Source organism: Fringilla coelebs, assembly GCF_963513975.1.
Source record: "Fringilla coelebs genome assembly, chromosome: 1".
Classification (NCBI taxonomy): domain Eukaryota; kingdom Metazoa; phylum Chordata; class Aves; order Passeriformes; family Fringillidae; genus Fringilla; species Fringilla coelebs.
In genome coordinates, this window is record NC_140028.1 from 105,415,109 (window position 1) to 105,487,197 (window position 72,089).

A 72,089-nucleotide genomic window follows, 5' to 3' on the forward strand; every position below is an offset into this window, starting at 1 on the left:
TGACACCCTGTTGGTCAGGGTGCTGGTAGCAGTCCCATTGGAATTGTGGCTGCAGTCCTCCTGGAGTGTCAGGTGTGGTTCTGTTGGAGCAGGGATCCTGTAGAAAGGGTGTAGTTTTCCTCTGAAGATCCAGTGGAAGAGGCAGCTGTTCCTCTGGGAAATCCAGTAGAGAAGCTGTGCTGGTGTTCCAGAATCTCCAGATTATATCCAGGTAGGAATGCTTGGCTCCTCCCTCTGGGCAGAGCATCTCACAATGGGACGCTGTAGTTCTTATCAGCCATGCAGTGACATTCAATAGCCTGTTATCAGCAGATGTCTCCCTGGAGGGAGGAGTGGGTGTAGAAGAGATAAGGAAAACTGCCCACTTAACAGAAGTCAACTGCCATACAGATGGCAAATAGAATACAATTTGCTTGGCAATGCAGGACAACTGGTCACGCTCCAACCATGAGTCCCAGGACAATGCATGAGGTTGTACAGAATCACAGAATCATTCAGGGCTGAAAAGACCTTAGAGATCATCTAGTACAACCTTTGACTGATCACCACCTTGTCAACTAGACCATGGCACCAAGTGCCACAACCAGTAGTTTCTTGATTACCACCAGGAATGTTGGCTCCACCACCTCCCTGGGCAGTCCATTCCAATACTTAATCACCCCTTCTATTTGCACTGGCAGAGAAAACAAGAGCTCTGCTCCACAAATTTCTCCAAGCCTCAAGAGACCCCAAAGCTTGGAAGTTGCTGCCAAGTTTTAGCTGTTGCACAAGTAAGGATCTGCTTTATATTTCTGAGTAATTACTGAGTAACAATGTGTACTGCGATGGCAGAGACATATATCACAATGGATACAGGGACACCCTGGAAAGCATCCTGTGATCACAGACATGTAGTGGGAGTCACACAGCCAGTGCAGTCCTGCTGTCATAGGCACAGAGCTCAGCCTTGATAGATGCCACAGTTTTCACAGCAGTTCACAGAATCACAGAGTAGTTTAGGTTGGAAGGGACCACACTGGGTCATCTGATCCAACCTCCCTGCTCAGGCATGGTCACCCTGGAACACATGGCACAGGACTGCATCCAGATGGTTCCTGAATATCTCCAGTGAGGGAGGCTTCCACAGCCTCTGTGGGCAATCTGTTCCAGCTTGGTCACCCACACAATAAAGAAGTTCTTCCGCACATTCAGGTGTGCATCCCTTCCTGTGCACCAGTTTCTGCCCACTGCCTTTCTCATCCGATTGCTTGGCTCCACCAAGAAGGACCTGGCTCCATCTCCTTGGCACCAATCCTTTGGTGCCAAGGAGAATGAGGTCCATCTGTCATTTCACCTCCACATGAATGAGGTCCAATCTGTCATTTCATCTCAAGGCTGAACAGGCTCAGCTTCTTCAGCCTGTCCTCCTAAGAAAGATGCTCCAGTTGCCCAGTCAACCTGGTTGCCATCTGCTGGACGTGCTGCAGGAGCTCCATGTGTCCCTTGTACCCAGGAGCCCAGAACTGGACACAGCACTCCCGATGTGGCCTCACCAGGGCTGAGCAGAGGGGCAAGGTCACACCTGCTGGCAATGTACCCCAGGATATCACTGGGTTTCTAGGCCGTAGGGGCCCTGCTGGCTCAGGCACAGCCTGCTGTGTCCCGGGACGCCCGGGTCGGACACACCCGGGGCCCCTTGCGGGCCGCGGCCTCGGCGGGTCCGGCCCGGCCCGGCCTCCCCTCAGCACCCCCGCGGCGCGGCCTCCCACCGCCAGGGGGCGCGCCCCTCCCGGCGGCGTGCGCGCGCCCCGCCCCCCGCGCCGCTTCCCGCGGGCCGAGCGCGGCTCCCCGCCCGGCGGCGCCCATGGCCGGCGTCATCCGGCGGCTGGATGAAGCCGTGGTGAACCGCATCGCCGCCGGCGAGGTCATCCAGAGGCCGGCCAACGCCATCAAGGAGATGATTGAGAACTGGTAACGCGAGGACAGCCCGTCCCGCAGCCCGGCCGCGCTGAGTGGGGCGGGGGGTTCTGCCGGGGCTGGCCCCGCGTCCCGGCCCCGGCGTGCGGCGAGGGCCGAGCGGGAGCCCGGGGCCGAGGAGGAGCGGTGCCTGCGTGTGCTCCTCCGGAGGGCGCCGTGGGCCGCGCCGCTTGGAAAGCCGCGTTTCTGTCGGCGTTTGCGTTCCGGCTTGTTTTGTTGTTGCGTGAGAAACTTATGAATTGTTTGCTTTCGGTGCCAGGTTAACAATTCATAGAATTATTTAGGTTGGAAAAGACCTCCAAGATCGTCAAGGCCAACCATTAAGCCATCACTCCAAATCTAGCGCTAAGCTATGTCCCTAAGCACCGCATCTTCAGGTATTTGAAATACCTCCAGGGTCAGCGACTGAAACGTTTCCTTGGGCAGACTTTTCTATGCTTGGCCACCCTTTCTGTGAAGATATGTATCCTAATATCCAAGCAGAACCTCTCCTGGCACAAGTCGAGGCCATTTCCTCTTTACCCATCACTTGTTCCTTGGGGGCAGAGGTCAATCCCCACCTTGGTACAACCTCCTGTCAGGGAGGTGAGAGCAATAAGGTCCCCCCTTATTAGCGTTCAGAAACACATCATCACGAGAGTGATTGTACGCAGGTGCTTTTATTGAAGAGCTCTGGGTGTCAGGGGTACAAACCCAAATCTGACATGGGTTCGGGATGAACATGTTTTTATATTCTGTTGTTATATAACTTTCATGTTAATTATTAAACTTATATTGTTCTATTGGATACATAGATTTCATTCAAGCATGGGCTCTTCGTGACCCCCCTCAAACTTCTAACATAGTTTCTCATGATTCTTCCTACGATTAAACAATAATTATATTTAGTTACTAAACAATCATCACATCTAACAATTATATCATTTATCATATACTGCTTACGCAGGTGCAATTTCACATGATCTGGCAAGTACAAAGCCTAACAGTTTCAGAGTCTATTTTTAACATTTTTCCAGGGCCCCACTCTCACCCTGAGCCTCCTTTTCTTCAGGCTAAACACCCCCAGCTCCCTCAGCTTCTCCTCCTCAGCCTTGTGCTCCAGACCCTTCCCCAGCTCCATTGTCCTTCTCTGGACATGCTCCAGCCCCTCAATGTCTCTTGTAGAGAGGGGCCCAAAACTGAGCACGGGATTCGAGGTGTGGCCTCACCAGTGCTGAGCACAGGTAGACGACCACTACCCTGGTCCACACTATTGCTGATCCAGGCCGGGATGCCATTGGCCTTTTTGGCCACCTGAGCACATATACAGACAGCTGTTAGAGCAGCACTCCCAGGTCCTTTTCTGCATGGCAGCTTTCCAGAGACTCTTCCCTCAGCCTGTAGCACTGCATGGGATTGTTGTCATCCAAGGGCAGGACCTGGCACTTCATCTTGTTGACCCTCATACCATTGGCCTCAGCCCATCAATCTGGCCTGTCCAGATCCTTCTGCAGAGCCTTCCTACCCTCCAGCAGATCAGTGCTTCTGCCCAGCTTGGTGTCATCCGCAAACTGAATAAGGCTGCACTCAATCACCTCATCCAGGCCATGGATAAAGATCTTAAATAGAACTCGGTGACTGAAATCGCTTTCTTGGTTTCTTGGTTTCTGCAGTTTGGATGCTAAATCTACAAGTATCCAGGTAGTGGTTAAAGAAGGTGGTCTGAAATTCATCCAAGTTCAAGATAACGGCTGTGGTATCAGAGTAAGTAAACAAAGTTGACAGATGTATGCTGCTGTTTGATACTACCTTTTAAAATTATAAGTGTTTCTGATCTTGAAAAAACTCACAAAGTGACTGTTGCTTGTGCCTTTCACATAGAAAGAAGATCTTGACATCGTATGTGAGAGATTTACTACAAGTAAACTGCAAAAATTTGAAGACTTGGCTAGTATTTCTACATATGGTTTTAGGGGTGAGGTAAGCTCTTCATCAAGGTGTTGAAACTGTTCATTGCTGTTATTCTGCTGTGGTGGGTTGTACATAGTATCACATTCCCAGTACACTTTACAGAGGCTTCTGTTTGCTGAGAGAGTCTGCTATGTGAATGTAGTTCAAAATACATTTCAGTGTCTTTCAAGATTAGGTGGATGCCTATAGGGAGGTATATATTCTTTTTGCTTTCTGGAATAAGATTTTTTTTTAAATTGAAACAAAGCCTGTCTTCTCAAATGATGGTTCATGAACCTACAGGTAAAAGACAGTGGAAGATTTGAGGGGGAGGTGAATCTTCAATGTCAGACATTTTTCTAAATAGCACATTTAAAACTAAATGTGCAAATGTACGGTGGTCTTCCTTTGTGTTTGCTGTTAGACAAGGTTGGTATCTCTGACCCCTCAGATATACTGGTTCTTTATACTGTCACAGACTGTATCTGAACTCTGGAAGAACTGTCAAGGATGAGTTTAGCTTTTCCCTCTGGATGAACAAGATATACGAGTGTCTGAGAGTAGACTGCTTGGGTCCTCTCCTCACACACTTTCAACATAATCATCTCCACATTGAGTTTTCCAGGAAAACCACCTAACATTGTAATATTTCTTAGAGTCAAGAGACTAACTTGGGCAGGGGTGAGAGAGTAGCAGCTAAAATCTTCCAGGTGCTGTCTAGTTAACATGAAAAAGAAAAAGGCACAACTGTAATAATTCTGCAAATTTGTTTTAATTATGCTACATGGTTAACCACTTGCATCATCAGAGATAACAAAATATTAGGGAAGAATCTCCTGGATAAAATGACTGGAAGTTTAGTATTATAGATACTAAAATTTATTTAAGCTTTACTGGCCTGCAATTTCCTTGTAAGGATTTTTATTTATTACTTGCTAGTGCTATATTGAAATTTAGTGATGGTGTTTAAAGTGTGGGCATGCCTCAGCATTGTCCAGAGCAAGGTTTACAAAGATGCTTTCTCTTTTCCTAGGCCTTGGCTAGCATCAGTCATGTTGCCCATGTTACAGTAACAACTAAAACAGCTGATGCAAAGTGTGCATTCAGGTATGCTGCCTATTACCCTGGTGACTTCTGCTGCATGCAATAACAAACAGATGTATCAATTTCAGATCTCCTGTTATGGAGGAGGGTATGGGAAGGGCAGGTATAAAAAAGGCTTGGAATGTGAGAATATGTATATTTTTCAAATTGTAAGCTTTAGCTTAATAACGTATTTTAAAATTGGTGGAGGTGGGGTGGGGAGGCAGATAATCGTGAAAGAACTTCTTTTTCAGTAGCTAATGTAGGTTCAACATATGTCTTTTTCTCCATTTCAGAATAAAAAGTTGCATGGATATTGCAGGCATCATGTCTAGCAAATTTCACAAGTCTCAGCACAGGAACTTACAGTTTAGTTTATTCTCATATCTTTATGATACTATAGGTGCTTTATCCTGTCCAAAAATAGTTTTGGATATTCTTTTGGAAACTTAATCTAAATTATAAGCTTTTAATTTCTTAACTACTTTTAAGAAAAGGGAGTGGAAAAACGAGATGTTCTGAATCTTGGTTTTTCAAAAGATTGTGTGACTATGGTCTTTGTTGCATTAAACGTACAGCGTGTGTTAGAGGGAAAGAAAAAGTCTATCCTTTGAATTTATGCATCTACTATAACTTTCTTAGCTGAAAGACCTACATAGGTCACAAATCTATTATGCTCAAAATCCTGTTGGTGTCAAAGGAAACAGATCTTAGACTAAAGTCAAAAATTTCTTGTTAGCATAATTGAAGTGTAAAGTCTAGTGGGAGAATTGTTATTAGGCCGTGTCTAGCTATTAAAGAAAGAAAAAAATGCAGTAATCCTTCCTTTAGAGGAAAAGTGTCAGTAATACAATTTCAAAATGCATATGCCATGATCTGCCTCCTTTCCTCTGCTATTATTCCCTTTCCCCCACTTCCCCTCTGGCTCTTACAATCAATGAAGACAGTCTTACTCTAGCAGAAAGGTGGAGGAAGCTAATTCTCAGTGTCCCAATTCTTTGCTGGGAGGAGTGTGACAGTGATAGGATTTCTTTTGTTTTCATCCTTTGTTTTCCTCTTTCCAGTCTGCCCTCCTGTAAATCTGTCTGACAACTTAATATTTTCTTCCTAGAGCTACTTACAGTGATGGAAAAATCAAAGCCCCTCCGAAGCCCTGTGCTGGAAACCAAGGAACTCAGATCACGGTAGGCTTTTCTGTCTGTTCTCTCTTGCTCCTTTTCTGTTCCCTTTGCACCAGTTACATTGTGAGTTACATAACAGTATCATCTCTGAAGTTACAGTTTGTTATGTGAACCTAGGGAGTTACAGAATAAACTGAGCGTTGATTTTTCATAAACCAAAGTTTTCTCAGAAAACTTATGTATAAAATAAAAATTAACAGGATGGATTCTGATTAATTCTTTAGTAAAAGAGAATTTTTAAAATTGTTTTTAATTGTGAACTTCTCTGTAGGTTGAAGATCTTTTTTACAATGTAAATACAAGGAGGAAGGCTTTAAAGAATCCAAATGAAGAATATGCAAAAATACTAGAAGTTGTTAGCAGGTAAACTAAAGTAGGAGTCTCCCAATTTTATATACTGCCATGGGGAGTACTGGGGTTCTTCAGAGGGACTGGCAACTGTGTGTTTGGTGTCATTTTGTTGTTGGTGGTGGTGATTTTGTTTGTTACGGTTTTTTTGAACTATTTGTTAGTGTGCAGTGTCAGATAACAGCCCATCCAATTTGATGTGAAAAATCCAGATAGGAAGTAGTGTATTCTGTCTATAGCCATTAATTATTTGTAAGAATTCCTGGAAAGAAGTGATGATGGACTTGAATGAGTCTTGATGATGGACTTGAATGAACTTTAAATGTACCTGGTCTGAATAGAATTCATGTAAAAGCTGCTCAGGAGCATTGAGATTTGGCTGAATACAGAAAAGCTGAATGGCAACTTCACATCCCCAAAAAGGAGTAATACAATATTAGCTATTGGATGTTCCCTTCCTGGTCCCCTTGGTTGCTCTTTTGCCACTGCTGTAGTCTTCCATAGTGTGCAGAGGTCTTGCAAGCAGGATCTGCACAATTTAAGCAAAATAACTGCTTTACATTTTCAGAAGACACAAAAGGTAGCAAAGAGAAGCAAGAATGTATACCGAGGTTTAGCCTATTCCCTAAATGAACTATTCAAGAGTCTTTACTGGCTCAGGCAGACTTCAGCCAGGAGGTGGAGGGTCAGATCCTGCTGCTCTGTCAAACAGGATGATATAAAGTCTTGCTGAGTTACAGCCCTCCAGCTCAGCAGTCTAATCTTTGTCTGCATTTTCACATTTCTCGTCTTGCAAGGTTCTATGGTGTCTTTTTTCTCACAGTGCAGTAATTTCCCTTGAATTTTGAGGCAAGATTACACAGCTGTAGTGTATCAGATCTCAGCTGTGGGATCACAGATAGCTGAACTGTCTGGGAAGGGGAAGTTAGAAAGTGGGCCAGCAATTATTCAGATGCTTTTCCATAGTAGTTGAGCCTTGATTCTGTTATACTAAGGTTGTTTTGATGGGTTTTTTACTTAAACCTGTACAGTGAAACTGAAAAAACAGGTCTGTAGAAGCTGATCCTTGAATTTCCTATGGTTACAGTTGAATTCTAATTGAGGTCTAAATAGGACACACCTTTTCTTTTTTTTTTTTTAAGCTGTTCAGAAGCTCAGCTTGGCTCAAATAAATTGCATTACTGTCTAACAGGAAGTGAAATTGCTTGCTCCCATTACTAGCCGCTTTTCACCAGTCAAGGGAAACAATTACTTTTTGTTCCACATACTGCAGACTTACATTTATCTGTTTTTCAGGTATGCCATCCATAACTCAGGCATCAGCTTTTCAGTTAAAAAGGTGTGTAGATAAAGTTTTTGTAACTTCAGTGTGTGTCTGTATGTGCCTGTGTATATCTGAAAATGCCAGAAAATTTGCACTGTGTCTTTTGCAACAGGATCAGCACAGAGAGCTTTCCCTTATACTGAAATGTTGAAGGGTATGTTGGTGCAGTTTGGATAGGAAGCACATCACTTAGAAGTAAACAAGACAAAATATATGTGTCAGGAGGATTCTGTGTGGTCAGTGGTGTATTTGGTTTAGCTTTATGTGTTGTTTCAGCTTCTCTGGAGAGCCTGGTTACCAAGTGCTGTGTGAAAGAGGCTGGGGTAGATTATCTTTGTTCTGTGCCCTTCTTGATAATTGTTTACTGAACTGAGTTCAGTAAATAAAGTGTTCCTCACTTTCCAGGGTGGAGTTACTAGCCTCACTAGGTCTGATGTGCTGTAGCTGATCTTGTAAACATGTGCCATTTACCATCCATTGCTTTTTTGAACATAAATTAGTAAACAATACAAGACGATATAATGATGTTATGTCGTTCTGTGTGGTTTTTTAGGAAATGTTATTGTTTAATTTAAAGTATTTCTAAAACTTCCTCCAGAAAGGTGAATTGATTGATACTCATTCCTGCTCTCTTTAGCAAGGTGACACCGTGTCAGATGTTAGAACCTTATCCAATGCCTCAACAGTGGACAACATCAGGGCCATCTTTGGAAATGCTGTTAGCAGGTACATTGATGTAGAGTTTCCTTTTGATATGAAGCTTTCCAGTGAATCACCCTCCCTTTTCTCTTTAAAGACCATGGGCTATGATAACTTTTTTTACTTCCTTCATGGTTAATTTCAGAGAAGAGGGAGTGCTGCAATTAGAGAGCTCTTCCTTCTTTTCAGAGTGTAACTTTTTTTTGTGTACCAAATGGAAGATTAAAGTTACAAAGTTTAATGCACTGGAAGGAAACCATCTGCTTGTAACTTTCCGTGTGCTCATGTAAAAACAGCAAGCTGAACCTGTGTTCTCTGTACGTTCCTGGCCTCTTTCTATACCATGAAAATCTTACCCTTTCTTATTGTCTGCTACCTGATAAATTTTGAAGCTACTCATATTGGTTTTTTCTGAAATATTATGGTTTCTTATTTTGATAAAAGCTACATTAGTTGAAGCTGTGTAAATCAGATAGAAAAATTAAAAAACTAAAAGATCTTTTGAAGATATATCTCCCATTTTAGGAAAAATTCTCTTCATGAGACTTTCAGCTGTGAAGAATCCATTGTATGTATTTGTCCCATGAATAACTGGGTGTCACTTTGATTCTGTTCTGTTACTGACTGAAGTCAAGCTTCACATTTAATGGATGCAACTTCTAATTCATGGAAAAACTTTAGGAAGCACAGCAAAATAGAGAGACTGTGAAGTAATGAGGTTTGTAGTGTTACATGTATTTCTTTGCTGTGCATTTGTTTATTTCTATTATGGATAGTAGCTCATTTGATAAGTTTGTCCTTTGTATGGTTCAGGATAAATTCTTGATTTTAAAGTAAATATTTGATAGTTTCTTTTCAAACAATAATTTACCCAGTTAAAGATGGTGTTAAAAACTGAATACAAATAAAAATGGCACTTGCTATATATATTGAGGTTGAACTGGAAATAAGTAGCCCTTAAGTCTGTTCTGTGTTAACTTTAGAAGTTGGCGTAATGCCTTCCTAGAGAGCTGTGCTCACAAAGTACTGAAGTGAATTTTCCTTGACTAATGAATTATGAAAATTATTAAAACTTATGAAAATAGTTAACATTAGGATCTATGTGCAAGACAGAAGTTCTTACATTTTAATGACTTCTTAACAGACCACCAAGACATATTAGACTGATAATAGTGGACAAAGTAGTCCAAAAAAAAAGTGTTCTTCCTTGGCTGCAGAAGGTTTTGAAGTGTTCCTGTCAATCACTGTCAATTACTTAAATAATGAAATGCATATTAGAATTATCAATAGATTATAATGCTGTGGATACTGTGATATGTTACAATATTAAAAAGATAATGGAGGTAATTTTACAGATTCCAACCACACAGCATTACCAGTGTACACTCAAGAAGAGGAAATGATGCAGTTTAGATTAAATAATTACTGTGTCCCAGCAATCCATGTTTGAGCTCTCAAATAATTGTAATGTTTTCATTAACTGTGATAGAAGATGTGTGAGTATAGGAAGTAGTGAGACTCGAGTAATAGGTCCTAAGCCAAAGTTGAACCTTTATATGAACCTTCCAACCATATGTTATATGATATTTGTATCTGCTCATTAGCAAAATACACATGATCATTAGCAAAATATGTAGTGTGATAAGAACATATTTATCTTTCCATATTTAGAGGATGGACAAGGCCATGAAATCAGACATCTGATCTTGCTTGGAGGTATATGGACAAAGCCAACTCCCTTAGTTCCTCCTTGAGCCCTGGCCAGGCTTTGGGTGGAACCCAAGAGGAGAATGAAACCAGATGTTTCTGCATTAGAATTATGCGAGCTTTTTTATTCAACAGTATAAAAGCTGGACCCTTTCAGGTTGAGTCTTCTTCACCTGTGTGTGGTGAAGACACCCTGTGAAGTCACACTGTGTAGGATTTCCCAGTTACCAGGAGTGGTTCTCCAGTCCTTTGCTGTGACCGGGGCTCTTCAGCTGATGTGTGTATCTGGATGATGGTCAAGTGTTAGGGTAACTGGTGATGTATCTTCTTAATCACTGTAGGCAATCTTCTGTAGTAATGATTAGGTGCATTACTAATATTATCCTTTCGTAATTCTTTGCTGTTTTGAACTGTAGTTAATTACACTTATCCTTTGAAGTTGGTGTCTGTGTCTTTTGTGCTGACCCTGCCAACTGGCAAAACAGAATATCAATGCTTGTGAGTACTGCTCAAAATTTACATCAACAGGAGAATTAATTTTTTGTTCGTGTTTCTGTCAAACTTAATAGGGAACTCATAGAAGTGGGCTGTGAAGATGCAAATCTGGCCTTTAAAATGAAAGGTTACATCACGAATGCAAACTACTCTGTGAAGAAATGCATATTTTTGCTCTTCATAAACCGTAAGTTTAAAAAGAAGGCAGCATTTTGTACAGTCATATGTTGCTTACATAATGAGAAGAACAAAACTTTCTGAAGACCTACAAAGTGCATAAGCATTCTTAAAAACATTTTAAAGAACAAATAATACAGTTAATTGTAAATCTTAAAGTGTTTTTCAATTTGTAATGTGCATCACACTTTGCGGTGTATTTAGTGGAAAACAGCTAAGGCTGGACCTGAAGAAACTTTGGTGTATCGAGGTTATGGCTGTGTGCTGTCAGCTTACACAGATTGATCTCTCTTCTGTAGCAACGCTGGCATGGGTTGACTGTATGAAATAATGAAAGGTAGCCTGGTTATTTCAGGATTCGTGGGAAAAAATACCTCTAAGTGTAAAACATGCTGAGAAAAATACTGTCTATTCCTGGCTTTATATGAAGAATAAATAGGCCCTGGGGGAAAACGGGTATAACAGATTCCCTTTGAAAGCACAAGGCATGAAGATGTTTGTCTGAAGGAGGAGCTGGGCACTGTGCAGTTGTTGTAGCTCTTTGGAAACAGGGCTGTGTTCTGTGTTTCAGATCGGTTGGTAGAGTCAGCCGCTATGCGCAAAGCCATAGAAACTGTGTACGCTGCTTATTTGCCAAAAAGCACGCACCCATTCCTATACTTAAGGTAAAGTAATAGGAAGAAGTAGCCTTTTAATACTGTCTTGTAGCATAGAACTATGGTGAGTAGGCTTAGAAGGACATTTCTGTTCCTCATGATAGTGGTAAGCATTGCACTGAGGTAATTAATTGCCAGGCAGGAGATAGTTAAATAACATTAGGAAATCTTAAGACAGACCTTATTTTTAGCAGTAGTGATGTAATTTCAGCTGAAGTCCTTTCCTATTAATTCATGAGACACTGCAAGTAAAAGGTATTTCTAAAAGTGGGTTTTTCTAAAAGTAGTTGTACAATGGAGAGGTTGATTTAAGCTTACCTATGTAAGCTCATTTTGGTGAGTGATTTTGGATTATGTTTTAATTATCTAAACAAGTCTGACTGTAATATAACTTCAGCAGGTTTCAGGATCATTTTGACTTCTTTGTATGGAATAACATCCCCAAGCCTGACAAATGTGAAACAATTTTTGATTTCTCTGCCATCCATGGGATATTTTAGATTAGCTTCTTTTAAAATATTTTCCAGCCTGGAAATAGCCCCCCAGAATGTAGATGTGAATGTGCATCCTACAAAACACGAGGTCCATTTTCTTCATGAAGACAGTATTCTGGAGCGTGTGCAACAACATGTAGAGAGCAAGTTGTTGGGCTCTAATTCCTCAAGGATGTACTTCACTCAGGTGAGAACATCTATGGAGTCATGGCAGTTCTGCAGTATTTTAATGATCAGGGATAATTTACTCAGTTCAATAGTAAAATCTTTGCAGATATGGCACTTATCAGTGTTGTACTGGTACCTTCAGATCTTTGCTCTGTTTCAAATTGCTTTAATATGCCAGTGTTAACATATGGCAAAAGAGAGAAAAAAAAGTATGAGAACATTTTAAGTACATTTCTGTCAAATACCTGATTAGTTGTCTTAATTTTATGTTAGCCTTCACATGTGGCAAATTGTTTTTTTATTCTGTCCTGGTTTATGTGAAGAAGATGTGATTGAGGAAACTATTCTGTGTATTTGATAACATTTTGGATTTAATCTTACCAGAAAAAAAAGTCAGGGAGATACTCTACTGTCTCTTTATATGAAGCATAGCATTAGAATTTTTATACAAACTAATTTCTTGTGATTTTTTTACCTTAAAGATTTTCAATTTTGAGACAAAGGAATGGTAACTGTTGATTTTAACTGCCAAGATGACGACATTCACTCCATGTGGATAGCAAGTGCAAAGTTGGTGGCCTTTGAAGCAATTGACACTGTGTTGCTGGGAGTTTCAAATTTGCCTCTGAGCAATAAGATACTGTGAGAAGCGTGACTGATCTTTCTAATTATTCTTTTCTTGTTGTTCAATCTCTTCTCTTTGCTTCCTCATGTCTGAATGAAGACATTGCTTCCAGGGGCTGACTGCTCTTCCAATGAGGTTGTAAAATCAGCAGCAAACTCTTCTGTGGTTACCAAGGGAAGCAGTGATAAAGTTTATGCTCATCAGATGGTCCGCACTGATTCCCGAGAGCAGAAATTGGATGCTTTTCTTCAGCCAGTGAACAACCCCCTGAGTGCAGGCAGCACTGAAGTGACAACAGAGGTTAATGCAGGGCCTCTAGAGGGTGCAGACAGGCCCCAGGATGCTGAAATGGAAGAAGTCAGTGACCTGGTTGAAATGGTTGATGTTCAGGAGGATACAGTGCAGCCTGGGGGGCCGAGTGAGAGTGGACACTTGTCTCCTGAGACTGTGCCTTCTCGGTAAGTCCCACCTTTCCTGAACTGAGGCAAGGCTACCTATTTATTTCATGGCAGAGCCCTGAAACTATGGATTTTTCTGATCTCTTTGGGCTTCTGCTTTTCCAGGAGGGAAAAATTATCAAGAATAACTTTTCATGACTTTTTATTGAGAAATCAAACCCAATCTGTGATCTGTAAATAACGTAAATTGTGATAAATGTTGTGACTGGAATAGTGTTTCTGTGCATTCTGAAAGGCAGGAAGCAGTGTAAATAATGACATTAGTTTAGGGAGATCATACCGGTCTGTCTCTTTCTGGGAGCCTTCCTTTTGTGAGGGATAGAAACTGTATCACTGAATTTGACAGGCATTTCCCTAGTAAAGGCTAAAGTGCTATAAATTTTTTATAGCTCCTGCAGAAGCTGTTACAAGAGGCCAATGTCTTCTGAGGGACTCTGATTCCCTCTCCCCAGTATTACAGAAAAATGGGTATGGAAAAGAAAATTGTTAGAAATAGTAACATTTTTGATATGTCCTTTAGAGCCAAATTTGCTTGGTGCTTAAGCAACAGCTGCCTAATGTAATTGGTATTAATGTCACGAATTCTCTTAAAATTCTAAATTACCCTTTCCTAACAAATTATTCCTCAGAAGCAAAATAAAACTGTCTTTCTGGGAAACTGTCTGCATTTCCTGTGTTAACATATAGCATGTGAGTTGAGCATCTCTCTGTTGCTGTGTTTGGCCTAAGTGATAGGAGAATTGAACATAATTCCTTTTGTTTTGGTATTTTAGGAAGAGACCACGGGAAGACATGGATGTGGAATTGGAGAAAGGTGACACCAGAAAGGACATGACTGCTGCCTGCACCCCTAGAAGAAGAATTATCAACTTGACCAGTGTGTTGACTCTCCAGGAGGAAATTAGTAACCAGGCACATGCAAGTAAGCGTGACTTGTTTCTCAAAATTACTGTTATTCCGCCACTCAATATGACTGTTTGAAGTGGGAAAAGGTATTTCAAAGGAGGCTCAGTGAGTTTACTGTGCTGCTGAGCAAGTTTTTAACAAAAGCTTTTGCTTTTTAATTTTATTTGTATCTGTCCCACTTATATGAAATGGTGAGACTTATGAAATTCTCTTTTTTGTTAAGAGTTGTTTTAGACAAAGGTAAAAGGTTTGTGAATCTTTCCAGGGTGTTTCTGTCCTAACACAGTTGCCTCTGAAGGCAGCTTACACTGACTCATACCCTTATTATTCATATGGCTGAATGCTAGGAATCTTACATTCCAGGGGTTTTGATGGATTTATTGTGATTTTTCTGGTTGTCAGAACTGGGGACGCTCCACACAGACATCTGTAAAAAGTAACTTTTCTATAAATTGATAAGAATCTTAAAGTTTAGAAAGCATGAACTTTTGCTTTACTTGTGCTTCAGTAAACATTTTGTCGAACACTGGTAATTCTGACCCAGTAATTCCATATCTGACTGTCACTGTTTAAATATTGAAATCAAAGAGTTGTCCCAGAACCTAAAAATACCCAAAAAATTCTCAAAATTCACGATAAAGCTGCCAGAGATCCTGTCTCATCTTCACATCTGTAAGAAGTACCTAAAAGAGACTTTGGAAAGAGAGAAATCTTATCTGTCTGTTACATTCCTTTAGAAAACATAGCAGTGGAATTAGTGAAATTAGCATAGTGCTTTGTACATGCTGTGACTGCAGTGCCAAACATCAGTGATAAAGTTTCTCCCAAGGATGGCAACTAGGGATTTTTTTTTTTGTGGAATGTCTAAAATGAACTCTTTTATGAAATCTGACTTATTATACCTTTCTCAGTCTTCTCACTCATACATATGCATACAGTTTAAAAAGTTCTTTTGTAAGAGAAATAAAAAGAAATTATGAAAAAAAATATTAGGGACCTGTTCTACCACACCTCTAGAATTTAGTTTGATAGTACCTAGATGTGTTGCAAAGCTGGTTTACACCTGCAGTTTTTGAAGTATGTATGTGCTCCTCACCAACCTCCTGTGGCTGAAAATTCATTTTGGAAGGCTATTCAAACACAGGAACTTTAATTTTATTTTTTTCTTATTTGCATTTGTAGTTTAAATGTTAAATAACTCTTCTCCCTTACACTTTATTAGTATGAGTATGCATAAAATTATTAATATTTCAAAACTTGTGAATAATTGGTCATACAAGGATATAAGAAGAAGCAGGGGTGTAAGAGGGACTGAACAGTAATCTGAGACTTCCATGCTAAAAGACACAAACCACTCAACTAAATAAATGAGGGCAGGGTTGCAACTATGAAATTACATTCTTTTGTTTCTTCCCCTCCTCTCTGTTGTTTCAGAACTCCAGGAAATGCTACATGAGCACTCATTTGTTGGTTGTGTCAGTCCTCAGTGGGCTCTGGCCCAGTACCAGACAAAACTGTACCTTCTCAATACAACAAAACTCAGGTAAAAGAGTTGTTAGACCTGTTGGCAGCTGAAATAAGTACCAATTGTGAGGCTAATTAGAAGAAGGAAGGAAATGACAGGGAAAGGAACATTGTTCTCTTGTAGTCTGTATGAAAAGTCATGAGGGTAAAGAGTAAGCAGTCCATTCAGAACAGTGGAAGCAAGTCTGGCACACTTGGGAAAAGTTGCAGGGAATCAGTGTCATTAAAATGCCAACTACTGTATTATGTGCTCACAGACAGTGGGAAGGGAAAGACTTTTTCTTGCTTCATGATGATCTAGATAACCTATGATCATCATCATGAGTAGCTGCAGGATCATCTACAGCGCGTTTTATAAAGCAGAGGCTTCAGAAAAATCCTGAGAAACATTGTATCTAGTTGGGTTAAAAGTATCTGCAGGACATGATTGTTACATGAAATGTGTAATTTTGCCTGTGCAGCCTTACAGGCTCAGCTACATAAATTTCTGTAAGAAGTCAGAGAATAGACTTGAGACAGACATGTCTATTAATTTCCCAGTTCCTTTGCATTCCTACTCCCAGTGCAGTAAAAGGAGTAAAGAAGTTGAAATATAAATTATAAGGGAATAAATTGATAGGGGTTGGATACTTGAGTATGTAACCTTTCTGCACCAGTGTGACTGATGATGTCAGAAACCAAGAAATAGATTTAATTGTAAATATCTAGATAATGCAGGTGAATCCCTAAACTCTTCAGCTAAATTAAGATCTAAGATCTTTATTAATAGGACTAGATATAGATATCTGATGTTTTCAGGATGATCCTTACTTTCCCCTCTTAATTATGGTAACTTGGAGATATGCAGTCCTGTCCATATAATTAATTTTTGTGCTTCAATTTAGCCAAGAACTCTTCTACCAGATACTTATTTATGACTTTGCAAACTTTGGAGTCTTAAGGTTGTCTGTAAGTATAATTTTGCATTATATCCTATAGAATTTTTTAAAAAATGTATTTACAATATGTTTGTCCTTTCAGACAAATGCATAGTTTTGGTTGCACAGTCAGGTTGGCTTTTGTCTACTACAGGAATGTTGTTTTTTTTCTCATTAAGAACAGAATGTAGAAAACTTAGCAATTCTGTAACTGCTACTGTTTAAATTGTCATCCTGCCCACTTGTTTTTAGTGTCAGTTGTAGTTATTTACCAAGTTTTGCTGTTGCTCATTACATTGGGACAAAAAATTAATTTGAATATACAATCAGCAGAAAGACAGTGTGGATTGCCAGTGTTTATCCTGTAAAATACCACAATGCTCAGTGGGATTGTGGATGGCAGAGAAGTAAATTCATACCTTTTTAGCCTGGTTATGATAAACAGAACTGTTAGTTCTGCAGGCCAGAAATGGTGTACTACAATTAATTAGTATGGGAAGAAAGAAGTTACAGCTTTCCAATAGAGTGTGCTGATTATTAACCAAAGTTTTGCCTTCTTCATTTTCAGGAGCCAGCTCCTTTATATGAGCTTTCAATGCTTGCTTTAGAGGATCCCGAAAGTGGTTGGACAGAAGAAGATGGCCCAAAAGAAGGGCTTGCTGAGTACATTGTGGAGTTTCTGAAAAAGAAGACTGAAATGTTGAAAGATTATTTCTCTCTTGAAATTGATGAGGTGACTGCACCTATTACTTACTTACAAATGAATGGTGGACTTGGAACTGTAATGTTTATGGTTGGATTAGATCAGATCTTAAAGGTCTTTTCCAACCTAAATGGTTCCATAATTTTACATTTTGGTGACAGATAACTGCAGTAGTTTGCTTGCAGTGCTTGCTTACCACCACTAAAACTAGTTCCATTCAGATATTAGGTGGCAAAACCCTTTCATTTAAAATGCTCAGGACTTATGCTGCCTTTAAGGAGGGTGGTACACAAAGTTTCTATTTAATTAGTTACTAAGTTACAGAATGGGTTTGCAGGGACCACAGTGGGTCCTTGCTCAGGCAGGGTCATCCTGGAGCATGTGGCATGGGATTGTGTCCAGAAGGTTCTTGAATATCTCCAGTGAGGAAGACTCCACAGCCTCTCTGGGCAATCCATAATTTAGTTATTGCTTGTATAACTAGAATGCAAATCTCTTAACCAACAAGGTGTGCATCTTAACCAGCTCTCAAGTCAGACAGGGCTGCAGCACCACTGTGCTCTCAATGTGTCTTTTTTTGTGTGGCTTAAGGCATCCCTTACTTTATACAAAAGTGAACAGCTTTATCAAGCCCAGGCACTTCATTTGGATATTTGCCTGGGAAGTGGTATCTGTGCAACCTGGAGCTAGAGGAGAAGGTTGAATTCAGCCATTCCCTGAGCTGAGTGGGTTAATTCATGCCTTGTGAAATTAAAGACCACCAATAACTCTGTTCATGCAGCGTCTGCCTGGCTGACAGGGCTTTAAAAACTTGTAAGAGTTTGGTAAGAATCAGTCTTAAAATACATCAGAGTTTTGGTGCATTTACTGCAAAAAAGAACTTTTTTTTTTTTTTAACTGAACCAGCAGTATTGCTTTGCAGGAAGGAAATCTTACTGGGTTACCACTTCTGATAGACAACTATGTCCCACCATTGGAAGGACTGCCTATGTTTATCCTGCGCTTGGCCACAGAGGTATATTCTCTCAAGGATTTTATTCATGCACAATTACTTTTTTTACTTTAGGCAATTCCAGCCTGCCTTTTCAGTTTCTGGTGCAGCTTAAATGTACATGTTCCAGATGCTGTTCTGTGGTTACTGATTATGCATTGCCTTTGTATTCATAACTCTGATTGACTGAGCCTCTATTTTGATTTTAAAGCCTGCATCCCTACCCTCTTTTTTCATTCTATACCTTTACCTTACCAGGACAGAAATGGCCATCACGTTAATATAAATTTTCCATATTAAGAATCTCTGTATTATATAATTTCCCATATTAAGTCTCTGATTGATACCCAGATTCCACAAAATGACTTTTTCTTTTTATTGTAACAGGTAAACTGGGATGAAGAAAAGGAGTGTTTTGAAAGCCTGAGTAAAGAACTAGCCATGTTCTACTCCATCAGAAAGCAGTATATAATAGAGGAATCCAACCCAACAAACTCTCAGGTACTAGAATACTGTAACTAGTTCTATGAGCAGATAACTAACAACATACAGAAAACTTCTGCTCTTTCAGATGTAGACTTCTAATCCCAGTTCTTTCAGGGAACTGAATCAAGTAGCAGTTAGGCAAGATTCTGAAAGAATGTGGCTTAAATTTTCTGAAGTATTTTAGGTATTGAGGGAACCTTTTAACTTTGGACATTGCAGTATACTTAATATTATAACAAGCCTCCTTGGCCTCTGAGTTGGGAATGCATTTTTTATGCTGTATTTCTATAGAAGAATAAGGATGCATACAATTTATTACAACCTGATTGTGTCTAAATATCTGCCTAATTGATCAGTTAAGCTCACCCATTCTGCAAGTGACTTTACAGAGCTTAGAATTGACTGTAGAGAATGAACTTTTCTAATACCAGCAGAATTTTACAATTGCTGTAGTCTTACATAGTGAAGTTTTTAAGGCATGCACTCCTCTAGTTAAACAGATACTCAGTTTGTTTGTCCTTGTTTTTCTGTATTTCAGAATGAAGAATCTGAGTCTGGTTCAACAACATGGAAATGGACTGTGGAACATGTGCTTTACAAAGCTTTTAGGACTCATCTTTTACCTCCTAAACACTTTGCAGAAGATGGCAACATTTTGCAGCTTGCTAACCTGCCTGACCTGTATAAAGTTTTTGAAAGATGTTGAGCAAGCAGTTATTAAAGACTGTTTTTATAAATAGACACCATTCAGTTTTACTTAGTAGAAGCTAAAGCTGGAATCTTGATAGAGGAAAGAAAGAGGGGGATTTAGTACCCTACTAAACTGCTAACATCTCAGTAAATCATCTATTCTCCTCCTGTTGATCAAAGTATAAAAAAATTAATTTTTGCTGTGTCTAACCCCAATGAAAATCCCTAAAATAAAATCTCCACTTAAACTCTGAGTTTCCCTATTAACCAGTCTGCCAACAGAATACACTTCTACTGAAGAAAATATACTTGGTTAAGTGATTGTGGAAGAAGATGGAGGTTAATTTAGTTAAAATGTGAATGCTTTAACTTTGCTTGCCTCTGGAAATCAAACTAGGGTACCTGCATTTCTTTGTTTTAAGCATGAGGGTTGTCTGACAGTACCTGCAATCGGAGTGTACATGCAAAGCACTTAAAATCATGTTACTGCACGAGTTAGTCTTGCAATATTCCAGGGCCCTTGCAGAAATAAGGGGCTTCCCTTTTAATCAAAGAGTCAGAGAATAGAAATGGGAGTGTCCTGGCAGGTAGTAAATGAGCATGCACACATACACAATATACACTGTCTCCAATTTAATGAATAGGGCTTGGGAGATCTACTTCCTTGCAGGAAATCTTTCTTGCAAAGTATTTTTTGAAGTTAAGATTGCAATAAACCATCAATCAAAACATTCTTGTTGCAGATACATGACAAGCAGGTAATGGTATTACTTTGGTTAACAGCTTGCTTGGGTTATTTTTCCTTTTAAATCCTTGATTCAAACCTGTTTCTTGAAACAAAACTTCTTAAATCTCATTTTGAAGCCCAACAAAAAGAAAACCCAACACATTACAAAGAGCACAAAGCCACCTTGCTGTCACAGTCATGCCAAGCAATTCAGTCCATTGCCATGGGCCTTTACATGAACAATTGCCTCACATGTATTAGAATCAAAACCAAACAGCTTTTTTAAGGAAAGCCTGGTTCTTCTAGAGATGTAGCTGGGGCTACCCAAGGAGAGCAGAAACAACCCCAGGGAGGGCACGACTGAACAATAGTTTTTGTGTCAACTTTGCAGGTTTTACAGGTAGTTTTGAGAAGAGTGGGCAAAATTATTCCAGATTGAGTGTTTTAACTCCTTTCTATACTATAACATGCATTTTAGATTTACAGAAGATGCAGCTTCTCATGGCAGCAACTGGAATTGTTTGGGGATGTACCAAAGGGAGTAATTTCCTTGGCAAATGACCCATGTATGAAAACATGGCATCTCAGTTAACTCACTATGCAGAGCATCCAAGCCATACACTCGGGAAGAAAGGTGCTTATTTAGGAGAGGCTTGCAAAATCTTTACCTGACATCTGCCAAATATAACTATTCATCTCTGGTGTAACAAAATATCCCCCACCCCAAGGATTTTCTGTCACCGGTACATATGCTTGTTCTGCTTTGCAGTTTCTGTATTAATTCCCTTTTTTCCAAGCACTGAACTGCAGGAGGAAGCAGGCTCTGAGACTAGGTTGAATTCCTTAGATGTGCAGAGGAATTTCATATTGCAAATTGAAGAAAATGTTCAAGTAAAGCAATAGGTTGTGCACCTAGATGAAGTTCATAGGTTTATTTGAACCTTTGACCTCCTATCCCAGATGTGTTTTTCTCACTGAATTTAATCACAGAATCCTTAGGGTTGGATTGGACATCTGGAGTTCATCTGGTCCAACCCCCCTGCCAAGGCAGGGTCACCTGGAGCAGGTGACACAGGAATGCATCCAGGTGGGGTTGCAATGTCTCCAGAGAGGGAGAGTCCATGAACTCCCTGGGCAGCTGTTCAGTGCTCTGCCCCCCTCAATACAAATAAGCTCTTCCTCCTGTTGACGTGACACTTCTGGTGTTTTAAGTTACAGTCATTGCTCCTTGTCCTGTCGCTGGGCACTACCAAAAAGAGTGTGGCACCATCCTCTTGGCACCTGCCCGAGATGTTTATCTGCATTAATGAGATCCTCTCTCAGTCTTTAGACTCAACAGGCCCAGCTCCTGCAGTCTCTCCTCATAAGAGATACTCCAGATCCTTGTTAGGAACATTCCAACATTGTTAAATGACAGGGTTTGAATTTCTCTTTCTTCTAATAGTTTATTCTTACCTGCATGCTCTGAAACAGATCTTGGCTATTCTGAAGCGATGTAAGGGATAAACTTGGGTCCTGGCTTCTATTTTCATTCAGCAATTACAGAAGAGAACTTTAGGAAGAGCAAACTGAAGCCAATGCAACAAAGAAGTGATGTGCCACTACCACTAACATGGCCTCCCTACAGGCCATGTAGGGAGTACCAAACAGTACTATAATGCATTTTGCACAAAATCTATGCAAACTGGAGTCCTTATTGCCCTACGTACACAGGAATGGTAAATGTAGATTTTTCCAATGACAAAGCAATGAAATATCATAATGCATTACTCATGTTTTAACATTTTTATTTTAGAAAGTGAACATATCCATTAAAAAAAAAGAAAATGCATGGAGTTAAAAAAAAGTAAACATAAACTAATGACAAACAGCAATAACATAAAATAATTTTATCTAGTGAGACCCAACAATTATTAAATATACTTCCACCACAGAGAAGTTTTACTTCATTATATTACCAGTCTCTTGATTAGGTACACAAGACAACACTTTCCAGTAATTACCTAGTCATTAGAAGATCAACTTCAGGAATCACTGAATAATAAAATACATTGTGGACAAATACTTTCATACCACCTGGGAGGCAACCTAATATACATATGTCAACAAGGTACATCTTCATGAGGTATTACAGTACATGGGAACCATTCCCTTTACTTTCTAACGAGTAAACTCTCCTGTCAGCAGCTCTGCCAGCAAGTCAGCCACAGACTGTTGCCAGTTTCCAAACCCCAACAACTTCCTGCAGAGATTTTCTTTCTGCAACAGATCACACAAGTCAAGATGAATGAAGATGGGAGTAAAGAAAACAGATACTGTAAATAGGTAGGCTGAAAAGGTCATCCACTCTTCCAGGTGAGCACTAGAAGGCTTCAAATCAGAAATTTCAACTTCTCAAGAACATTTAATACCTCCCCCAGCTTATGCTTTGCTGTGAGTGGTAAAGTGAAAGCATGGGGCACATTAATTCCAGAAGTAAATTAAGTCATTTCCAAAATAAGGAAGTAATCTCATATTTAAACAAAGTACACTACAAAAATGTTACGATGAGGCTGCTCCAGTGTAACCCATTTGTAGTATTAAACAGGAGGGGAAATGGCAAATCAGGTTTGCCCATGAAATCTTCACACATAGTTGTCCTAGATTTAAACCAAAGAAAATCGCCTCCTAGCATTCTTGTGCTTTCATCTCCAAAGAAGGGTATCTCTTTGCTGCCAAAAAAAAGGAGCTTTTACACATCTGGTCCACTTCTGTCCTTTCCAGGAGAGCCAAAAAATAAATGCAAAGGAGCCTGACTCTAGGCTCTCAAGAGCTTTGCAGGATTTTCCTTTTTGAAGACTGCTATGAGAGACAGACTGAGTTCAAAAATTATGAACTCTTAAGAGTTAACAAACAATTTAATTTGTTTGGAAAGGAACTAAGAAGAAAAAACATGTCTTTAGGAATATTCAGGTTCTACACGAAGGAACTTACCTGCTTTTTCTTATTTGCTATACAATTGGTTTTTCACTGTCTTGTTTTTCTTCAGAATCTTCATCAGAACCTGACAAGGTAGACAAGAATGCTATAGATCAGTTGAAAGAAGTTAATGGACACAGAAGTATTAAGCTTTTTTGGTTTTTTTTGACAAATTAGTCTGAATGTCTTTCATGTCTTGGAATAGCATATCAGCTGCGTCTTGAAGCTCAAATTGTACGGAAACTGAATAAATTTACTCTTTCCAGGCCGATTTTCCACTTGCAACCTCCAGAACAGACTTGGTTACCAAGTAACCAATGTCGAAGATGAAGGGTCACCCCATATAAAGAAGTGGCTCCAGGGCATGTCCCTGGACATGTGCGGCTTCAAGAAAGACAAAAAGTGACAAATATGCTGAAAATTCCAACAGTGCTCATTTTATATGCCACCTCCTAAAAGCAAAGATTTGTTTTAAAAAATGTTGCCACATCAGCAGAGAAGTTTATTCCCCGCTGCACGATCACAGGGGATAGTTTATCTCTAAATATTTGTCAATTCGATACATATGGCAATGTGACCAAAAACTGCTCTCTTAGAACAATCCATAGTTTGTCTTCTCAGAAGGAAATGCAGATTTTTGAAGAAAAATTTTAATTATGAGCTATTTTTACTCTACAATATCCAGCAATTTCACCCTGACTACCAGTGTGTGTTAGCTCAAATATATTAATCTGACTGTTTCCTTTGTGTCTCATACCCATAAAGGGTGCTTAAAATATACCTGGCAGTCAGGGCAGACCTGCAGAAGGCACCTGAGCTGTTACTGAACCCCATTGGACAAGCTGAAACTAATGGCACACCTACAGTCTATACATGCATGCTGAAACATCATCTTACTGCACAAGCAACACTGACCTAGCCACAATGTCTAGAAAAACACGTTAGCTGCACTTGCACTTCCTCTCACACTGTGTATTCTGTAGCTTAAAAAAAACCACAAAACCCAGCTGAACAGCTGAGTCTAGTACAATACTTCTATTATTCCTCAAAGCAGACCCACAGTTTTAGCTAAAATCCATTTTCACTTTGAATCACCGGTTCTACTCGATACTAATGCTCAGTGACCCCTAGATGGAGCTCGAAGTCATTCACTAAGCCGAGATGGTCAGCAGAGAGAAACCAGAGACAGACATTAAAATGAAAAATATCACCAACATGTATAACTCTATACTGCAAGAGAGGCAAACTTACCTGGAGCAACTAGCAGATATTATTTTAATTATATTGCATTATACAGCACAGCTTTGCAAAGGAGGTTTACATTTTAGGGGAAAAAGACTGATACAGGAGTTGGGGGTCCCCACTGCATTCTCAGGTAACTCAAATTGATTACATCCATTAAGAAATTACTTATTTCCTTGAAATGCTTGAGACACATTCTTGAATCTTGCAGGATTTACATTTATTTTTCATTTAATCAACTCATACCTCAACTCTGCAAATGATATGCAGAGTTAAGATGTAGTTAACATTACTCACTGATTTATGCAGACAGGTGAACCTTTTTATAGAGAGAAGGCTTTTTTCTTTTTGTTACGAGAAAAGAAAAGAAGCTCTGGTTGAAATTTCAGTTTGCCTTATAGCAGTTTCAGATTCATTATCTATCCTAAAACAGTATAAAGCTCCAAATTTAGGCTGGATTATATTATGCATTGCTGCATAAATGCTAGTGCTGGCAGATAAGAGACCACAGAGTCACAGAACATCTCAGGTTGGAAGGGACCCACAAGGATCACTGATGGCAGAAGCAAACCATAACTGCCTCCTTTCAGTTGTGGTGCCATTTTATTTCAGATTTACCTTGCTTTTAGTCAGAGTATGACTTAACTATGACTTACACACTAATCACATGTCTTGTAACTCATCTGGTAGACAGTAACTAAACTGAATTACTGATCAAAAAAGAATTTTACGTTTTAGGATGATAAATACAGTTTTCATTTAAAAACAAAAATATATTTTTCCCCTTCCCCTCTTGAAGGGCAAGAAATATGTAGAAGTGTAAAGTGAATATGAAAAATCTGTCGCTAAGCCAATGTAACTACCTGCTACAGACTCAGGAGGAGAATAGAATTGCCCGTCAGAGAGAACTCCTGGGTGAAGAAGAGCTGCTCGTTCTGAAGCATCCTGTGCTATCAAAAATCCTAAAAGAAAAAAAACAGCAGAAAATAAATCCTCAATGCTAACACATAAAATCTTAAAGATCAAATACTGATGTATAATTTTGAAGACTGATGTATTATATTAGCACTCCTAACTAGATACTTCTTTAAATAAATTTTTATTTAATAAATTTTTTATAAAGCATCAACAATTAATTTAACACTTATGTTCTCTATTTAAAGACTAGCAGCTAAGGTGACATACACTAGCAAAACAGAGATATTGCACACATGAATTGAGGAATTTTTCCTTCTACTATGTGTGATGACATGATTAGGTTGCCATATGTAAATTCATCAATATTCACTGGCTAACAAAAACTTCTGAAATATATATTTTTAATGATCAGTGAAGTGCCAGGCAAAACCAAATAAATTATTTTCTCTCTTTGCCACTGTGACCCTTCACTAATGGCTTGCTTTCACCTATCTGTCTCAACATAATCAGTTTCTGCAACCTTCATGAACTATTTGCATGTGTATGTATGGAATATTTTGTCTGTGAATATTCAATATGAAAAAATGCAAAAGTCTCCAAACTGGTTAGATTTTGTATCTTATTTAGATAACACTGTGATACAGCTGTATTTCCTCATCCCCTTACAAGATTCAAAAAAAAAGTTACTCTAAGTTTCTTTTTCTCCAGGTAAACCCCACTGTTCTCATTCAACCAACTTCTTTCTCAGACCAGTGAAAAAGAAGAGAGAAGGGATCAAAGCAGAAAGACTGCACTCCGAGCACACAAAAATGGAAGCATCCATTCCAATGTAAAGTTTTTTGATTTACCTAACAGATAAACGTGCCTTTCCAACAGAATTTCAGACTGTATTTCGGTAAAGATGCATAAATAACAGGTTGGCTGTACAATCACCCTTCTGCTATTGAAACTCACAAGTATCTGTAAGCTTTCTCTCCCTCACCACTCAAGCAATATTCTTTCAACTGAAACAGTGGACTTCCTCCATTTAGTTGAATATATTGAGTGTCAGATGACCTGGTGACTCATCTCAAAGGTTGAAATTCATACTTTTTCTGGTCTCATTCTGCCTGTGCATGAAACAGACTCTCCACAACACTTCTTTGCTTTCCCCTTTCCACCTCAAAAGAAGAGTTAGTGACATTGAATTAGTTATTGTGTCTACTCTTCCTAAAAGAGGAGCCAGACACTTTACGCATTATCCAGAAAATAAAGTTTTACAAGCCCAACTTAGTTAAATTTTCATACCTCAAGCCTACAAAATTAAATACATTCCCAAATGCTTGACAAACTCCTCATCTGGCCCTTCTGACTTTTAACTTTGCCTCCCTAAATTAATTAACACCGCACTTCTTTGAAGGCATATGTTCCCCTTTCCCAAAGAGAAAAAAAATCATGCAATTTGATTTAATTTTTTCCACAGCTCTTCAAATTTTGAGAAGCTGAAAGAAGCATTCTTCTGCCAGTTAACATGGGATCAAGTGTTGCCAACTGCAGTGACTGAAGGGAAATAACATAAGCTTACTATTTTCTTCTTCAGCTTCTTGTGGTAACACTTTAAAGTCCAGGAACCAAGTTTCAATCCAGGCAAGTATGAATGATATGATGGGCAGCACATAGCCAAAAGCACCCTGTGAGAACAGCTAGAAAGAAAGAAAACATTACAAAAATTACTCCAAAGAATCTTGCTTTAAAAAAATCAAAGTAAAACAAACATTTGATTAGAATATATACCTGTGAAATAATTACTTTTGCTAATAAAAAGGCACTGGTCACTGCTGTTGTAAACTGAAAGAGACAGAAGAGATAAACTAATGAATGGACTTAGCTTCTTATTTCTGCCATTATCTTTTAATTGCAACTCTAAATATTTACTGACAACAGCAAGATCACATAGATTAATAAAATGTAACAAGCACGACACAATTGACTTAAAGTGTTATTAAAATAACCTTATAAAAGGTAACTTTTAATACAAACACTTCCAAACATTGATTTCCACATAGCTTTTTGTAATATCTAAACTGCCTGAGTATGTAAATTGTGATTTTACTGTATAATGAAGATACTGTAGATTATTCATCAAGTCCCTTAAAAAAAACCCAACTATTTATGTATTTGGGAAAAAAGCAAACAGCAGTTGTTCCAAATGTTTTTCACTACCATCCAAATCGAAATATCCATTTCAAACAACAAAACATCTTTGTGGGAATAAATTGGAATAAATATTTTAATTCACGAAGTGGTATTTGGAATTTTTTTTTTGAAGACTTGATACTCACTGATATATTTTAAAAAATCACCATGCTGGATAAAATATCTTAAAAGCCCCCAAAATCTGAAAAAGCAGTGAACAAGTACTGTTCACATAAGTAAGGCCTCTTTATGTTCTAGTGCATTTGAGTCCAGCAATTTTTTAAAAAACAGCAAAACCAACTTCTGTTAATCACAGGTAGAATGTTAAGATTCAAGGCTTTGGCAAAACCTTCAGCGAAGCTTTATGTATCTAAAATTATGAGAGTGGGTTCACTCTCACCACCTCACAAACATAGGCATCAAGTTGGAGGATTAAGAAATACTCTAAAGCTACACAACTAAGAGCAAGGATTTTAAAGAGGCATGCATTTAAATATAAGCACAATAAGAACAGCAGCTGCCACTATGTATATGATTGTGCCATGCTACTAACACAAATCTATAAAAATCATGACATTTAGTCTCAGAGTACTAAGTAAACTGCATACTTCTCACTTGAAGAAAGTTACACATGAACATGCTCTACATGCACCTACCACAGTGTAAGGAGAAAAAAAAAAGTCTGATAGTCTGATTTAGAAAGCACTAAGCCAGCAATATACCCATTGTATTACAACCTATAGTACTGACTGATGGAAACATGAATTTTTCACCAAATTTTGCATTCTTAGTCATCCACACCATACAGCTGCATTAAAGATACTGGCTCCAATCCACCATGGTTGCCTACAGTTCTTGAGAACTTCATTTTAAGAAGGGATACATATTCAACCTTTTGTATTGGAACGTGAAACAATACAGCTGCTAGTGTTCAATGGGTGGCACCTAAAACTTTTTAAAGAATGTGGTACTTAATGGACACCTGGATCTCTGGCACAATAATGCCAATTCTTGTTTTTGAAGGAGGTTCACTATTACAAATGCAAATATATTTCCAACATTGATTAACAAGAGAGGTAACCCATACTGGATTAAAAACAAACCTTCAATTTGTATTAACATGATACCTAATAAGAACCACACCCACTGTTCTATTAAATTCTTGCCTTTAGGCTGAAAATCTTTCAGAAAACAAGTATTTAATTTGTTACTGTGCAACAAATTTTTATGTATACACCATCAAGATGATTCTTAACATACAAGCAGCGTCTAAAATTTTGTCTGCTTGATCCATTCTAGGAAAAACTCCATTATGCTTGGCCACTACTCACAGCTATTGCCCACCAATGGCGCAGTCTGCACATTGCATATGCAAGTATTAACACCTTAAACCGAAAGACTGCCAGTAGCTATAGAGAGAGGAAAAAATATTGGTTGGTTAATTCAGAACACAGAAGAACCACAATATTCTCAGCTCACTGAAAATACTACTTACAAAGAAATTTAGGACAGTCTAAATTCTGTTACCAAGAAACAAATTTGAATGTGTCTTTATAAAACACAAATAGAAGGTAATCTCCCATTTGTAAAGCAAATGGCAACATCCACCTGCCTAGACAGGCTCAAATGTGCTAGCATGTGCCATTCCACTATTAAGTTAGAAACATAAGAAAGCTATACAAAGTGTCTTCATGATGACTTTACCTGACTGAATCTAAACAGTTATGTTAATCCAGATAAACAGCTGGATGCAGTTAATCCAGCAAATACCTTGAGCATCACTGTGCATCTCACTGATCTTAGCAGCATGCTATTATACATGAAATATTAACATTGCATCAAGTATTCTTTATGTAGCTGCCCACAATAGTGAGTCATTCTATTTGCAAGTAGAGAAAGGAAAGTTATGGTATTTATAGGTCAGAAAATTAAATCAATAGGAGACAGACGAGATCTCTGAATCAGGGATCCCAAGCTTCAATTTCCCTGTTTATTTTTTGACAGCAGATTTTTTATTCTGAACACATCTTTTAAAACAAATTGGAGACAAAGTGTGAAACAAATGCTTAAAAATGAAGAGAAATCAAAGACAGCCATGGCCTGAGGTATGATAAACCCATTTAATCTTACGCAAATGTGCAGCAGAAACAGAGGAAATCCTGTAAAAACACATAAACAATTTTGCAAAATTTAAAGTTCCCTTCCCAGGGAATAAAAGCCTATTATTTTGCATTGCATGTTCTTAACCCTTGGTTCACCTACAGGACAAAGTAATTTCCAGAGCACCAACGGTTACAGATAACATTTTTTGCCTTCTGCAGCATGGTATATCATGGAGACCCTGCCAGCAAAACAATGGAAAAGGGAGAAGAAGCATAGTTTGCTAGCTTATAAAATTTTTCAATCTAGCATGTAAGTTTATTTGACAAGCAAATGTCCAATGCAGAAGTAAGGATGGGTTTCTACACCAGTTTCAAAGAGTATCCAAAGATTTTGGATATGGTCATCAGTACAAAATGACTGATACCAAACCAAGTCATCTCTGCAAGGCAAAGATCTGGTAGAATTAACAATCTTGCCCTTTAGAACAACTGTAAAGAAAAGACTTTTACTTGGGCCGTGCAAAGTGCATAGCAAAATGCATTGCAGCTACAGAGCTACAGCTTTACTTAAAGAAAGAAATTTCCTAATAGAATTGAGCTCCTCTTATGTACCTAAGGTACTTAAACACACTAAAGGAGAATCATACTTCACACCAGCTCTTTTTACTGTTTTAAAACACAGAACTCTGAAAAACCTGCCCTGTGCAGGCTACCCTGGGCACAAATCGCACCTTATGCCCAAGGAAGGACAAAAAACATTAATTCAAGCAAAATTATTTTAGAGCTGGAAGGCTATGGGTCTTGTCCTCTTAATGAATTACCTTATGTCACATCAAAGTCACATTCTTGATTGGGTTTTCTATCTGCTTTTCCACACATCCCAAAGCTAAAGATGCAAATTGATTTGCCCTAAACATTTCTATCCACAGGCTCCATGAGCTTGCTGCCAGAGCAAGACTGGATAACCCCTAGACACGTGAAACTTGGCCCTTCTGGTTTAAATTATCTAGAAAAGATCAACTCTTTCACAAAACTCAAACTAGGAAACATCTGTGGAAGGAGGAATGGGAAAACTATACTTTTGCTTTTTTAAAAAACACTTACAAATATATCAAAATATGAAGAAGAGTAGTCATAATGTAGGACTTCTTTCTCTAAGGTAGTCTCAATGCCTCCTTTTACCTACAAAGGAACAACAACACACACAGCTTCAGAAATCAAAATACACACAAATATGAAGAGTAAAACTAATAATTCCCTGCTGATATACAAAAAGATCATTAAACTAAATACAGAAGAGTTGTTTGCCCAGAATGATAGGGTCAAGACTACTGTTGTTTTTTGTCTTTCAAGATTACATAGACTTTTCAAAGTGAAAACATTTAGGATTATGATCAGGCCTAGGCAAGCAACATTTCAGGCTGTCCCAAAATAAAAGCAAACAAGTTATTGAGGAAAGAATAAATGATTAAATGTTAAGGACTGTTAAACAAACTCACAAAATGTTTTACCTCTTATAAGGAGGATCAAAACAGCTGATCAAAAAGCCAACCATAACCCAGTTCTAGCTAGTCACATGTTAGCAAATAGGAAACAGAACAGAAACTGAATTCATACTTCAGATCTCTTCCTTATCAGCCCTCACACAATTTGTTAAGAGAGCTGAGCCAAAAGATCCACAGTAAAAAAAGCAGAAGCTGCAACTATTAGAATAATCTCATACAAATAACTAACATTCAAGTTTAATTCTTCCATTTGCTGATGGGATTCAAAATTACATCGTCCTTAGCCACTATGTTTTTTTCCAGTGGAAGGATTCTACTGTTCAAACTGGCCTTGTAAGAAAATAATTTAAGGTGTATTGGCTCAGAGAACGAGAAGGAGTATCTATCTTAGTTGAAAATTAAAAACCTCAGTGTCAATCTCCTACTGGTTTTAATAGGAAATTCCATAATTAAGCACTGCATGAAATAGTTATGTAGAACAACACCAACAAAAAGATTTAATATTGAGTTCGACTACTGCAATATTTTTAAGGAAAGGAGCTACCAAAGCACACCAACAACATACGCTCACTATCTCAAAGCAACACAGTCTACACACTTCCACACTTTTCCAACTACATTGCTGGACAGTGTTTTCCTGACACTAGTCACTCCAACTCTGAATTTCTTCTATTACTTCTCCTCTCCCTCCCCTCTATGGCTACCTAACAAATAGCCACTTTCAAGATACAGTTTTCCCTTCGTTGCTCTACAGCATCAAGTGTGATTATCTGTTTCCAGCACAAATAAGGAAGATCAGCTTCTCTCACTCCATCACTGTTCATCACTACGTGGCTGTGTGAGCACCATGTAAAAATAAGGATAAACAGAGAACCACAGAAGCCTTGATTTTTGCTCAAAATGCCATGGAGCTACTCCCTGAAGCATTTAACAATAAGCTACACTACACCCAAGGAAACTGGATAACGGCAACAAGGTGAAAACAACGTTTTCAGGAAGTCTCATAGCAATTCTGACCCATTACTTATGCACCAATAGCACAGGGTCCTAACACAATGCTATTTGACTTCTCAGCAAACAAAGCAATTCAAAGAACAAACAGAACAAAAAACTTAAGCACGTGCCAGATCCCAGATGTCAAATTTTAGCTTCTAATATCATTAACTTCTAATAAAAAACCCTGGTTTTTATTCTTGCTGGTATGTGGCAGTATGAGACACCAGTTCATAATGTGTTGTCCTGAAAATACAGCTTCTTAGAAAAAAAACTACTGTGATCTTGAGGTCCCTTGATAGTGTAGCATTCAAAATGAAACACCATGATATCATGAGTTTTCTATTCAGAATCTTCAATATTCTGAGAGCACTCATGTGCAAATCTGTACTCTGAAACCTCAACAAGAGATATAAACCCACTCTGTTCCTCTTAGTCGTACAAGCTGTTGAGAAACTGGCCTAAAAAAAGAACTGCATCAGAACGCTATGCTACAACCACTTTTCCACCTAGAGAGAAACAGAAAGTCTAGTCCCAAAATTACATCATTCAGGCAAGCAAAATTTTCTTTCTCAAATTAAATCAGAATGAGTATTTTTTACTGTATCAATGAACTACTGAACAGTCAGCTTCTGAAGCTTCATAATGTAAATCAATAACCAAGGTTATTTATCTAGTAAAATATTTACTCCAGATATTTCTTTCTAGAAAAGGGATAGCACCCTAGTGTGTCCTTTCTTAAATGCAAAATAGATTACAGGTTAAAACCCAGCTCAAGAACTAGGATGCTCTTATGAAGTAACAACAAATGAGCTATTCTGTTGCTTTCTGGAAATTTTAGAAGAGCCTCATTTTCCAGATTACAAATGCTGGAGTTAAAAGGTGGCAACTGTGGGAGTTTGTGTTGTTTAAATGCACCCTGCCATCCATAATGTATAACACATCAAGTTAACATCAAAGAAAATACAACAAAAGAAAAGTTTTGGCCATTAGAAGTCTTTTCAGGGACTAACACCTCAGTGAAATACCACTGACTTAAAGTCAGTGCCTCAGAAGGCAGAGTCTTGAATCCTGTTAAAATTCACACTTCTTGCTAAATTCAAAGATGTACAGGAACATTTTTTGGTTTTGATGCCTGAAGACTACACTGGATTTCCAATGTTTTTTTCAGCATGGTTCACAGACTACAGGAACATCTAAAGGTTTCCTAATAAGAAGATAAACACATATCTTAACAAATAAAAGTAGATGCAGTTGAGTAGGTACTGTGTTCATGGAAGCTTAAATAAGCTACTTAAACAGATACAAGTAACATAATTTTGGATAGAACGGAGCAACTTATTAACCATCTCTGAAGTGAATAAAACTTTAATATACCATCTAAGGGTAGGTACTGAAAAGACAACTCACATTTAATTCTATTATCCACAGTAACGTTATGAATAAGAGATCAAATGTAACAAACAAACAGAAAGTCCTTCTGACATCTGATATGCCTTTCTTCTCCCTGCCTTCATATGACTCAATCCTTGCCATCAGCTGTGTTGGGTTGATGGAGTGGACATCCCGCAAGGAAGGACAAGATTCCACACTGCTACTGTGAGCATTTTCTGCATCAGCTGGGACCCGAATCATCCTGTGTTTGCTTAGAGTGGTCTTCTCCCAGTTTCACCATCACTAGAAGGCTGATCCATACAGGAAGAATTTCTAAACAAACAAACAAAACCAAACCACATTAGTCAACAAACCCCCATAATTCCAAGAGGTATTTTAATCTTACAATGTCAGTTCTCTTTTTGTTAAACTGATGACTGAGAGATATAGGCAAGCAGGCCCTAGAAATTGTTTCTAACACAGTATCAAGCTCCTCTTCATCTCTCAGAGGATTTGTGAAGCAAAAGAATTAATGTTCAATTAGGCCGTATGAAATAAGGGAGCACTGTCTAGATTTAAAGGGTCATTTCTCCATGCTGTTAGAGGGAGATCATTGAATAGAATGAATAAAAAGCATGATGCTGTGCATCCTTTAAGGTTTTCAATGCTGACTTAAATGCTCTCAATAAATAGGAAGACAACTTAAAGGAATTTCCACATACAATTCCTTAAAAATAGCAGCGTTAGTTAATAGCACATCCAGAGCTGACACAAACAAAAGATAAAAAGTTCATTAAAATCCTTGAATAGTGTAATAATCATTCTATAAAGCATATACACTGCTATTTGCTCTGTAAATTCAGCTGCTATAGCAACTTACATTGCCAGACAGTTTCTCCATTAAAAAAGTGTGTGTAACTAGTGGTTAAAGGTAATGCAATTACCCTAAGTCTCTTCTGACTACAAGAATTTTCAGGCTGAATTTTCTATAAAACTGGGGCAGTTTGATGCATGATTCACTTAAATCTCCATGAGAACATTTGTCCAATTAAGGCTTCTAGAAAGGGCGGACTCAGAAGGTCACAAAAGTTTCATGGAAACACACAGAAAATTTAATTTTACGCAAAATGTTCAGATGATTAAGCTATACATCCTGCAGTACAACCACATCAGACAAGTTTTTGTAACACTGGGGGAACAGTTTTTTGAAATTCAAGAACAAAACTTTGCCTCATTGGATTATCTTTAAGTAAATGGCAGAAGATAGAGAAATTCTTCCCACTCCTGTCTTTCAATAGCATTTCAACTCCAAAGCTTCAAGAACACAGTCAGTCAAAGCTCAACAGGGCATCTGTAACACACCACTAGGCAAACACAAGGGAGGATACAAGGACACACACAGTGGAACAGTAAAGGTGGTGTGGGGAGCTGCCAGAGCACACACAGCACAGCTGAAGAAGACAAAGGCCAGCCAGGGAGGGTCAATGTCTAGGTCAAGTCACACAGAAGAGCCTTTAGGGAATTCAAAGCACTGCACAAGGTTGGACAAGCACAGCGCACCTTTGTATCTTCCTCCTTTGCTTCCGCAGCAGCTGCCTGAAACATGGCTGGCAAAGGGCTGTAGAGGAGGGAGACATAAGTGGTGTGTGCTTGGTCAGGTGCCTTGAGCACTGCACTGAACTTTGGGCACCTGAACCCAAGGGTGTGAGCAGAATCACAGCCCTCCAGTGCTGTAAACAGCACTTGCTCTGTACTAAAAACCCTCCCACTAAAGTGCCCTGCTATGTAACAGCAGCCCATAGGAAAATGTTTGGGATGAGATCTAAACCTCACATCAGGCCATCAATGGTTATATTTCAAAATATAAAGAAAATAAAAGATAAGTAACACCTGAACCTCAAAAAAAAAAAATAATCTATATTGGCTGAAATATTTATTTTAATGTGGAAATCAGTGCAAATTATATAGGAAGTTGTTACTTCCAGTCTGGATTATTGCTAGATACAGCACAGGATGGCAATGCAATTAGTACAGCCAGAGTGAATTGTTTCAGATTGTGCTAGTTCAGCATCCATTTGCCCTGTGGGGCCCTTTGCAAAGAGAAAAGCATGGTTTTAAAATGCATTGGCAACCAGTTTGTTTTCAAGCATGACTCAAAACATCAGCTTCAGCTTATAAATCCCATTTACTCTGAAATCCTTACTACTGACAGATTTTTTTTGCCTAAAAGCCCTCTAGACAGGGGATACTCACAGTAAGGGAATTTGTCCCTAGTCTTGCTCTGCTGGCTGATCCATCAAATCCATGTTTGGACACATGGCAGGGCCTCTCTCATCACACTAAGCTGGCATCAAAATGTTGTGATTCTTTAACTGAACAGACATACCTTGGCAGCTTTTTGCACTCATTGCAACAGCTCTGCAAACTGATTAATCACCAAGTATGTGCTAAAGATTGTTTCCCATAGTTTCTCTCATTAATTAAAATAAAAAGTTCCTTTGTACCTGAATGACATAATCAGTCATTTCATCACACCAACATTATCAGGTGGGTGCACAAAAAAAAATCTTAAATTCTTCTTCACAGCTGTCTAACAGGCAGATGAGGACTATTAAAAAGCAGCACTTCTCTTTTAGTGCTGGATGGTGATTTGGCCAGACACTTTCCTTCCCATCTCCACACTACGAGCAACATTTCTCCTCCCTTGCACTTCCAAAACATCAATCATGCCCCATCTCTCTTGCCCATCACAAGTTTGCAGGGTGAGTGAGCTCTGCTCTTTCCTTGGCTCCATTACTCCAGGGGTTCTTGCTTTTGCAAAACAGCCTGTTCTTGGAAGGGTTCCAGGCTTGCAGCCCCATGAGGAGCTGCCACTTTTCAGCACTCCATGTGGGCAACACAAGCACCAGGCAGGCACAGGAGTGCTTTTCTGCATCCCTGGCCAAGAAACTCAGTGGTGGAACAAGTTTAGGAAGGCAAAAAAGGCGTGTTTGTCATTGAGATGTGTCACACTTTTGAAAAAACCACACAATTCTTTTGCATGTGACTATTACTGATCCTTATTCTTGTTATTCAGGAAGCAGGCCCTGCTTGGCCTGAATTCGTGCTGCCGCATTACTTGAGGTTTTGCATCCAAAGTGATACATGACATTGTTATTGTTCTATTGGCATGATTGCTTTTTAAAAACAAAAATAATTTAAAAACAGAGGATAAAATTATAAATTATTACTGTGCTTTTTAAAAATGAAAATAATTTAAAAACAGAGGAAAAAATTATAAACTGGGTGTGAGGATGTCTGGGGTTTGGGTTTTTGAAAGTCAAAATGCAAATTTACCCAGAAAAAAATTCATTATCAAATAAGAGTGAAAAATGCCTTAAAACTTCTGAGTTGTTTTTTCCTATAAAGAGTCTTCTTTGTGCATCAGTCAGTTATCAACTTTCCTGTGTCTAGTAAAGGTTAATATTTTAGATAATTTTTAGAGTGTTTTTTCAATATCAGTTTCATATTTTCAAGACTGTTGTATTATCTGTGGCTTTACCCAGTGTCTGGGTCTCTGATTTGAAGGAAATTGGGTTCACCTGCCACCACTTCTTTTGGCTCCAGGCAGTTCCATTGTTTGGGTTATTCTATATGGCAGGGCTCAGGAAGGATGTGTGGTCAAAACAAACACATCCTATGAAGAAGTGATGTTTAGAGACCAGCACATTCATTTTCTGCAGAGCATGGGTGTAAGACACTCACCAGGAAGATAAACAGCCCATAGTTCAGAATATTCCAAGAAACTCTATGGGCAAACTTGCCTGGAGAGGTGGAGATCACAGCAACTGTGTTAGATACAAACTGTGCCATTAACTCCTTGCCACAAGAGACACAGGAGTGAGACAGAAATCTGTTCTCCCCACACAGTCCCATCAGCAAATGGCTCTCCACAAGATGTAGGGGATTTGCAATGTTCTGTAGCTCTCTGACTTTCCTTTGCCAGACTTCAAGTGATTGTTTTCAAGCTAACCTGAAGACTGCATTAACCTGCTCCTGGCTACACCTGCACATTTCAATAATGCTAGTGAACATCTGCCCTGAAAGAGTCAGAAAAATAAAATCCTGTTTCCAGTATATCTCTTGTGTTACATGTTTTTGGAAGTGTTTTCAAAGCTAAAAAAATCCCTGGCATTTCAGGCAAATAACAGTCTGGTTGTTACTTGACTCATCATGAGTGCAGAATAGAATAGAGCGTTCAGTTGAAAGGGACAGAAAACATCCAACTGCCAGACCACTTCAGGGCTGACTAAAAGTTTAAGTATGGCATTAGGGGCAATACTCAAATGCCTCTTAAACATTGTCAGACTAGGGGCATCAACCCCTTCTCAAAGAAAACTCTTCCATGGTACAACAACACTCTTGGTAAAGAAATGTTTCCTCCTGTCAAGTCTGAACCTGTCCTGATGGATGCAGCTTTCAGCCATTCCCACATGCCCCGGTACTGGGTACTACCGAGAAGAGATCAGCAACTTCCCTCTCCACTTCACCGCCTCAGAAAACTGCAAAGAACAGTGTCGTCCCTCAGCCTCCTTCTCTCCAAACTAGATTAACCCTGTGTCTTCAGCTGCTTCTCACAGGGCATAACTTCTAGCTCTTCAACCAGCTTCAGCATCCTCCTTTTGCACACATTTAAGGACCTTCACATCCCTTTTAAATTTTGGGGGCCAGAAATGCACAAACTACTCAAAATGAAGTCGCAGCACTGCTAAATAGAGTGGGATGATCAGTCCTTTTGACCAGCTGGTTGTGGTGCATTTGAAGGTTTGCCACTGATGACTTTGAGTCTGCTGTCTGTCAGCCAGCATCCCCAGACCCATTTCTGTGGTGCTGCTCCCCAGACACTCTTGAAATTTGTACTTGTAGAAGTTGTGCTCTATCCCAGGTGCAGAGTCCGGCATTTGTTATTGTTCAGTTTCATGCTTCTGATGATTGTTCAGCACTCCAGTCCATCCACATCCCTCTGCAAGGCCTCTTGTCCCTTGGGAATGTCAACAGCACCTCCCACTTTAGCATCATCACCAAACTTGCTGACAGTGCATTTGACTCCTGCCTCCAGATCACTGATAAAAACTTTGAAGAGAAGTGGCCTCAGGTTTGAGCCCTGAGGAACACCACTGGTGACTGGCCTCCAGCCAGGTGTAGCCCCACTCTCTACAACCCTTTGAGCCCTGCCCTTCAGCCAGCTCTTCCAGCAATCACCTACCTGCTCATTTCACAGTCAGACTTGTACAGAAGGATGCTGGGAGGTACAGTATCAAACACCTTCATAAAACCCAGGAAAACTATATTCACACCACCTTTCCTTTGTCTACTAGGCAGGTGAAATGACAGAATCTACAAGCTTACTGTGTTTAAAAACATTTAAGAGGGAAATAAAACTTCTGAAATAAGAACCCACATTAGTGTATTCGTGATATGCATTCTTCTTACTTTGCCTGATTTCAAAAAATGTAAGATTTTAATGCGGCTTTTTTGTTTTCTTTATAACTGCATATATTCACTCAACTACCAGTAAAATATTTAGCTAAGTAAGTTTTCTATGCTGACCTATTCAAAGTCAAAGACAACAGCAGCATATTTTTCCTGGAAAGAAAGCCCCCAAAGTTTGTATCTATTTAAATTAAAGGTGTGTTTTGCCTTTTTTTTCCTTTTTAAACACTTAATGTCCATAACTCAAGCTTCCAAACAGAGAATCAAACTCTCAAACTTTCTAGTGAAACACATACGTTATACTTATCAATCATTTTAACTAGTGTAATAAGCATAAGTATAATAAGTATAATAAATGAAAAGTACATCAAGAATCAAGCTTAGTACTGCAGTTCTTCCCTGCCCTCAAAGCCTACTAAAGACTTTAGCAATACATGGCAAGAGCTTGCCCATGATTTCAAGCTACATTTACAATTAAAATCATTATTTTCATTCATACTGACAGAAGCAGATGGCACACACTGCATGTGTCAAATTTACACATATCTTAGAGATGCTACATCAGAATGCTGCTTCTCTTTTCTATCATTATTCTAACCCTATTCTTCTACTTTATTGTCCTTGGTTTAAATTATTTTTGTTTCCTATATTACTGTAGCATACATGAGCAACAGCACTATATATGATTTGTTTTTCTTTCCAAGAAAAAAACCACACAGGAGAATTTAACTGAGAAGAGATAAAAGATGTGATTAAAAAAGAAAAAAAATAAAGGCTTACTCAAAAGCTATCAGCAGCTCAGAAAAATCAAAACTTAAAGTGCCACATGGAGGCCATTTGGAAAAGGCAATGCTAACTTACTTTAAAATATCAGAGTAGTCACCTTTGCATAAAGTAACTAGGCACACAATGTAACGTTGTGTCACAACTGCTGTTGAAACATACTGAGCACCTAGAATACTTAGTATATGTGTCCAGAAAACACTACATATGGCCCCAAAATTCCCACCATAAACAGCTTTTCTGTGAATGTTTATAAAATAATCTGAAAATACTTCTTTCCAATGAGTAAAATAGGATGACATGGCAAATACAGCGGCCAGGATGCTCAAGTATTATGAAAACTACAGGGTAGTTTTTTACTGAAAAGCTGACACCAAGAGCAGCAATTTTCACTCGTAAGAAAAAAAACAAAAACCAAAAATCCCAAAACCAAACAAAAAACCCTACCAAAACCAAACAAACAAAAACAGCATTTCTTTGCTTAAAACCTTCCTCATAGGGAGACAAATAAAACATGCCAGTTCTTTATCAAAGGACTGATATATTTTCTAATAAAAGGGCTGACATTGCTGCTTACATGACCTGCTTTTCTGTAGGAGCACACTACAAGGCACAGATAAACTCAAAATGTCTCACAAGAACAGAGCTTAATACAGTAATTGGTATTATATCACTAACATTCAAATATTTAAGTTATACTTAAAGACAGTTGCAGACAATTTTAACATACCTAAAGGAAAATGGTCTCAAACCATTGTTTGCTCTGCCACCATCATGAAGCTCAACTTCATTCTTTATCTAGGCATAGACACAAATTGCTCTAGCCAACACCACGGACAGAATATGCAATTATCTGTAAAGACTCTATATTGGAAGTCAAATAAATGGAGAGTTTCTGGTATGAAGCTGTATTAACCTGCAGGAGTATGAGCAGAATACTCTCAGTGTGTTTTCTGACAGTATCAGCACATGCCCTAATTAAGAGCCAACACAGATAAAACCAATACCTATGAAGTAATACTGACTATAAATCAGGGGGAGGAAAAAAATCCCAAAGAGCTGGAGACTGTCTCCAAAGCCTACCTGGACACATTTTTTACACTTTTCCACTATAAATGAATGAAACCCACTCTGCTGACATATGCTGTCCCTCTTGTGTTTATATAACTGCAAGAACTAATTTTCCTGAAATCCGCTTGCAGTGGATACATTACTAGTGACCTCCTGATAGCTACTGCTCCTGTTCCTGAAGGGCACTTAAATCCCTTCCAAGCTGCAATCATTCTGTCTCTACTGTAACACATCATTGCCTCAGAAATACTTTAATGTTTTAATGCCTTAAAAACACCACTTGAAGCACGGATCTGTCCAAAACAAATATTCCTCAGTGAACATGAAGGGATATTAAAAAAAAAAAAACAACCAAAACACCACCAACAAAAAAACGCCAAACCTGGGCCAAACACTTTAATCAAAGTCAGACTGAAAAATTCAAACTGATGCACACCCACAAAATTCCCCAAACATAAGCAGAAGATACTGTAGTGTGCTTTGGCAATACTCTAGCTTTTCAATTAGGCAACACAGCAGGAATTACAAGTTACAAATATGTAACACATTAAAAGACTGGGAAGGTTTCCCACCAGAGGAGCGGGACAAGATTTACCAGCATACAGGAGAGAGCTCCTTACAAAGAGTTTGGCTTTATCTGAGTGTTGGGAACTACAGTAGCTCTGATTTATCCTGAAACAGCAGCTCTTACCGTAAGTGACTTGTCCCTGTAAAAACAAAACCAAAACAACAAACCACCAGTTTCCTTGAGAAAAATGTTTCCCCAGTTTCCTATGCTCCAATGGTGACCTAGCAAAAGTAACAGGGCAATTGCACACATCTGTACTGAGTAATATTTTTCTCAGACCATTGAAAGAAGGTGAAAAAGAGGAAGAAAAAAAAGGAAATTTTCAGGTTAGTAGAGCATCTGAGGAAACAGCAGTGTCACCTTTCTCCATCCCAAGAGTGAAACTCCTAGATTCAGAAAGTCAAATCAAAGTGCTCCAACCTTGGACTAGTTTTCCCTGCAGCAGAAGAAACCCTGTTACTGAGCCATGTCCTGCAAAACACTATTGTCCTTTTCCAAACACTTCATTTTTTATTCTACAAGAGCTGAGAAAAACAGCAGAGTAAACAGCTTGTATATTTGGCATCAGTATTGCCCTTCCTCCCTGTCATCTCCATAGTTTCTTTCCCTCTGGACTCCTTCTTAAGAGCATATCCCAGACTCTTACCTTTAAAATGAGCTCAAACCAGAATGAATGGCCCATACAGGGCTCAGGCCTGCATCCTGGCATTGTTAAAACTGTGCTCTAAACAACTGAGCTAATATGCAACTATATCCTATTTTAAGAAAATACTAAAAACGAACAAAAAGGATGCACCATAACATGTTCCAAAGGTCTGCCTCAGATCTCAGCTGCACTGAAGATACTTAAGCATTGTTAACTACAAAACTGAATCCTGTGCATGCTATCGCTGTTAGGTCCTTAGAACACAAAGAGAGAAATCATCCTATTTACAACCTGTACATTCCAACTGACAGTACTCACTTCATCGGATCAGAGAATACTATGGATTGGAATGGACCTTGAAGATCATCCAGTTCAAACTCTTTCTTAATTAATTATCAAACCAAAACTATAGTTTTCTTAAGAAAATAATTGTTTATTTTGGTTTAAATGTCGTGGACTAATCTTGCCAAAGAACTCAAACTACATCAGGATTTTAAGGTTTAATACAGTCAGCTCCCCATAGTTGTATTAACACATGTATACAGTATATTTTTACGTTGTATGGATAGATACACATTCCAGTCACAAGAAATATCTGCATGCAATAAAAAATGAGGAGAGGAAGAGGGAGAGGATTATTTCTTTCAAGAGCAGGGAGGGAGAGGTGGGCATAAAGGGGAACTGCTACAAAAATAAGGGAAAGACAGTTAAAAAACCTCCAATGAATCTGGTACTAACTCTTCTTCATATCTATTATGTGCTCTCTGAAGCTGATTTCGTAACCTACCCAACACCAGCTCACAGAAATTAAGATTTCATAGCAAACTTTCTCCATTAAACACTAAATAAGCAGTAAGGGGCTTAATATTCATTCAGTTTCTCAGAGTTAACTGTGGGCCAAAGAAACCATTTAGATACCAAAAGCACAACTATTTTATCATGTCTGCATTTCTCTAAGTACAAAACACAATTTTTCAAAGACGCCAAACACCTCACTGATTGCCTCAAACATCAAGCATGATACTGGTTTATAACACTGACTTACTCCTACATTTTGTTTTGTTTTTCTCCATATCAACAACAAATATATGCCCCAAGGCTGCTAGCCAGATACTACTTGGACAAGAAAAGCTATTCTTTTGCTAGCACAGAACTGTGGGACTCTTCCTGAAACAGCTCAGGCATTTTATGTATTAGTGAGAAACAGTCAGGATTGGTCACTCCCTCAAGAACTATTCCACAAAATGGTGCAAAAGTTTATTCCAGGCAAACAACCCCTGAAAATTCTTCAGAGCTCTTAAAGAAAACAGCATTTCAAGAAAGTGACATACATTTCAGAATGGGATAAACTTTTGTAAGATTTTTTTTCACTCTTAAGTCCTCTTTTACGGCTCTTGAAGGTGCTTCAAAACAAAAGGAAGTTTCAGGTTTTACATTTTAGCTCTACTTTTCTTCTTAAAGGACATTATAAGGAAACAATTACCTAGTCCAAGCAGCAACAAGTTCTAGCAAAGACCTACATCTAAACCTTAAGGAGAAAATACTTATTTTAACACACCTCCATATAATTTATCTAATTTTTCTGTCAGTGCAATATGAAAATTAACTCCTGATGCCTGAAGTGATGCTATTTTAGGCTGATAACTGAGTAGCTGAACTTAATATAAAGAGCGTAATGTCATTAGAAGATTTTCAGCTGGTTCTTTTTGGTTCTAAGACTACTTTTTCCAACTTTTCATTTTTAATTCTACTCCTAGCTGAATTTAAGACAGCAAGGCAGAGAGGTAATGTACAAGTTGTCTTTTACCACAGTTGCTAACAATTCCAAATTAAGAACAGATGTTTAGCACATACAGTTAAATTAGAGACTGTTTAACAAGCAACAAATCTGTGATCCTTCAAAATGACTCATCTGAGTTGCTGGATGCTGCTGCCTATCCCTGAGAAATCACAGTCCCTGCTGTGATTTTGATCACAAGTGTGATTTACCATTATCATGTCATCAATACCTTCTGCAAAATCACTGGTAATATTGTTCATGCTGACTTAATTCACTGAGTGAAATCCTTTAGTCGTGCTTACTAGAAACTAGGTTTGGCCCTGTAAAAAATTTTAACATATTTTAATAACTGTATGTTTAGCTAGGATGCTCTGACAAGGTTTAAAATGGTAAAGTCTAAATACATTCTTTCTCGTGAATGAAGGCCTAGAACAATTGTGCTAAACTCATTTTGAAAAAATCATGGCTAAACACTTGAGAATTTATGAAAATTAGACCACACTGCATCAAGACAACCACACTCAACTCCAAATGCATCAAAACAAATGCCTAATCCATCTGAACTGAGTCTAGTATTTCATCAATTCCAGCGTTTTTCAAAGGTCATATATATCTTTTTCAACATACCATGTCTATAGAAAGCAACATTCGTCCTGAAAAGGATGAATGATTAACAAAAAAAAAAACTTAAAATTATGGATTTGTGCTGCAACAAGAGGCATTTGGAGCATTTTACACAAAGTAACTGGCCCTGAACACCATCAACAAACAAACAAACAAAACCCAAATCACTCTGCATCTGGCCTACTTAAAACTGCAAAGCTGATGAAAAACATCTACTAAAAATAGTAGCGCCACTACGGACTTATAAATAGAAATGAGTCTTCTCACAATGTTGAATTCACTAACAATACCCCAAAACACTGCACAAAATGACAATTTTCATAGCAATTAATATTCAACACAATATATATAATACATAGATATTACATAAACCAAGATGACAAATTTGGACACCAAAAAGTATCGACAACGTCGTGCAAAAATACAGCGGTGGTCCCATGCCTTTAAGCGGACCAACACAATTTTAAAAGAAACAACCTTTTCAAACAAGTTTAGTATTTGTGGTGAATATTTTCCAGGTTAAAGTCAACCACTGTGTCTACTGGCACCTGACCACAGTGAATTGGGAACTGCCGGCTGTCAGCGCTCCATCAATGAGTAACTTCCACTGCTGCTGGAGACCCAACGCTGTGGCTTTAACCCGCTTCTCTGCAGGCGCACCCTCAACACGGATTAAAAACGCTGCACTTCAGCAATGTATGACCCACTTTAAATTCGGATGCTGAACGCAGGCAGTGCCTCTCCGAACCTGCCTAAATTCAGCCCGACGCCAAAATTAACCCTCAGCACATCATTTTCCCGCGATGGGAGCCGGGGGGTCGCAGGGGCCGGCTGGCTCGCACTGTTACCAGCAGGACAAACAGGTCGCCGTACCTCCCAGAGGATGGATTTGCTGGGCTGGAACGGCAAGGAGAGAGGAAAAGCAAACCTGCTCCGGGTCCGCCGGCAGGAGAGGCGCTGGGCGTGCGGGAGAGGCGGCCCTGCCCGCAGAGCATCCCCCGGGCTCCGCACGCACCCCCTTCCCGGAGAGGGATCCCCTTCCCGGAGAGGGATCCCCTTCCCAGAAACGGACCCCCGCCCTGCTCAGCCCGCCTCCCGGCACGTGATCGCCTTCCTCCTCTTCCTCTTCCTCTCCCTGCCCCCCCTCGCCCCAGCAGGGCAGCGGGCTGCCTACCGAGGGGGACAAACCCGCGCCCTCCCCGGAGAAAGCGGCGGCTCCGGCACCGGAGGAAGCGGGGAAAAGGGAGGCAAGGGAATGGAAGAGAGGGCGGGCCGAGCCGGGCCGCACCGGCGACCTCGCCGCCCCTCTGCCAGCAGCACGCCCCGCACCCCTCCCGGCCCATTCCCCGCCGCGTTCCCCTCGCCCCCCGCTCCGGGCGAGGGGGCAGCGAGCTCACCCGGCGCGGCGCTCCGGCCCGCAGAGACGGCCCCGCCGCACCGGGCAGCGCCGCAGGCCGCGGGGACGGGCGGGGCGGGGCCCGGCGGCAGGGGCGGGCCCGGAGCGGCCTCCCGCTCCCTCACGGAGCGCGGGATGCGGCGGGAGCGGCGGCACCGCCACCCGGCCCGCCCCCGGTGCGGCCTCCCGCTCCCTCACGGAGCGCGGGATGCGGCGGGAGCGGCGGCACCGCCACCCGGCCCGCCCCCGGTGCGAGGGCTCGGGGAGCCGGCGGCCAGGGGGGCAGAGCCCCGGCGGAGGCAGTGGGAGCGGCCCATAGATAAGGCTCTTATCTCTGAGCGTCAACACCCCTGAGTTGTAGTGCCGCCGTCGGAACAAGCAGAGGGACTGATTAGCTGTCGTTTGCCCGGATTCCATTTGTGTCTTGTCATAGCACAGTCCTTATCTTTGCAGGGATTCGCACCAGAAAATGACAGAATTGCAGAGTTGGAAGGGACCGTCAAGGTCCCTTCCAACCCCAATTCCCTGCACAGAATACCCCAGGAGTCACACAAAGTGCCCAAGAGCATTGTCCAAAGTTTCTTGAACCTTGTCAGGCTTGGTGCTGTCACCACTTCCCTGGAGAGCCTGTTCCAGTGCCCGAGCCCTACACTCTGGATAAAGAACCTTTTTCTTATATCCCACCTAAACCTTCTCTGACAGCTTCAGGTCATTCCCTTGGGTCGCCACAGAGAAGGGATCTAGGCATGATTGCTGTCATTGTGAAAATACAACAGAAAATCAGTCAACCAGCCGCTGTAGGAAACCATCCATTCCTTTGGGAAGCACGGTCTCCAACCTTATTGAAGCCCAGAGCTTTTCAAATGCTTACATATGTCATAAGATTTGTCTGCAGTTCAGTGCTGCAGGCTGGATCCACCTCTTTTAACAAGAAATGGGTGTAGCAGGGAAGCAGAGGAAGAAAGGTGAAAATATAGGTCCAGGAAATATCAAGATTAATGTCACTTGCTCTACCCTGCCTTGCCCACTTCACTAGACCCCAGCATCTTCAGGGATATCCATGCAGAGTAGCTGCAGCAAGGTGATACTGGGCTGTTCAACCTGGAATTAGAACACTGCTGGAAACAAGTACTCTAAGAATTTATTATTTAAAAAAGACGTTATGGTAAATGATAGCTGAGGTGAATTGCCTAATCTTTGTTGCATGAACCCAGAATTCACAATAAAATGTCCTCTTCAGTATTACCCCTCATTAATGGGTAGGAAGAGGAATTTCTGTAGGTGTGAGGAATACCTTGCAAGATGCAAGATCCTTTTTCTTTTTTTGTCTAATCATTTTTTCTTAAGCTGACTTTGTAAATACAATCACTTTATGCATTTTTATGGTTTTTACTCATGTTTGTTTATTTTTATTACCTATGTTTCATTTGTTTTGTGGTACGTTTTGCAGTTATTGTACTAAAGATCACCTCAGGCTTTCAGGGAGGTGACTGTTTTTACTTATTACTGTTGTTTTTCATGCAAGTACAAAGAAAAAGACGTGGTTCTCAGTTGGCAGTCTGTGTCTGAATTACCTGTCACCAAATAGGTTTGATACAAGATGTTTAAGACATTGCAAACCAAAGGCAGCAATCCTCTGCCACAGCATGTTTTGAAATAAACATAGCTTGGAATAAAATGTGGTTGAAATTTAGCTGAACAGATTAGGAGCATAATTTGTGATACTGTTATTGAGGCCTCATCTGTAGTTGAAATTATATGAAAAGATAAGTGTTATGTCTTAAAAATATAGCAAATAAATAGAGGCTAGATTTCAGATAACTAAAGCCTGTACAGGTTGTGTATAACCATTAACATCATGAGGAAAGCAGAACCCTCAGTATTCCTGCATATTCCTGACTGAATGACTTGTTATAATCCAATTTTTAAAATATGATTGTTATAACTGGCTGAGGCTCAGATCTCAATAAAATATGGCTATCAGATCTGATAGCTCTACGTGCTCACAGAACCAGCCAGTTTGCTGGTTAGTGGGGAAAGAGAGATCTGACTGCAAGAAAAGGCAATTAGATTGTAGCTCTTCCATTTTGGAGTTATGCTACAATAGACACAGGATTAGAAGAAGAGAAAAAAAATCCCCAAACATAATTTCTTAAAAACCTAGGTGTTAAAGAAATTTTTCACACTGGGTTGTCATCTCCATTAGATAGGTTTATTGGCACCAATCAATTATGATACCTGATAGCTCCAGCCAAGTGCCTGATAGGAGGAACCATGGAAAAAGAAATCCCTGGGCAAATACACCCTTACAATGTAATCTCCCCATCCATCATGTGACAGTCTGGAGCAGCAGCTATACTGGGGCTGTGGTATTGTTACCCTAAGTTGTTTTTTTATGGAGTGATTGCTCTGTGATCATTTTTACATCCTCTTAGGTTGGCTTCGGTGGGGGTTTCAGCCAGTTTTGTAGTCCATGTTGTAATAGGGTTGTTACAGTTCATATGCCACAATTCAGAGGCCGTCCACTCTGGAAAAGGAACCATCAGCTTTAAGGGAAAGGCATGACAAAACTATGGAAGGGAGGGGGAAAAGGGATCCTGGGTAAAATCTAGCAGAGATGAGAAATATCTGTCTTCAGATAAAAGACTAATATTTTAAGACCTGTCAGATTAATGCCTCCTCTGCCTCCTTCTGGGTGGCTTATCTCCTCTGCTCTGCTAGCTTTGTCAAAATACTATCTTACAGAATCTCACTGGGGAAAAACAAGTGTTCTGCTTTTGCCATTTTACAGGGTGTATGGAGGGGATCCTGATGGGTAAAGAACTGTTTCAGTTCCTACTGCAACGGCATCATATCTTGCTTTAATCAAGGAAATTCAAGTAGGGTTTGCTGAGAAGGCTTTATTAAGCTGTACTAAACCCCGTCAGTAATTACAGTGCTTAGCACTATATGCTAAGGCTATGTTTTCTAATCTACTGAGACCGTTGGGAGTCAAAATATATCATTGTATATCACACATAGTATTATTGCTAGCTGTCCTAATTTCAGACCAAATTAGTGACCTAAACAACGAGTTAATTTTGGCAGCTGATAATCTTCTTCTGTTTTTGGATAGGGAATAGAGAGATTTGGGGATTTACATTCAGTAACCACTCAGGACATGACTTCAGACAAATTAAATTATGTAGAAGCTGACTTTGAAAGCCCTTCTGAAGAAATTTGCACAGGTAATCTTTTGTTTGTAATTCTGTCCAAAGAGAGGACATTTAGCAGTGCAGAACTTGAAAAAAATGAGCTGAGCATGGACTAATGGACTATCTTTTCCAGATTGTGTAGAGGTATTTCCCTAACTGTCAGTGGATCTGAACACAGGGAAGGACAGGCAAGGTTAGGTCATGTAAGGAAGGACTCTGCAGTTTCTTCAATACTGTTGTCGTGGTTTAGCTCCAGTTGGCAACTATGTACCATCCAGCTGCTTCTTCACTAGGCCCTCCAAACCAGTGGGATGGAGAGGAGAACTGGAAAAATGTAAAACCCATGGGCTGAGACAAGGACAGTTTAATAAAAGGGAAAAGGAAAAGGATAAATAAAAAAACTAGAGAAAAAAATTGATGCTCAATTCAATTGCTCACCACCTGCTGACCAATGTCCAGCCTATCATCAAGCAGCAATTGGCAGCTCCCAGCCAACTCCCTTGAGTTTGAATATGGAATATCCCTTTGGCTAGTTCAAATCATCTGTCCTAGCCATCTGTGCCCTTAGTTTCTTGTGCACCTGAGATAATGAGAAGTCCTTGACTCAGGATGAGCACTGCTTGGCAACAACCAAAATATCAGTCTGTTGTCAACATCACTCTCATACTGAATCCAAACCACAGCTACTAAGAAAATATTAACACTATCCCAGCCAAAAGCAACACAACTGTTTTCCTAATAGAGGTATGTCTCTCTGTCCTGATGCTGAAGTTTGAATGTGAGCAACTGAGTTTCATGCGCAGGTAATGGAGTACCTGCTCCACCTTCTAAAGGAGTGGAGCAGGTTGTGCCAAGGTTTCGGACAGCATTCCACTTAAATTGTTACCTTGGACTCTGTTCACGTGTGCCTATTACAAGGCATTAAGGAAAGACTGCCTGTAATCTTCTGGAGCAAGAAAAATAGAAGGAGAAGCACAGTAACAGTACTCATAATTTACATCCTAAAGCCTTTGTCATTTGGTTTTTCTCTGCTCATATTTAAGTTAGTATTTTTCAGTCTTTAGCTTTGCTGCCTCTGTCAAAATGTGTGTCAATAATAGGTTCTTTGGCAGAATAAGTAGCTAGCAACCAGCACAGGTTAATATTTCAATGTTGTTCTGAATATACTTATTCTCACATTTATATTCTTTCTTTCTGGAGAAAGACCATCAGGGTTCACTTTGTAAATGGGTACTTCTTTGAGGCTGAAGGAAATGTAATTTCTAATTCAAAAATGTTATTGATAGATAACAAGTAAAATCTTAAAAAGCCACATGACGTAAACTACTTTCTAAAGACTCCTCAGCCTCCTCCTGTGGCAGGAGTAGGGCAAGAGTGATGTCAAATGGAGGTAAATGTGCTTGAGAGCTTATTAATGCTGTTCTTTGGAAAGAGGATGTGTCAGTGTGCAATACCTGTGGAGGAGAGTTTGAGAAGGAGCAAGAAGGCTTTCTTGTCACTTGGCTTTTCCAGCAGGTGAGTTGTGATACAGAGCTTCCTAAACTGTGCTAGTGCTGAAATGCAGGTAGTTTTTTCAGTGTGATCCTTTACCCAGGCAGTGACGAGGTCTAAATGCAGAGTCTCTCACTCAAGGGCAGGTCAGAGGTCTCTGGTGTTTATGCTGGCTTTAGGACATCAGCTAATTGTTCTCACAGCAGCTGCTGCTCTAAGGTGAAGTGTGGGCACTGTGACAGTTATCTCTAGCATGACTCATTGGATCAAGCAGCTGGATGTAAGGTGAGCCACTTTCTGATACAAGTGTCTCAAGTATTTCTTCCTGTCCTTTCATGCTGTGGTAAACAGTTGAAATGAGTAAGTTGGTTTGTGCAAGAGAATATACACACACATTCCGGTAGTTACATACAGCGCCTAAAGATAGACACCAAGATGTGCAAAGTCATTACACCTCCAGGTCCCCTTTGAAATCAAAGGAACTGCTTAAGTACATGTCAGGATGTGACAGAGGTTCATATTCCTGTGCATGAGTGGTTCTCAAACCTCAAGCTGCAAAACCAACGCCCAAAGAGATCCCTGGCTAGCTGAGCTAATACCTCAGTTCTCTAGTTCATCAGCTCTTAATGTCTACCTCTCCTTCAAGAAGAATGAAGTAGGTTGGGCTGCAGGTGATCAGATTACTTCCCAAATAGATAATATGGATAGGATGTGATTAAGTATTTCAACAAAATAGAACAGGAAGAAGAGAAATCACTTGACTAAGAAATTACAAGGCAAGTATACAATTAGAATTGTCACATAACTTAGCTACCCCATTCCAGGGTTAAAGCTGTTGGTAATTCCTTCTTCCATGACATGGTTCTGTTTAAGCAATGAACCCCCTGTGCAGGAAATTTAAGCTCACCCCGCAGCAAGAAAATGACAAAGTATCATCAGCAGCCAAGCTCCAAACATTTGTCAGGTATAGAAATAAAACACATTATTTTTTAGAATTGGCTTTTTTTTTTCCCCAGATAATGTGATGGTGCTAGTGGAAGCAGTAATTGCTGTTTAATATTCACTGCAGCAGCTGAACAGCTCTGTTCAGCTTATTTCATAACAACCATAGTAACCATATTAACAGGCTGATGTGCTGCTTTTGAAGGCATTATTTTTGTTCCATGAAATTAGCTAACTCCCTCCTACATGTGTTTTATCAAATGAGAAAAGTCTCCAAATTTCTAACAAGGACGTGAATCATTATTTTATGATCCTATGCTACAAAGAAAACTTCTCCTTCCCTGGAAAAGTAACAGTCCAAAAATCCTGCTGTCTCTGGTGTTAATGGGAACTTTATTAAACTTTAGCCCACAGCAGTTCTCTAGTCAGCTCAGCGACAGAAATGTTCTCTGAGCTCTTGCCTGTCTTCAGCACAAGACAAATACTATCTTAAAGATAAGAGCTTATTCATTTGGGAAGAAGAAAGAAATGCTTATACTTTACTTTTAAACAAAAGACCATTTTGAATTTCTGTCAGCTTTTGGAAAGTGCTTTGAGCACACAGAATGCTTCTGGGCCATTTATGAGCCAATTTCTTACTTTTTGGCCATTCACACTCATATTTGGCTCTCTGCAAACTCTCTCTCTTCCACATCTACTGCCTTATCTTTCTAATGAATATGATTATTTTTGATTAATTTCCCCCTCATCAAGTCCTCTCTGTTCCATCTACAGATGACCTGTTTGACACAAGAAAAAATTACCTTTTCAGATTGTGGGGTTTTTTTTTGTTTCATGACAAGTTCCTCCCTCCCAGGAAAAGTGCTTTCACTCAGTTGCAGATTGTGAGTTTAATGAAAACAAAACATAAGGAATTTCAAACATTCAGTAATGATTTTTACAGTTTATTTTTCTAGAAACTGATAATAAAACCTCTATGTGTAGCTAAAACTGTCTTTCCTGACAAACCTCTATTTGCAATCCTTGTATACATCGCTAATGGCCCCATTTTTAGCTACATTTTTGTATATAAACTACTCTATATGCTTTATTTTCTTTCATCTGTTTTTATGTCTTTCTGTGTTTAACTGTTCATGGTTTCCACCTAAACTAATTTCTTCATGCATGGAAATATATCTACTAATGTTAACCTTAGAAATAGGTTTATATGCATGTAGGACCAAATAAACATCTGGTAGTTTCATGAAGCTTTAAAAGGGAGACATTATTTTTGCCATTCATGTGACAGGATCTATTGAAACTAAAACATTTAAGTGAAAAATGAGAAGTGAAAAGTAGGAAAAGGAAAAAAAACCACTAACAACGCTGACTAGAGATTTTAAGTGTGACCCTTTATTACATTTTATTCTACCAGAAGAGGTAATATAATAATTATTGTAAGCAGGACAACATTTTCACCAAACTGGGCTTTACCCAGGGAGTGTTTATAATGCTTATTCTGCAAAGCCTGAGATAGCAGAGAGACAAAGTATCATTGTAACCTTCAATAAACAGATTTTCAGTTATGGTATTACCAGTGCAACTATCATCATCTCAGTAGAGACTCAATGCCTCTCAGATTTTAGATTTACGTGGTTAATGATGCAGTACTAACTAAACCCCAGCTGTTTCATGGATAAATTGCATATGTGCAAAGTTCTCAGCCTCCAGTTATGTCCAAAAATATTTTCTGAACATAAACATACTGAAGGAAGGAAATAAGGTGTTAAACAGTGTCAGGTATAGAAAGGTTGAAAATGCTGACGTGTTGCTTCTACCAAAAGTATGAATTTGAAGGGTGTATTGACAATAGGCATTAGAAACCATTTAAAGTGGTGCTGAAGTATCTGCCTTCCAGTCTTTTCATTTTCAATTGCTTAAGAATGAGTAGTCCTTGTTTCTTCTCCCTCTTCTCCTCCTCTCTGTTTGGCTTTAAAGGTGACCTAACAGGAACACCACTACTATAAAATACATTGTTCCTGTCTGAATGACAAATTTTTTTCTGAAAAAAAACACATGGATGGGGAATTCTGAGTGGGTGGATGAAAAAAATACTAAATCAAGCAAACAACAAATGAGACAAAGAGAATTATGCAAGTGGTGAGAAAACTGAAAATTTGAAATCACTAAACCATATCCTTTATTTTTAGGTTTTTTCTATGCTTTAGCACATGGTCACATAGATTGGTATCAGATTTTAAAACATCTACAGGACTTTCTGCCAAAAAAATATGTAGAAAACCATCAGAAAAAACTGCAGAATCCATCTTTTGATTTTCTGTAATCAAATATTTGGAAGGTTGTGTATTCTGTTCTTTAAACTCGCTCCTATCTGAAAGACATCATGTAGCCTTCCACCTCCTTTATTGTTCCTGCAATGGCATTTTCTTGTGCAATTCCCATGCAGTTTCGGTTTGTTTTCTAAAATAATATACATTGATTTCATTGATATATCAGATGCATAAGTTGTATCTTTTTATGTTACCCACTCCAAAATGAGATGCTCCTTTTGGAGCTACCGTTCAGAACCTGGCACAGCACCAATTTCTTCAGATTAGTTCCTTGTAAAGCCCCTTCTGCCTTAGTGGGATATAAAGCGTATAAGCTGCTTTTGGCTGGGATAGAGTTAATTTTCTTAGTAACCGGTACAGCGCTGCGGTTTGGATTCAGCGTGAGAGCAACGTTGATAGCACGCTGATGTTTAAGGCGCTGCTGAGCCGAGCTTACCCTGAGCCGAGGACTTCTCGGCTCTGCCAGCGAGCAGGTGCACGAGGAGCTGGGAGGGAGCAGGGCCAGGACAGCTGACCCGAGCTGGCCAAAGGGACATTCCATAGCACACAGCGTCATGCCCAGGAGCCTGGCAGCCGCTGCCGGGGAGCTCAGGCTCGCAGGCGCTCCGCCTCTCCCCGGAAAGTCTGGGGAAGGCTGGCGGGCCGGGCAGCCAGCCCCCTCTCCTGGGCAGCCCGGCGTGCTGCACGTCCCGCTCCCGCCGCCGCATCCCGGGAGGCAGAGATGGATTTCGGCCATCGGCCAAGTCTGCCCTGCCGCGGAGCATCCTCGCCGTACGCGGAGACACGCTGCACTGTACCACTTACCGAGGTGAAAACGAGCTCTATCCCGGCCAAAACCAGGCTATGTATAAGCACATACAAAGCAAGCAAAAGGTATCCTGGAAAGCGTGAAAGTCCCAAATTCATTTATGCAGAAGCTGGATGCTAAAGGTGAGATGATGATGTGTAAGAACAGCATGTGCAGACAAAAGGCCTTCAGGTGTGTGAAATATCTTGTCAGCATTTGTTGGGTTGTCATCCCAGATGAAACACTGCACCATTCTTGTTCTTAGAGTTCAGTCTAGCAATCCCGACACATTGAGCTTTAAAGAGAAGGAAAAAGAAATCTGTGAAAATTTAAAAAATATTGTTTGACCTACAACTGTATTTGAGCAAAAACTTCTTGTAGAGGCTTAAAAAAAGAACAGGAAATATTATTTCCAGGTTTTTGTCCAGGAGTGTATCCAGGAAATGGCACATTGCAAGGGAAACTTCTAGTGTTATGCAGCCATCTTTTTGTTAGGGGAGGCGTTTTCATCATTTATGTCACAAATTTTGACACATGACTGCAATTTTCTGAAAATGACTGCGATTTTCAGAAAAGAGGACTGTATGGAATAGGTCAAATTCACATGTATTACAGATATTAAAGAATTCTTAAGTTAGTGAAAAGATTTTGAATTTCACAATAATTTGTACCTATGTAGATTAATTTGGATAAATAAATTAACAGTAATTGAGAGCATAATCTTTCTTCACATACGTATTAGAGAAAGATACTTTGTATGTAATAGTAGAGACCACATTTTCATCCCTTTTATGTTAAGGTTACATTCCACTGTATTTTATTTGTAATTAATGGTTCTGCAATTTTAAAATTATAGTGATTCACATAGTGATGTATTTTGTATAAGCTTTTACTGGCACATTTGATAGTAAGTCAAGTGAGAGAACACTATTTATATAGCCACTACATAGATAAAAGAATGCAAATGAAAAAGGTAACAAAATCATCAAAAATCTAACCTTAACTTTACACAATGAAGCTTTTCTATAACTTTAGAAAATCCTGATAATAATTTTTAGCTAAGAATTCTTTAACCTGAAGAATGAAATTCCTAGAAGAAACTACTTTCACCTTAAAGAGACTGTACACATAAAGTGTTGACAGCTTGAGATGTCTTATGTTAAAGCTAATTATTTCAGTTGCAAATTCATGTGTTTGGTAGAGCTACTTAAAAAGGAAGAGAGGCTGCTCTTCTATGCTGTATTGAACTCTGCTCTGTACTACAGAAATAAGGAAGGAAATGCTTGGTTTTTTCAGTCCGTTATGGAAACCTAAAACTGTCCTCATTATAGAGGAAAATCCCATCCATTAGGTAAAGAGCATCGAGCAGTGTAGGCAGCTGTGGGCTGCAACCTCAGTCATTGATTTTGGGAGCTGTATTTTATTTTTGAAGTGTGTTTTGACTGGTAGTTGATTCAGGAAACACAGCTGATTCCTTTTCTAGCACACAGGAAAAACTCTTGAATTGTCATCTCACACTGTTGAGCCCACAAACTGCATCTCTTTTGGAGGGACAGGCTTTGATTTTGCACTTGTACCTTATTAATGATTGGAGCTGTTGCTGGGGTTGTGGTTTCATTCACAACAGCCTCTTTTGCTCAGGAACACCTCATCAAGCTTCTCTTGAAACCCTCCTATCTCGGGCAGGGATGCATCCTGCCACACACCTGTAGGCCAGGGAAGGTGTGATGGGCGTGGCACTCACAGATCAAGGGCTGATGGAAAAGATCTCTTCATCCTACGTTCAGCGACTTTCCTCTTGTTTATATTGGGATGATGCTGTAATTATGCATTTCCCAAGTGTGTTCATATTTACTTCATTGCTGGGAATTACTGTCTTGTTCTCTCTCTGTGATTGTCCTTGAGGAGAAGAAACAGGCAGGCAATTAATGGGTGGTTATTCAGCTCTAAGCTGGCACCTGCCCCTGTGCAGTGGCTTTGGCAACTTAAACTTTTCCCACACCAGGCAGCAGCTCTGCCAAAAGCTGGGATCTGACCACACGTGGCAGCAGATGTTGCCTGTAAGGGTGGTGGGCACCCAGGTGCATTACTACCAAGGCTAAAGTGTTCTGCAGATGCATTAGCTGGTGAAGAGGTGCAGAAGGTCATCCATCCTTGGCTCATTTCAAGTCCTGGGAAACTTTGGAAAACATCCTCTCCTCTGTTTTTTTCATCACTGTGTTGGCAGAAAACATTTCTAGGACTTTCTTCAAAGATACAGGATTTAAAAGCCACTACGCTGAGCTGCTTAAGATGAAGACAAAGTTACTTGTGTTTGAAGGTGGTAGCTAGATTTTAGGAGGGCTGGAATAGGGACTCTCAAGGGTGGATTTTTCTTGGAACAACAATTTAACAGGTGAGGTGAGTTGAAGAGAAGAATACTTAGCAGTCTCTTGTATCAAATAAAAAGGATAAATTTGAAAGCTACATATGAAGACTGAAAAGTTAATAGGCCCCACTTTATGCAGCTCTGGGACAGAGACCGAGAAGCAGGCACAGAAAGGCAGTTCAAGGTGATAAATGCAAAAAGGGGTTTAGACAAATGAATAGACTACAGCTCCATATATACATAGTAAATAAGTAATACTTAGATACTGTCTTTTATTCCTTTTTGTACAGAAGTTCCATTCAGCTGTATTAGTTCTTAAGAATGTTTAAGTTTACTGATTTTTACTGATGTTTACTGATTTTTATAGCAAGAATATGTAAGGGTCTACAAATGAAGAGCTGCAGAAATGTACATACATTTCCTCTGGTAAATGCTTTTATAAATATCCATAGATGTGTTCCCATCAGGAGGTGGTAAAGAGCTTAATTCTGCAGGCAGCAGCAGTAGACTGTGTTCTGAGCACCACATTACAGCCTTCAAAGAGATCTCAGCTTCCAAAGGAGAAATTCTCAGACAAAGTTTGTTTTAAAAGTATTATCTGCCTGACTCTCTACGTAGAAGAAGCTGATTTGTTTATTTGCTTTCCAGCCCTTGGGATCTAAGCCTAGATTTTTTTTTTTTTTTTGGTCATGATACAGGGAATGGGTGTAGCTCTGCTCTGGTTAAAATGACTGTTTGTCCTTAGAAAGAGATTTCAGATGAATTGAACAGTAACAAACACTACAACGTGAGTGTATCAGGGCCAAAGTAAGCTTACTTAATGTTCCTTCAACCTAAGCCATAAATGTAACCTAAACCTTTCCTCTTCTTGGTTTGAAGACTTAACTTATGATATTTTTAGTGTTAATTAAAGAAACATTTTTATTTCTTGAACTAATGGTGAAGAATGAACCAACTCCCTTGTATTTTTAATTACATTAGTTAATTCTGAAAATCAGTGAGACCAGCTCATTTGGCATGAACATGGCAGCGCTGTTGCTTTTTGAAGAGAAACCAGACTGCCTCAGGTGTGTCAATTGCTCTGATATAAGAATGAAAGCATCACAGCAGTGCAGTATATTTGTTATCTGGGCCCTAAATTCACAAGGCTAACAGATGCAGCTGAGGTACTGTTAAGGATGGCAAGGCTGCCAGAAATACAAATAATAAAGGAGCAAAACAGTAGAGAAAAAATGATAGTGCGGATAATTGGAAATGTATCAGCAAGATTTCTATATAGTAGGCACCTTAGTAAAGAAGAGTTCAGCTCAGCGTTTCATCAGACCGGCACCATACAGAAAGATAATCAGGAAAGTTTTGAAAGAGATGGGCAAGCCATAAAATGAGGTTCTATTCAACCATGTCAGTGTTTTTGTAGGCTCTTCTGCTTGAGGAAAAAAAAACCAAAACAGTAAGAACTTGAAAATTTTTGTTTTTATTGTTTGAAATCCTGTGTATTTGGCACTAGGAAAGAGTTACGGTAAGCCTGAACTTTTCGCATCTCATTCACAAGTGATGGGACAGGATAGGAAGCTAATGTTTCAGCTGTGGCTTGGTTCTACTCTATTGTGTTTTATTGTAATTACCCTGGTTTGAGAGTGAAATTACTGATGAAGTGGTGCATGATTCCCATGTCAACATAAAACCTCTACAAACAAGGATTTGGTTGCTAAAATACACACATCACAACATACCATCCTATCATTTACATCTGACAAGACATATCCAGTATTTTGGTTGGCCATCAAATAAAAAAGAATAGCCAAGTTTCCAATAACTTCACTTTCCAAAGTTTAAACGAGACTTCAAAAGCTGTAGAAATGCAATACAGGATTAAGAAGTCCTATACATACAATATTAAATCTTTCAAAAAGGAAGAACTGTGAGTGCAATTGCTTATTATACTGACTGACTTAGTTTCTGGAAATTGCTTGGGATTTGTTATGAAGACTTAAAAAATCTTTTCCATCTGTTCTTTCTCTGGGTTATTTTAGAGTGAATTTAGAGAACTACATGCACGGTATACCATGGCCACAATACATAGTTAATATTTGGAATAGGCATTTTTACTATAAAGCTATGTTTAAACTCACAGGAACATTGATTTCCCTAAATTGGCATCCAAAATAATGCTAGGACTCAGAGTGACTGAAGAGTCACATGGATAATCCTGGCTAAATAATAGTCTGAGGAAAGAAACATTCACTTGGTCAATAGTTACAGAAGGCTGAACATTGTCTTCCATTTCATTGCAGATCTCAAGCCTGGGAAAGGACTGGGTTTTTCTTCACAGAGACATACTTGAGCAAAACAGGATCCCTTCCACGGAAATGCCCATCCTGCAAAAACTGATCATCTATCCCGCAAAAATTAGGAGGCTGCACATCCTGTGGTAAGAACAGGATAGTTATTACAGGTAGTTATTAGCTAGCCAAGACGCTGACACGATGCAAAACACTCTCACTACAGTAAGTGAGATTAGTTAAGTATGGCTGTGGATTAGTTAAGTACATGTTTTCCTCATGCTGACTTGATTACCCAAGAGATCAGGGACACCAGACCTTTCCTTAAGCTTCTTTTCAGGGTAGAAATGTAATAGAGGTGGGGTGTCAAGAGACTACTTACATACCCTCAAGAAATGTCAAGAGTAGAAGTGGAAGGTTGGCACAAATCTTCCTTAGTTCATGGAGAATGAACTTTACTCCACCTGTCTGGAGTATTCTAAAAGTAAAGTGACAAAAAAAAGTAATGGGTGGGATCTTGAAAACAGTGTAACACATTCTAGTCTACTAGGTTTGTCTCCTCAAACTAGGTTTGTTTTTACAAGGATATGTATACAAGGAAAGTGTTGTGTCCCTGGCTCCTGCTCTTAGGCCCAGGACCATCATCTTCAAGCAATGGCGTGTAGCTGCTCAGTTCCATGACAAACTTGCTCAGCCTCAGCTTCTTCTTGTCCTCTGTCATCTCCAAATATAGTGTTGAAGCAAATTGTTATTTTTCTTTTTAGACACCAGATGCAGATCCAGGCATGCAGCCAACTTCATGTATTCTTGAACAGAAATAATAAGAGAGACTTTCTGGGAAGAGTAAGTGCTGAGTCCAAAGGGCAGATGTGCTTCCAGCTCCATTTATGTTATACTCACACAAGCCTCAGCACACACTAAAAAAACATGAAAAAAGATAAAATTAGAATTTAAGATTAACAGCTGCAGGTTATTGGACTATTAGCAGAGAGAAGCAAATGGTTATCAATGCACTAATTTCCAAATAAATGTCAGTAACCGTCATCTTTAGCCAGTCATGCTTATCGCAACATTAAGAGCATCATCATGTAGAGTGGAGGGAGGCATCTCTTCCCCAGGAGGAGCACCCAGGCCCAGCAAAAGGCCCTTGGGCTGCTGAGCTCACTGCACCCCATTGCATGGTGAATAAATAGCAGACATGTAGGGGAGGGAATGAAGAGCTTTATTTGCTCATGTGTGGGCTGTTACGAAAAGTAGACATCTTTCTCTTACAGAGAAGCCCCACGGGACAGATGAGAACTAGACACTGCTGTTACAAGTCTCTATGAAGAAATGAAGTGCTTAGAGTGTTGTTAGTAAATTCCTGCTGGTTTGAACTGCTTGTTGCTGAAAAGTGATAAAACTGCCTTTACTGAAGAATGTAGCAATCGAAATAAGGCCTTTCATCTTTTTGTGCCAGCCTGGAACTAGCTAGTGGAATTTCCTAATGCATTTCCCAACCATCATTTATTTGCCCTTCTGTCTCATTCATCAGAGTGGTTGTTAGAATTTAGGGACATGGAGATATCTGTGGGTGCTGAAGGGGTTGAAACAGATGTTTCTTGCTGTGGCTGTGACTGCAAAAAGAGAAATGTCTAGAACAGAAGGAAAGAAAACAAATTTTATCTACAAAACTCTATCACTGACAGTTCTCAGTTTTGTTTGTTGCCAAAACTGGAGTTGTGCTCCAGTCTAAGTCTGGATGAGAGGAGGGACAAACAAAGAACATGAATCTGCAGATGAATAAGTTGATGACCAGCTGGTGGTGGGGTACTGGGTAACAATGGGATAGTGACCATGTCTGCAGGGTCAGTGACTGACTGGCTGAGAAGGCAGCGGGTATTGCAGTCACGTGAGGCTTTGGTGGGCATCGCTGTTGTTAGTAGTAATTATTAGAGAGGTGCAGAGGTAAAAAAGTCCCTGTTGTAACAGTAGAACTTGTTTTGATAATGATTTGAAAAAGCTTTTTGTTCCCTACATTGCTGACCCCTCTAACTACACCAAAAGGCTTTAGTTCTGAGGTTCTCCTGGCCCACATCACTTTACTGTCTGATTTATTCAGTTGGGCTTCAGAAGAGAAATGTGCATGGAGAACCACAAGGAAATATAATTTGTGATATAATCTATGAATTCACTTAGGAGGAAGAGAAATACTCATTGGTTTTGATGCACACAATTCAAATTACCAGAAGAGCACCCAATAACCATCTATAGACACTTGCATCCTGCAGCATTGTTGTGTTCTATTCTAGAAGTAAATGGAGTATGATTAGTGAGGCAATTGGCATGACCCCCATAAAAAAAAAAAAAGAAGTGACGTTTGGGGAAGTCAAGTAGGCTGTTCAAATTTGTTGCAGCTTGGCTTCCACCATGACATGATCTCTATGGTCACAAACTTATGTCTTGAAAGACCCCGAACCAAAGATTAATACCATCATTGCAACAACTCTCAAAAAGCAAGGTGTTTGGGGTTTTTTCCATCCTGGAAGACCTACTGACGCACACAGCTGGACCAACCAGACAAAAAAGCACAAACCCATGAGCAGTGCTTATTCCACATTAGATGAACTCCAAGTGATTAGGGTAACACCAAAGGCAGTATTTGCTTTGATTTTGTATCATGAGCACTGGGCAAGCATATTTGGCAGGGTCTGCTGGTGTATTTGAGCTTGGATAGAATCATGATGAATGATTAAATTAACTGAAGAGACACTTGTCAGACTATTTGCTATTCCTCACTTCCAAAGCTTTGGCTGATGTATTGAACTCCTGATAGATATTGTATGTACAGATCAGTGAATCTGGGGGAGGTCTAGTCAGTCTGGAGTGGTTTTATGTTTGCAATATGGTTAAGACACTCTGGGTCTGACCGTGCCCTTTGTGGAGCAGACAGCTATGCTCCATGGCTCGGCTCTCTCTGTCTCTGGGCAAGTTCTTCAGTCACATACCAAGAGGACAGACCTGCAAGAACAATTTTGTGCCTCCCTGAGTCCTGAGGTCTTCCAGATCTGTCTGAGGTCTGGCAACTCCTGTATGAAAGGATTAAGGGGAAGAGCATGGTTTAGGAGTCTAAAAGGAGATCAAAGATATCAGCATCTATATTTCAGCAGTCAGCATCAGTAGCATCAGTTGTCCTTGAATGAGGACAATGTTGTATTATTCAAAGGGTTTCAGAGGCCCTCCAGGGACTGAGTGAAGCAAGCCTTTGACTAGTTTTAGGCTCAGTGAGTTTATTTTGACCCTTAAGTCCAATGTAAGATTGTTGGTTCCTAAGCAATTCAAAGAGTGCCTATGATGAGTACTGAGGAATTAAATCCTTCCAAGTATTTTTCTTGTTGCATCTCTGGTGCTGAAGAATCTGAATTAATTTTTTCTGTCAGCCACTTCTGACTAGACTTTAGAAACACCTCTATTCAGATTTGTCAGTATTTTCATGGCATGGATGTATTTAGGAAGTTTTCCTAGTACCTTACTATTTGATAAAAGTTGATGAAACCATGTAATTTTTTCCCAGGGTCTCCTGAACTTCCTTCATATGCCTAAATAATTTTTTGGCAGAATGCAGATATGAGAGATCTGAATTCTGATGTGGGGTTTCACTTTTGTCACTAAATCCTCCAACTGCTGAAGGTTTTAAGCCAGTTCTACAGATGTCAGTTTCTATGCCCTTCCAGACCAAAGGCACTGAAGTTGTCCACTGCCTTCACAATCCATTTGCTTTCTTGAATGTCTTACATCTTTGTGGTTTGGGCAAGGAAACTGAGTTTTCCTCTTTGCTCAAGAAACCCTTGGGCTAAGTACTGCTGTCACACCTGAAGTTTGATGGAACACAATTGAGATTTCTCCTAGCCTAAAAGGACTTAATCTGTATATGTATGTGAAACTATTTTGTATATGAAACTACTTTAAATGCAAATTTGTTCTTTGTCTTTTTTTAAAAGGCACATGCTACAGAACCTCAAATCCTTTCATTCAGAAAAATGTAATGCACAAATTTATGTAAATATGTGATAAAGTCAGGGACTATAAATATGGGAAATGTTAGACTGAGAACAACAGAATTTCACCTCTGGGCATTTGAATAAGAGTTTTGGCATTATGTATCTGGACAATATGCCTGTAACTTCCATGAAGTGCAATTAACCAGCCACCTCATCTGTAAACTTTAACCCTTTCTAGATTAATTGTGCTTCATCCAATTGTTTGCTATGGAGGAAACTAGAACAAAATATCACAATGTGGACATAGGGTCTTGTTACAATGATTAGGCATAAAATAAATCTATTTGTTTTCCAGTGGTCAAAGTGGGGTTGGAAACTTTATATTGGCTGTGGCCAAAAAATATTTCTGAGAGGACTTTTGGTCACAAAGGGAGACTATGTACTCACATGGTTGGTATGGCCTGTGAATACAGCACAGTGGGCAATAGAAGCTTTCCCTAAGCTTATTACAAATTCTCATGCTTAAAATGCATTAATATTTTTCATTTTCATAAAATTTAAAATTAAACAATGAAATACAATTAAGCAATGAAATACAATTTTATGGGGTTATATAAAAGGGTTCTTTAACATTACAAAACCAGTAAGAATTATCCTGCTATTTTGTTAAACCTTTTGCAATAGAAATTTTTATATAATTATATGCAGAAATTAGAAAAGTGTTAAATGGGTTCATAGATGATACCTGTGCAGTTGACTCATTAAAATAAGTGCTATGTTTGACAGGCAGCAGCAGCCCAGGCAGCTGCTGCCTTAGTTAGACATAAATCAGTACACCAGACAATTGCTGGGGAATTTTCTGAAATGACTCACTGGGAGAGCAGGGTGTTGAAGGATGAGGTCGGAAGACAGACAGCAGAGTCATCACTAAATTTGAAGCAAAAGGCAGATAAAATCCATTAAATTGCTGGTCTTCGAAAATAATTGTTAACCCAGACTAGAGAATAATTTGTTTTAATTAGAATAAGCAGCTCCATTTTCCCTGGAGTCAGCAACATGAATTGTCAGGGCAGGATTTTAGACCATATTCTGGCATAAATTAAGGGAGACTTGAAACTCACTCAAGTGAAATTAAAATCCCAAAAAAGGAAAGCATTAATGTTGCTGATTAATTATAATGATTTTTTTTAAAGATCTGTATTAAATATCTTTGTGAGGTACATTCTATGGACTGGCTATTGGGCTTTGATGTCCTTGATCAGCCTTTACTAAGGAAGTGATTGCTCAGACAGATTCCATTAAATTAGACATCAAAGCAACTGGTATAACAACACTGCTTTTCTAACAAAATGTTTTAAAAGGATATTCAGGACCTTGCTTAGATAGTCCTGTAATCAGTGGCATGATACACAGTGTTTATTTCATGCCCTGAACTTGCCGTTTTCTTTGCTTCTGGACAGCACTTTTATTCAAAGTGTTCTCATAATAACAAAACCCTTATAATTTGAGAAAATAAGTACTGTTACTGCAAAGAATCAGGGATAACGAGGAAGAAAGAGATTTAGATTTGAAGAATACTACCACTGTTAGGAAAGAAGTTGAAAGAACAGACAAATTCAGATGCCTGTACCCTGTAACCATGAGAAGCTGAAAGACCAAACAGCACAATGTATGGATAGACATGGATTTGCTTTCCTTATGATAATCACAGGAGCATCCCATATCAAATTTTGGTGCAGAAAATGGAGAGAAAATATTACTGAGATGTATCAACTGAGTGTGCAAGGCTTATTCAGCCTGCACAGAAGGAGATCACTGAAGGTGATGGACTGTGCCAGGCAGTGCTGCTGTGCTAGGAGCGGGAAATGAGGGGAGCTGGCACAGAGGAGAGCAGTGATTCCTTTTCCTTGGTGCTCAAATAGACCTGGAGGAACAGATGCTGCTGAGCCAAGCCTTGCCTTGAAAACACAGGACTGTGTTAATGGCAAGCAACATAAACCATGGAAAGGAGCATGAGAAGCAGAACACAAGCTCTTCCAAAGCCACCAGAGAAAAGTCAATAAATGTCCCAACAACAAAGCTTTGTTGCACGTGCTTACCTCCCTTGGTGACAATTAATCTACCCAGTGACTGTTCTCCAGAAAAATGCATCCTGCACCATATGTCATCCCACATAGTGAAGACTGGTTGTAAAGGACATATGGCTGTAAAATTTTATTTTTTTACCTCTTGGGTACTGTGGTGGGGAAAGAAGTGTGTCACAGGCATAGACACCTACTGTTACTGAGCTTTACTGCACCAAGTAAAGCTGGCTGTGCTTGCCACCATGAAAGCCTGTTTCCTCTGTTGAACATCCTTGCAGCTGTCTGGCTTGTTTGCTCTGCTTATTGCTAGTGATTTCTTCTAGTCATGGTGGTTGGGGTGGACCTTGTAGCAGTCTATGTCAGTCAGTGATTTCCTTAAAGAGGGTGCAGTGGCATGTGGGATCCACACAGAGCCCTTGCCACATAAAAAACTAAGGTTTCCTGAAAGGAGTCTTTTCCTTTCTTAAAAAACCCTCTTTGCCCAATGTTTTGCTAATCTATGGCTTTAGCCTCTAATTAGGGTGGCCATTCACTCTGGGCATGTTGTGCACAGTGGATTTGCCTATGGTTTTCCCCACAGGGCAGTAAATACCCGAGTTTCCCCACCTTTAGGAACCCAATGATTTTCAAGTGAAATATCCTAAAATACAGTAACTAGGGACACAAATTAGATCTGTATAGAACCATCTACTGGTCCACGTGCATCAGCTCTCCAAAGATTCCTCTGTGAGCCATCCAGGCTCAGGCAGAGACAGCAGCCAGATCCCTTGAACTCTCAGAGGGGAGTTGCACTTGCCCCAGGCCATCAGCCAGACCTCTGCAAGGCAAAGGGTGATTGTTTAAGCTGGCAATTCTGAGAACTGTGTGCTGGTGATGAATGCAAGGAGTCAAAAATATATAATTATGTCTTTATTTTTTCAAAATTTACAACAGCCATCACCAAGCTAAATTTCAGGTTGGAGAGGTAACAGCTCATGTCATTGCACGTTAATAGAAAAGTAATTTCACCTTTTATGATGTTAGGGGAAACTTTCAAAGAACACTATCCCATGTTATCTGAAGTCCAGCTGGTTTTTTTGTCTGCTGTTTCTAGGAGCCACATGATAGCCAACCATAGTCTTCCACAAGTTGTCTTTCTTTACTGAGTATTATCATGGCCCATTCAGTGGATATTTTCACTGCATAAAGTTGCACTGTGCTTTGAAATTCTCCCCAAAATCTCAGGGCTGCTTTAAAGCATACTCATAGGTTATGAAAGAAAGTTCTCCTAGTCCCGTGTACATACATTTTGGCCCTGATGTCCACACATGGGAATCTTAGATACACATCTGCAAATACATTTATGCTCATATTTACATGTGTATGCATATCCATATGGAGACACACACACATTAACTTGTTTCTTAAGAAAATAAAACTTATCAGAGATCCTTTATCTCAACCTGCTAAATATGCAGTCACAGAAAAGGGCCACATAGGTCATTGCATTGGGAGTAAAGGAGCAAAATCGTTCCTTCTGCACAATAGAAGGAAAAGTAAACCCTTCAACCTTAAATCTAAACCTTTGTGTTATGATCTTTAGTCAGAAAGGCAGACATCCTAATGGTTACTATGATTTTCCTTTTGGGAGGTGGGGGAGGGGCACATGTATTTAGAGAATTTCAAGACTAATCTTAGAAATGCTTATTGTCTTAGTGACCAGTGTGGCTGCTTTTTTGCTGTGTTTTTTGTTTTTGTAGAAGCTAAAAATAATTTAATTGGTTTGTGTTAGCAAGAAATGCTTGGGTTTTCTTCTGTGCTGCCATGTGGCGTAGTCTGGGATGTGGGTTTTTAATGGCCTGAGTAGTTTGTGCTTTGTCCCCACACTATCATCAACACCACATGCTCCAATGTACCCTCATGTTTGTACAAGGAAATGAAACCTCCAGGCACTGCAGGCTTTCTTTTAATAACTGTTCCACCTGCCAGACCTGAGTCAAAGTTAGACTATACAGCTTTCTAGTGTTGTATAGTGCTTGGGCAGAAAGCAGAGTTTAAAAATAACTGGGGTTGTTCACATGTGCATTGGGTACTTGCCATAAGCTTTGTTTTTTATTCATATTCCAGGACTCCTCACACTGAACCTCAGAGATATTACCTTCACATGTTAAAAACAAATAATTAAAAGACATTTATGTGGGGAACAAGGCTCCCAATGTCTGTTTAAACCGGTTTATGCACAAAAGGAACTGTGTGACCTTGGTGCTGAGTTCAAATTCACTGCAAATAATGATCCTGAGAAACTGAACTGTAGTTCCTTGCTTACACTGTTTTCTGGAAAACCTTTTAAACATATTGCAGCAGTAGCTGAAATTATATAATCGATGCTACAGGTCCCTCAATCAGCCAACCTCTAGGACCCGGGAAGGAAGAAAGGCAAGGATGGGAAGTAGAGAAGAAAGATCACTCATCCAGTAGTCATAAATTACCTGCCATTTTTATTCTGTTTAGTGTGAATCATCCTGTAGTACTACGTCAAAGTCTGGAGGATAAGGCTGCTTGTGTCTTACCCCAGAATGTGTGAAGACCTTTATGCTATCCTGCTGGCTCATGTTTCTTTTGATCAAGCCAGACAGTGCTTCATGTTTTAGTCTGTAAAATTCTGGCTTCCAGACTTGCTCAAGGAGCAGATTTCAGTTCAGGAAGGAAAGTGGGCAGTGTGACAGAGCCAGTTGCGTTACTCAGCTCACTTAGTGTGTCATGGCACTGTAGAAAAGTTATCTCTTGCAGATAATGATATATTGACAAAAACTCATATCTTCAGCTGCATTATCTTTATATATTATAGATTATTTGGATCCATAGAGTTTCTAAGCAGGAGCTGTTCATGAAGATGAGAGTCTTCTCTTTCAGTCACTGAACCTTCCTTCCCCATCTAGATCACAGTAAAACTTCCCTTACACTAAAGAGCTGCTGCTGTCTGGCACACTTTAAAGCCTGTGACTCATGCAATTAAAGTTTTGTGTCAAGATTCATGCACTTACAGGCTTCCATTACACTCCAAATGAAAAGACAGCAAGGCTTTTATTATGGTTGGTTCAACTGTGCTAAGTTTCCTCACTCTGATATCAAGTTCTTTTCACGTTTTACACCTACAACTGGCAGAGCTCAGGTCTTTTCAAGGGGCACTTAAAATCATGTTCTACTGATTTTACTGGCCTATTTAATAAATATCACTAATTTAAGAAATATTTATTAAGTGTTATTTAAGAAATAAAAATTATTATTCCATTTGTGTATGGGTTGGTGAATGATTTAATTTTTTTTTACCACGAGATTGTCCGATTGTCCATTAATCAAAACTTAATTATCCTCATAAAAATCTCAAGTCATTACTCCTTAAATGAAAATGGTAATTATATCAAATGAACGATAGAAAATGTAAGCCAATTTCTATCTCCTTTGAATCTATCTCCTTACTCTGTAGTAAAGCACAGATTTCTGTGTAAGTGCTCAGGAGTGCAAGGAAGGTTTTGCTTTCCTCTTTGTGTGTCACTGTCATCTGTTCCCAGAGAAGAGGCACAGCTATGGAGCTCCACTACTATCTCCATGGCCAGTCCATTTCTGCTAGGAAAAAAAATCATAGAATCATTAAGCTTGGAAAAGACCCACAAGATAATTGAGCCTAACCTTTGACCAAACACCACCACTCCAACTAAACCAAAGCACTAAGCACTATCTCCAGTCATTTCTTGAGCACTTACAGGGGAAGTGCTTCCAATGCTTGACCACTCTGTGTGAATTCTTTCTGATGTCCAACCTGAACTTACCCTGATGCAGCTTCAGACTGTGCCTTTGTCCTGTCACTGGTTGCCTGGGAGAAGAGGCTGATCCTCATTGTGCTACGACCTCCTTTCAGGCAGTTGTAGAGTGATAAGGTCTCTCCTGAGCTTCCTCTTCTCCTGATAAGACTTACACTATAGACCTTCCCAAGCCTTGTTGCCCTTCTCTGGACACGTTCCAGCACCTCAATGACTTTCTTGTAGTGAGGCACCCAGAGATGAACACAGGATTTGAGGCCCTGCCTCACCAGTCCCAAGTACAGTGGGACAATCGCTGCCCTGGTCCCACTGGCCACACTATTTTTTATACAGGCCAGGATGTTCCTGACCTTCTTGACCAGCTGGGGAAAAACTGCCTCATGTTCAGTCATTGACCAGCAACCCCAGGTCCTTTTCTGCTGCACCCCCTTCCAGTCAGTGAATGTGGATATTTAACAATCTCTCCACTCAACCTCCTGAGATTTTGCTGCAAAATGGTTGCTTTGTTGTAGTCTACCCAACACCTTAAAAGCTCATCTAATAACAGTCTTAATCAAAGCACATATTTTTTCTAAATCAGTCATTCAGCAGTGTTCATGCTGAGTTTTCTCAGTGCTCACCCTGAGTTTTGCTTTAGGGGTTTTTTTTTGGGTATGTATACAGTAACTGCAAGCAGACACAGGGTTGGCAAGGTACAGAAGAGCTAAAGGAAACATTACCACGATAAGACATGAACTATGGATCTGACTCAGGGACCAAACTTATGAGTGAATGTTAGAATGTGGCTAGGAACTGGAGTATAAAAGCCACTGTAACCAGCCAGTTAATGCCACTGGATGATGAAAACCATGCTAATTACATGCTTGTATTTGCCTTTACAGCCATAGGAAATTTGTGGTAAAGCACAAACTGAAAAGCCAGCACAAAAACAACATCACTATCTCCAAATGTGTGTCAGATTTTTACAAAAGCGTAAATAACTCATTTTTCAAAATCCTTTTTTTTTCAAATACACTTTGCTGTCCTAAAGAATAAGAAGCTCAAAAGCTGTGGCTGATAAGTCTGTGAGCAGCCCTTAACATGCAATCCCTATTGTCCTGCCCTAAGAGGAGATGGGGCAGACTCTGCTGTCAAAGCTGCTAATAGGGACCAAATGGCCCCTGAAAGTGCAGCCAGGGGCACCTTCCTCCAGCCCTGCTGAGACTTGAAGAGCAACAGTATCCCGGGATACTTGAGCAGAAGGAGAGGGCAGCAGTTGCATGTCCTGGAGGCAGCCCTGGAAGCAGGAGCTCACCTGCTCAGCCCATCAGGGCAGAGTGCATGGCCCTGTATTTTGAGCTGTCCTGAAACCTTGAGCAATCTTCCAAAGTTTCTGAAGTCAGACCATCTTGCAGGATTAGGGAGCAAGAAGAAGGGCTACATACTGCTTCTTGAATTCTTTATAGCTTTCCAGATGCACTCTCAGATACATAATGGTTTCTAGGGAAGAAACAGAAGAAGCGAGTGTGTAGATTTTGCTACATATCCTGGGCTTTGTCTGCAGCTTATTTTAGGGGTAGTTTTTGGCCGTTTGCCTGGAGTGTAGTCCTTTTCAACAAATCAGGCAAGGCTTGGGACATATTTGTAACTTTTCTTGAGATCCCAACTTGATGAGAGCTCTGTTGTTTCAGATGTCCCTTGGGAAAATGGTGCAGCCAGAGTGGGAGGTGGTGAAGGTTGTCCTGCACTTGCTCAACTCCCTGTCAGCCCTGTCTTTATGGATCCAAAGGAGTCGTTGTAGTGAGCAGGAAAACTCCCTAAAATACCAGTGGTTTTTGCGGACAGACTGTTACCTTTGCAGCAGGCTGGGATCCTTCCCATAACATATCAGGATGCTTTTATAGGACTTGTCTCCCTTCAGCTCTCTGGGCTGGAAGTTGTTTTGTTACTGTGAGTTTGAAGCTTGGGGTGTGAAGACTGTGACCAGCGGCTCAAGGGATTCCCTGGGCTGCAGCCACAGCAGCCACCATTTGTTTTCTTTCGACAGCCCGTGGAGGCCCTGAAGGCACCTCAAATCCACCAGCTGACTACAAGCAGCAAACCACAACCCCTCTCCACTGTTTTAGAGCACATACCTGACTGGAATATAAGCCCTGGAGGGCCTAGCTGTGCTTTTCCAACTGTTCTCTAGCATTTCACTGGCTTTTTATTTACCCAGAATTTGCCTGAAGGAGTTTGCTTGTATTTTGGCATCCCTAGAGCTCCAGCTGCAGACTTCCCCTGTGGGGGTACTTAAAGGGTGAGATTTTCAGAGGGGTGGGAGGTCTTTTGTAAGTGTTTAAAGTAACTGGGGTATCATAAGAGGCCTGCAGAAAATATGTTGTCCCTCTCTACAACTGTTAAGAAAGCGTACATGAACCAGGTTAGGAAATCACAGAAAGGATGTTTCATCCCTAAAGCTGTCTGTGAGGGTACTGTTTTCATGTCCAAGACCACTTTCCAAAAAGTTTGTCCAGAAGGAATTTTAAATAAAATTGAGGTGGAAGAAGGACATTTCTTCACTTTTTTCTGTGTAAAATATTAGACCCCAATGGTCTGTTCTGTCATCCCAGTACCTTCAGGCGGAGAAAGACTGATCAGGTTGCTAACAGAGAGTTCATCACCACACCACTGCCAAAACCTTATTTTTCCAAAACATGCAGGAAAAGTCTTGAAGGTCCTAGAAGAGGCAGATAACTACTGTGGAGATACATCCTTGGACAGATGCTGTAAACAAAGAAATCCCTCTTCCCATTCCCCAGTTTTGAGTAGATTCAAACCTTATTGAAGACAAAGAAACAATAACCAAAAACCCCAACCATATGTGTCACATACAAAGATGGTCTGTAAAGCCCCAAACTGATTTATGGGTATGGTCAGACATCATGGATCCTGCCACATCTGATGTCTGCCCTCTCGCTCTCTGAAGATTGGGGGTTTTCCATAGGCGGCGTGTTAGACA

General features: G+C 39.8%; 2 protein-coding genes across 3 annotated transcripts; one reads left to right on the forward strand and one right to left on the reverse strand.

The window, feature by feature from the left end:
* The first annotated feature begins 1,815 nt into the window (after nt 1-1,815).
* MLH1 (mutL homolog 1) lies at nt 1,816-19,765 on the forward strand. The gene is made up of 19 exons (XM_084213662.1): nt 1,816-1,950; nt 3,609-3,699; nt 3,817-3,915; nt 4,919-4,992; nt 6,080-6,152; nt 6,421-6,512; nt 7,794-7,836; nt 8,459-8,547; nt 10,797-10,909; nt 11,471-11,564; nt 12,083-12,236; nt 12,942-13,300; nt 14,074-14,222; nt 15,641-15,749; nt 16,615-16,678; nt 17,216-17,380; nt 18,273-18,365; nt 18,729-18,842; nt 19,366-19,765. Exons 1-19 carry the CDS (start codon nt 1,844-1,846, stop codon nt 19,531-19,533), a joined length of 2,250 nt encoding a protein of 749 aa, XP_084069788.1. The 5' UTR covers nt 1,816-1,843; the 3' UTR covers nt 19,534-19,765.
* Nucleotides 19,766-22,006: 2,241 nt separating this feature from the next.
* STARD3NL (STARD3 N-terminal like) lies at nt 22,007-45,972 on the reverse strand. Of its 2 annotated transcripts, XM_084212428.1 has the most exons (9): nt 45,853-45,972; nt 33,548-33,844; nt 30,744-30,821; nt 28,869-28,946; nt 27,136-27,189; nt 26,927-27,044; nt 25,308-25,406; nt 23,218-23,287; nt 22,007-22,503 (listed from the first exon to the last, which is right to left on the reverse strand). In XM_084212428.1, exons 2-8 carry the CDS (start codon nt 33,770-33,772, stop codon nt 23,235-23,237), a joined length of 705 nt encoding a protein of 234 aa, XP_084068554.1. In that variant the 5' UTR covers nt 33,773-33,844; nt 45,853-45,972; the 3' UTR covers nt 22,007-22,503; nt 23,218-23,234. The 2 variants fall into 2 exon arrangements, with proteins under 2 accessions (XP_084068554.1, XP_084068555.1); XM_084212429.1 differs by lacking the exon at nt 28,869-28,946.
* Nucleotides 45,973-72,089: the final 26,117 nt, after the last annotated feature.

What these genes read in the sequence shown, in the direction of transcription:
- MLH1 (XM_084213662.1), top strand. Translation starts at nt 1,844, where the DNA reads ATGGCCGGCGTCATCCGGCGGCTGGATGAAGCCGTGGTGAACCGCATC. An exon ending in AAGGAGATGATTGAGAACTG is followed by an intron (nt 1,951 to 3,608) that starts GTAACGCGAGGA and finishes TGGTTTCTGCAG; the next exon opens with TTTGGATGCTAAATCTACAA. An exon ending in CCAACCCAACAAACTCTCAG is followed by an intron (nt 18,843 to 19,365) that starts GTACTAGAATAC and finishes TCTGTATTTCAG; the next exon opens with AATGAAGAATCTGAGTCTGG.
- STARD3NL (XM_084212428.1), bottom strand. Translation starts at nt 33,772, where the DNA reads ATGATTCGGGTCCCAGCTGATGCAGAAAATGCTCACAGTAGCAGTGTG. An exon ending in TGTGGATAATAGAATTAAAT is followed by an intron (nt 30,822 to 33,547) that starts GTGAGTTGTCTT and finishes GTTCCTTTGTAG; the next exon opens with GTAAAAGGAGGCATTGAGAC. An exon ending in TCCTCCTGAGTCTGTAGCAG is followed by an intron (nt 23,288 to 25,307) that starts GTAGTTACATTG and finishes CTACCTTGTCAG; the next exon opens with GTTCTGATGAAGATTCTGAA.